At 36.3% G+C, this 72,089-nt stretch overlaps 4 protein-coding genes and 3 pseudogenes across 4 annotated transcripts; 4 read left to right on the forward strand and 3 right to left on the reverse strand.

Moving 5' to 3' along the window:
- Nucleotides 1-14,241: 14,241 nt before the first annotated feature.
- Nucleotides 14,242-15,626, reverse strand: LOC148696202 (uncharacterized; annotated as a pseudogene).
- Nucleotides 15,627-19,757: 4,131 nt separating this feature from the next.
- On the forward strand, nucleotides 19,758-20,971 carry LOC137710108 (uncharacterized). The gene is made up of 3 exons (XM_088695160.1): nucleotides 19,758-20,625; nucleotides 20,712-20,788; nucleotides 20,912-20,971. The coding sequence occupies exons 1-3, from the start codon at nucleotides 19,758-19,760 to the stop codon at nucleotides 20,969-20,971; spliced, it is 1,005 nt and encodes a 334-aa protein (XP_088551286.1).
- A 107-nt stretch (nucleotides 20,972-21,078) lies between these two features.
- Nucleotides 21,079-22,208, forward strand: LOC148696203 (uncharacterized; annotated as a pseudogene).
- A 1,182-nt stretch (nucleotides 22,209-23,390) lies between these two features.
- LOC137709915 (GDSL-like Lipase/Acylhydrolase superfamily protein) lies at nucleotides 23,391-25,935 on the reverse strand. The gene is made up of 5 exons (XM_068448898.2): nucleotides 25,526-25,935; nucleotides 24,787-24,917; nucleotides 24,469-24,711; nucleotides 23,949-24,207; nucleotides 23,391-23,836 (listed from the first exon to the last, which is right to left on the reverse strand). The coding sequence occupies exons 1-5, from the start codon at nucleotides 25,779-25,781 to the stop codon at nucleotides 23,598-23,600; spliced, it is 1,128 nt and encodes a 375-aa protein (XP_068304999.2). The 5' UTR covers nucleotides 25,782-25,935; the 3' UTR covers nucleotides 23,391-23,597.
- Nucleotides 25,936-31,314: 5,379 nt separating this feature from the next.
- Nucleotides 31,315-32,308, forward strand: LOC137710106 (GCN5-related N-acetyltransferase 5, chloroplastic-like; annotated as a pseudogene).
- Nucleotides 32,309-52,908: 20,600 nt separating this feature from the next.
- On the forward strand, nucleotides 52,909-56,844 carry LOC137711115 (putative lysophospholipase BODYGUARD 3). The gene is made up of 4 exons (XM_068450322.2): nucleotides 52,909-53,437; nucleotides 53,565-53,896; nucleotides 54,525-54,724; nucleotides 56,074-56,844. The coding sequence occupies exons 1-4, from the start codon at nucleotides 52,909-52,911 to the stop codon at nucleotides 56,399-56,401; spliced, it is 1,389 nt and encodes a 462-aa protein (XP_068306423.2). The 3' UTR covers nucleotides 56,402-56,844.
- A 13,086-nt stretch (nucleotides 56,845-69,930) lies between these two features.
- LOC137711719 (transcription factor MYC3-like) lies at nucleotides 69,931-71,913 on the reverse strand. Its single transcript, XM_068450979.2, has 2 exons — nucleotides 71,104-71,913; nucleotides 69,931-70,809 (listed from the first exon to the last, which is right to left on the reverse strand). Exons 1-2 carry the CDS (start codon nucleotides 71,837-71,839, stop codon nucleotides 70,115-70,117), a joined length of 1,431 nt encoding a protein of 476 aa, XP_068307080.2. The 5' UTR covers nucleotides 71,840-71,913; the 3' UTR covers nucleotides 69,931-70,114.
- Between the last annotated feature and the right edge of the window lie 176 nt (nucleotides 71,914-72,089).

Below are 72,089 nucleotides of genomic sequence, written 5' to 3' on the forward strand. Positions count from 1 at the left end.
GGGTGTGAGGACATGAGAACCGTTGTTGGATACCCAAGGTGTTACAAAAATTGGCAAAAGCATTGTTCACATATTCGGTACCATTGTCACTTTGTAAGATTTTAATACTAGAGTTGAAGAGATTCTGTGCCATGGCAACAAATGTTTGAAAGTGTGTAAAGACTTCCGATTTACGGCGCATGGGATAAATCCAAGAGTAACGCGAAAAATCATCCGTAAAAAGAACATAATACCGAAAGCCACTAAGAGAGGGCACAGGAGACATCCAAACATCGGAGTGAATGAGGTGAAAAGAAAATGAGACTGAAATATTACGATTCGAAAACGGTAATTGAGTGGATTTGCTTATAGCACAATCCGTACAGAATGTCTTATTAAATTTTATTTCTTTTCCTAACAAGGGTCCTAGGTGGGAAAGAACAGAAGACGACGAGTGACCGAGACGACGATGCCAAGTAGAGGAGTGAAGAGTGGTAAGAGCATGAGGAGCAAGGGGTTGACGGGTGGAGGAAAGTTGAAGAGGATACAAGCCATCTTCACAAGGGCCCTGAAATAAGAGTGCACCGGTGAGCAAATCATAAATTTGATAGAAATCTGGAGCAAAAAGGAAAAAGACACGATTATCTTTAGTGAACCTAGCAACAGAAAGTAAATTTGTGCGAATGGCGGGAATGCAAAAAACATCACGAAGAGTGAATGTAGAAGAGCCTAAAGAAAAAGGGAGAGTACCGGTGTAGGTAACATGCATGGAATCTCCATTACCCATAAATACATTTTGATTACCATTGGAGGGATACGGGTTGTGAAGGGATGTGCCAGGACCTGTCATGTGATGAGTGGCGCCGGTATCAGGATACCAAACGGGATCGGCCGCAGCCGCGGCTTGAGCCATATGTGCACCAGCGAAAGGAGGGAACTGAGCAGGGCCGGTGTACCGGTGCGGGCAGTGAGCCTGGTTGTGTTGATTGGTGTTGCAATTGGGACACCAGGTGGGAGGAGGACCCAACAGTCCATTAGTTGAAGCAGACCAAGGAGGGGGGCGAGGAAGCCATGGTTGCTGACCTTGCGCCGGGGTAAGAGAGGAGCCATAATTATTGTTGTACCGGCGGTGAGAAAACCGGTTGTTACGGTAGTTACCACGTCCAGTATGGTTTCGATGGAAACCCTTGGGATTATGGGGTTTATGGCCCGGGGAAGGTTGAGGTGGGGCTGGGTTTTGAGAAGCCGATGGTGGAAGGTGGTTATTAAAGAGAGCATGGGAGGATGGAGATGATGCGTTGAAGTTGGGGTCTTGGGCTTCAAATGCAAGGATGCGAGAGCGAAGTTCAGTGAAGGTTGGAAGGGAAGAACCTTGAAGAATGGCGGTTCGAAGCATGAGATGGTCTGGACCAAGGCCGCGAAGAGTAAGGGTGACTAAGTACTCAGGATCCACAGGTTTGTTTATGGCAGCCAAGGAGTTAGCAATGTGTTTGACTTGGAGCAAGTAGTCATTAAGAGATTTGGTTCCTTTTGTGAGGTCGAGGAGTTGAAACTGAAGTGAGGCGGAGCTAGCAATGGAGGTTTGTGAAAAATGATGATGAAGACATTCCCAGATAGCCTGGGCTGTTTCGCAACCAATGGTAAGTGAAATAATAGGCTTGGTCAGCGTAGTAGTGATGTAGCTCACCACAAGTTGGTCTTGTTGAATCCATGGGAGCAAAGCCGGATTAGGGACAGTAGCAACAGGAGCATCGGTAGGGGAAGGAGGGGTGGGGAGCACGGTAAGAATGGTAGCTGAAGGTTTTGGGTGAGAGCCATCAACAAACTTGTAGAGTCCTTGACCAATAAGGAATGGTTTCATCTGGCGAAGCCATTCAGGATAATTGTCTTCATCTAATTTCAGGAAGCTAGCAATACTAGGGCCGGAGGTAGCCATGGAAGAAGAGGCAGAGATCGGCTAGGGTTTTTCGAGAAGAAGAAGGCAGAGATCGGCTAGGGTTTTTCGAGAAGAAGGAGCCTAGACCTAGGTGATACCATGTAGAAAATGATTTCCCTTGTTTATTCATTCACTGAATTACAAGATATATAGAACCTATTTGATACAATAATTAATTACAATTGAAATCACCAAGTCAACCCTATACAATCATTCTAAATATAACTCAATCAAGAGGATTGAGGAGAGATATGTGGAGATGATGGAATCTTGCTAACAGTACCTTTGTTATGGCTTCTTCCAAGTTGTTGGATTTTCAACAGCTATTTGTTCTGGGCCATTGGATTTCCAACAGTATAAAAAATTTCAAAAACTCCTACAACGGCTAGATGACGTGACACATTCTGGACCGTTGATTTCCAGATCAACGATCCACGTTTTTTAGCTTTAAAAAATGTAAGAAAAATAAAATAAAAAAAGAAATAAATCAGAATGTTACCGTTGGGCCACGTGTTGAAATCTGGACTATTGCATTTCAATTTTTTTTTAATCCAACGATCTAGATTAATTAAGTTAATAAAAAATTTTAAAAAATATTCAAAATTAATAAAATAAATATGATAAAATAAATTTTTTTCCCCTATAAATACCTTATCAAATAAAATTACATAAACACAACAAATACAATTACAAAAACACACCAAATAAACCTCATAAAAAAACACACCAAATAAACTTAAAAAAAAAAAAAAAAAAACACACTTGTTGCAATCATATTTAGAATAGGAATGTGATTGTGTAAATCCTAGTATATCTAGGGATGTCTTGAAATATTCCTCATAGTAGTTATTATCCTATTAGAGTTGTAATCCTATTAGGGTAAAGATTTAACCTATCCTACTACTATAAATAAAGACACAATGGGGTGATACAACACACACCTCACAATTAAATCTATCTTTTCTCTCTCTCTTGCGGCCGACCTCTCTCCTTCTTTAGTCCTAAATACAGTTCAGTCAAATAGACCTACAACATGTTATCAGCACATTCTTGTTAGAAGCTAAGGAACTAAAGGATCATAGGAGGAGGTTTTCTTCTACAAAATTCAAAGGCTTTTATTTGTTTTCTGCCAATCAGGTACGCTAAGATATTTGAAACATCAACGAAGCATGAAAACATTCCCCATGATGTATGAACCCTCTATATTTATATTTTCCTTCCAATATATATATATATATATATATATATATATATATATATTGTATATGATTCATATATTTGTCAATATATATATACACATGTCTCATGCATTGCACAATTATTTTGCTCTGTGGAATTTGTGAGTCAAAGCATATAAATAAATTACAAGCAATTTAGGGTTCTTAAAACCCTAGAAAAGTTGAAAAAAAAAAATTTGGGAGTTTAATGAATCATGGCCGTCGGTTGCTGGCACTACCGCCAAGCATCGCACTGGCTTGCAACCCAGCTGCGTCGAGCACGCCCCAGGATGACATCGTTTTGACGTCTAACCCATGGTAGCATCCATTTGGGTTTGTTGCGAGTAAGAACAACCGCTCTTTTGGCCTGGATTTGTTTGGATTGGGCTTGCAGCTCCAGCCTACCTACTAGCACGGCCTGTAGCAATTTGTTAAGCTCTACCCTCGTACCCATGGCCCATCACCAGCAACCCACATGTTGCTGGGCTTGGTCTTGCGTCCTTGGCCTACCTGCAACAAGCCCGTGTTGCTTGTTGGGATTCACCACCTATCGCCCTACTTGCTCGCAGCCTTTGCTATTGGGCTTGACCTGCCCCGACCAAAAAACCCAAAACCCAGCCTCAGCTGGGCTTCCCAACACCAACCTGCAAGCCAGCCTTGGGTTAGGCTTGCCTCGTGCCTTGTTTTTTGCCCAAACCAGCAGTTTTTGTTGTTGGGCTCACCTAGACCACATGGCCCAAAGGCCTGTAGCCCTCCTCGAGGCCTAATGGCTTGCAGCCGAGCAGTAAGGCTTGTCCTCGCGTCATTACCAACCCACTTTTGGTTGGGCCGCGTTTTTTTTGACCCAATGCTAATTTTTGGCATCCCCGCGTTATAAATCATGCCCAAATATTTTTTTGGGGTACTTTGGTTTACTCTAATTAATTCTAATTTAATTATTACTTGGTTTATCACCAAATGAAGCTAATATGATATCTCTGTCATTATTTTGCTTCCCTGATCGACTCTATTTAGTCTCGATCTATTGAATTAATTAAAGGTGACTTGCAGTCCATTAATCTGATAATTAATCCAAAATTATTGACTTAAAGATCACTTTTGGACATTAACGATTCAATAATTTATTTTTCTACTTTGAATTGTTGACATCGTTTCGTAGTTCCAAAGCTCTCACACTTGAGTTCCCGAAACAACTCAAATCCAGTACACTTAAATCAGCATATTGCATCTTTTTTTTATTTTTTATTTTTTTATGAACTAATCGTTCATAAAACTAATTTGAACCTATAGTTTCATATTTAGTGTCCTTGAAACCCTAAGTTTTCATTCAAAACTTACCGCATGAAACCTGTAGCTTTCATCTTTAAATTAAACCAATACATGTCTATAGAACCCGAATGTTCTATGATGTATGTCTATGGATTACCATATGAGTAACTACGTTTTGTTGTACCTTCTGTTTTAGGGACATGTTGAGCTTGAACAAGCTCGATTTCACCACTCTGGAAGTATCTGAAAGAAACTACCTAAAGTAGGTTCAAGACGTGAAGCTTCGTCTTACTGCAAATGGTATTAGAGCCATCATCGAGGAACTTATCGACGCCAAACTCGTCAATGAAGCTCAGAAAGCTACTACAATGATCTTCATTCGAAGACACATCTATGATGCACTGCAAATCGAGTACCTTGCTGAGGAGGACCCACGCACCATCTGGCTTACTCTGGTCGATCATTTCGATCACCAGAAAGACATTTACTTGCCTGAAGCAAGACACGACTGGTAGCATCTACGCTTCCAAGATTTTAAGTCCGTGAATGAATACAACTTTGAAGTTTGTAGAATTCGATCACTGCTTATGTTTTGTAAAGTGGACTTAACAGATACAGATCTTTTGGAGAAGACCTATTCGACCTTCCATGCTACCAATATTATCTTGTAGCAATAATATAGGGCGTAAAATTCACCAAATCTTTGAAGTTGATCTCTATTTTATTTATTGCTAAAAGAGAACTAGTTTTTGATGAAAAATCATCAAGCTTGACCCACTGGCTCGAACGCTGTGTCTGAAGCGCATGTGACTAATTATAGTAGCCACAAATGACGAAAACATCATTGTGGCCGTGGTAATGGCTAGTAAGCCTACCCACGGGCCCAAGGTCAATAGAGCCATGGCCCACCCAAGGAAGGAAATTTGACCCAAAAGCACCAACATCTTGCACCTAAGGCCCCAAACTTCAAGAACAAGTGAAAAGCTACAGTTCAATCAGCTTCCACTGAAATAGACATGTGGTACCGCTGTGGATCAAATGATCATTGGTCACACGTATGTCGAGCTAGCCCCGAGACTATTGCCAAGTATCACTCCCGCCGTGAGTCTAACTTTGCCAATGTGGAACATCTTGAAGATGCCACTACATCCATGGAGATATCAGATTTTCAGGAGGTATTAGCTCCTATGGACGAATAAGTTTTATTCTTCTAGACATTTTTAGGGTGCTTTTACCCCTAGTGGCTGAACCCACTAGGAATAGCCGAACCCTTCCTATCTTTTTAGGTTTGTGGTTTAATTTTTGGACAATTTTTCTACGTCTTTGGAATAATTTGTTTGGTTTTTGTTTGTATTGAATTATGTATAATTATTTTATGGATATTATTTCTTGATTGATTAATTGAATGAATGGAATTATATTTATGCATGTGACTAATTCAATTAATTTATTTCTAGGTATGACTAATGGGGAAGTTAGTTATCTGGCTGATAATGCTACTACGCATACCATATTGCGTGAGCGACACTATTTTACTAACTTCATACCTAAGAAAACACCTTTGACAATCCTCTCAGGCTCATCCAACCTGATTGAAGGATATGGAAATGCGCGTATAATGTTGTCCAATGGTACTGTCTTAACAATTAAAGAGGCCCTATATTCTTCACGTTCTGCAAGAACGCTGCTGAGTTTTAGAGACATTTGAGATAATCAATATCATGTTGAAACCACTGAAGAGAATGGTTCTGAATTTCTTTGTATCACTTCTTACGAGTATGGCCAGAAGTGTATTCACGAGAAGCTAGAACGTCTCCTGAGTGGATTATACATCACAACCATTCGCATGACAACCCAAGTGGATTGTACATCACAACCATTCTAGGGCACTTTGCTGCTTTGGCATGATCGTATGGGACATCCCGGATGTGACAAGATGCACCGTATTCTCAAATCATCATATGGGCATCATTTACTTCACTACGTTGTATTCCTGCCATGCAAAGCTTGTTCTTTGGGGATGTTGAATACTCAACCCTCAATTACAAAGATTATTCACAACCCTCCAAAGTTTCTTTAGAGGATTGATGGGGATATTTTTGGACCTATCCAACCAACATGCGGGCCATTTACATACTTTATGGTGTTGGTTGATGCATCGACACATTGGTCACATGTCTGTTTATTGCCCACACGCAACGCTACATTTGTGACATCCCACATCGCCTAGGGGAGTGATCCTTAAATGTATATTCCTATCCCTACCTAGCACGAGGCCTTTTGGGAGCTCACTGGCTTCGGGTTTCGTAGGAACTCTGAAGTTAAGCGAGAAGGGGGCTAGAGCAATCCCATGATGGGTGACCCACTGGGAAGTTGCTCGTGAGTTCCCAAAAACAAAACCGTGAGGGAATGGTAAGCCCAAAGCGGACAATATCGTGCTACGGTGGTGGAACGGGCCCGAGAAGTGATCTGCCCTGGGCCGGGATGTGACAAATTGGTATCAGAGCCTAACCCTGGCCGCATGTGTGCCGACGAGGACGTCGGGCCCCTAAGGGGAGTGGATTGTGACATCCCACATCGCCCAAGGGAGTGATCCTTAAATGTATATTCCCATCCCTACCTAGCACGAGGCCTTTTGGGAGCTCACTGGCTTCGGGTTCTGTAGGAACTCCAAAGTTAAGCGAGAAGGGGGCTAGAGCAATCCCATGATGGGTGACCTACTGGGAAGTTGCTCGTGAGTTCCCAAAAACAAAACCGTGAGGGAATGGTAAGCCCAAAACGGACAATATCGTGCTACGGTGGTGGAGCGGGCCCGGGAAGTGATTCGCCTCGGGCCAGGATGTGACAACATTTTCAAAACTCCTATCATGAATTATTAAGCTTAGGGCTCACCATCCTAATTGTCTGATTAAGTCGATTCGATTAGATAATGCTGGAGAGTTTACCTCACAAACTTTTGACGACTATTACATGTTAGTTGGGATTGAAGTCGAACATCATGTACCCCATGTTCACACCCAAAACGTCTTGGTAGAAGCTTTCATAAAGGGCCTGTAATTGATAGCTCGGACCTTGGTTATGTGAACCAAATTACCGGTATCTGCCTAGGGCTATGCAATATTGCACGCAACTATTTTGGTTTGCTTGAGGCCTACCGCTACCCAACCTCATTTCACCGTTACAGTTGGTTATTGGATACGAGCTTGATGTCTCGTATTTACGCGTGTTTGGGTGTATAGTCTATATGCCAATAGCACCGCCACTACGTACCAAAATAGGTCATTAGAGAAGAATGAGAATCTATGTCGGTTATGATTCGCCATCAATTATTCACTATTTAGAGCCATTGACAGGAGATTTCTTTACCACACATTTTGCAGATTGTCACTTTGATGATACAGTCTTCATATCGTTAAGGGGAGATAAGAACACTAACGTTCCTATAGAATACTGCTAATTGTTATGGTATGCTCTCACTATGTCTCATTTAGATCCCCACTATGTTTAGTCTGGAATTGAAGTACGACATATTCTAGAACTTCAGAGCATTACTCAAAGTATGCCGGATGTTTTATTGATCTGGTAAACGTGACAAGATCACATATATCCGCTGCAAACAAACCTACAAAGATCGACGTACCTAGAGTACACAACAATATCGCCTGGGAAGGTCGAACGTCCCTAAGGGTGGGGTAGTCGCACATTCCACGCGGTCCGATACATTGGTAGCTAGCCAATCATTTGCTTTTACCTTGAAACGTGGCAGACCCCCTGGTTCAAAGGATTCACAACCGCATAAGAGGAAAATGATACAAATTAGTGACCCTAGTCTGAATCCAACCATCGTTCACTCATCTGTTCCAATGCATAAGGTTATTCTAGATTATAATGATGTCTTAGATGAGATAACCCTGCCTTAAGAGAATTGTGAGGTTTCGGTCCATTACGTAGTATTGGATGAGGTTTGAAATTAGAATGAGATGATCATCGTCGATGCATTTGCGTACACAATAGTTACTGACATCATACTTAGCGATGACATTGAACCACATTCCGTTTATGAATGCTGACGTAGAACGGATTGGTCAAACTGGAAATAAGAAATCTAGGTCGAACTTGATTCGCTTGCGAAACGTAAGGTGTTTGGGCATGTAGCTCCTACTCCACCACATGTGAACAACGAACTATGCCCATGCGTGTTCACAAAGAAGTCATATTCCGGATTAGTGATCGCTGCAGTTTATGTCGACGACATAAACCTCATTGGAACTCCTGCAGAGCTTGAGGAAATTATTGTTCACTTGAAATCAAAATTTGAGATGAAAAATATTGGGAAAACTTGATATTGTCTCGGCCTGGAGATCGAGCATTGTTCGGATGGAATCTTAATACATCAATTGAATTACACCCAAAATATGTTGCGACGTTTTAATGAGGATAAAGCGAAGCCTTCGAGTACTCCATGGTCGTTCAGACTCTATATGCTAAACAAGATCCTTTCTGTCTTAAGAAGGATGAGGAAGAGATTTTGGGCTTGAAGTTTTATACCTAAATGCAATTGGTGCTTTATTGTACTTGGCTTAATGCATTAGACCTGACATCTCCTTCGCTGTTAATCTTTTGGCTAGATACAGCAATGCTCCTACATGCAAACACTGCAATGGTGCTAAAGACATTTTTTACTACCTCAAGGGTATGATGAATTTGGGTTTTTCTATACCTATGAATCCTCAAGAAGAACTTCCGCCCTCTCGGTTCTCAGGTTCATTCTCGCCTTGTTAGTTAGCAGATGCTGGATATCTGTCTGACTAGGGCACATTTTCAAACGGGTTATGTCTTTACTGTTGGAGACACTGCTATATCTTGGAGGTGTATCAAGCAAACGTTAGTTGCGACTTCTTCGAATCATGTTAGGATTTTCGCCCTGCATGAAGCATCGCATGTGTGCTTTTGGTTAAGAGCAGTCATGGAACATATTTCAAGCACTAGTGGTCTTACTACCATTGTTGACCTTCCTACGATGGTCTTTGAAGACAATGCAACATGTATTAAGGAGTTAAAGAAGGGATACATCAAGGGAGACAACACTAAGCACAAAACGTCGAAGTTCTTTTATTCTCACCAGCAACAACAACATCAGAACATTGAAGTCAAGCAAATCCGCTCCCAAGACAACCCGGCCAATCTCTTTACCAAGTCATTGTCTAAGTCTACTTTTCAAAAGCTCGTCCAAGGAATCAATATGTGTAAATTATCTGAGTTGAATTGCTTGCAGTTCTCTTATTTGAAAGTTATGTCTAACTTAGAGGGAGTATTCTGAAGCATACTCACTTGATCTTTATGTACTCTTTTTTCTACGATTAGGAGCATTTTCCCACAGGGTTTTTGCTACCTAACAAGGTTTTGATGAGGCACCCATCTACTCGATTGAGTTCATTAATTTCGTCTTGTTTGACGTTTGTTTTAAACATTATGCATACTTTTCACTTTTCTCCTTAGTTTGTGGGTTTTTACCCGCCTTAGGTTTTACCATAGCGAAGTTTTGTGAGTTTTACTACCAATGCATGCTTTCTTTATATTTGAGACTCGCATTCACCCGTTGTGTCGCCAACTTCATCAACTGTTCTACCTTATCTGTTGAAGATTTGATGCAATATTTTGTTTGAGTATTTCCACACTCAAGGGGGAGTGTTGCAGTCATATTTAGAATATGAATGTGATTGTGTAAATCCTAGTGTATCTACGGATATCTTGGAATATTCTCTTTAGTAGTTATTATCCTATTAGAGTTGTAATCCTATTAGGGTAAGGATTTAACCTATCCTACTACTATAAATAAAGGCACAATGTGGTGATGCAACACACACCACACAATTAAATCTCTCTCTTCTTTCTCTCTTCTCTCTCTCTTGCCACTGGCCTCTCTCCCTCTCTAGTCCTAAATACAGTTCAGTCAAATAGGTCTACAACAGCACTAAATAAACTTAAAAAACACACCAAAAAAAAATTAAAAATCTTTCGAAATCTATTCTCAAAGATTCTAAACGATAGTGACATGTGAAGCGACGAGATTGGTTAAAAATTTTATTGAAAATCTAGTCTCAACGATTCTAAATAGGTAACGACATGTGGTGCGACGGAATTGGAGATAATGACATGTGGTGTTATGAGATCGATTAAAAATCTTATTCGAAATTACAAATAAAATTAATTTTTATTATTTTATAAAATAAAAAATATTAATATTTTAATACGAATTGCTTGGGCTATTCAATTTAGTAGTGGAGATGCAAAAAAAATTACTGTTCATTAAGGGTAGTTATTATTCACCTGAGGAGATTGAATTGCCCATTCATTTTTTGCAGAAACGATCTTTATAGAGTAATTATATCATTATAATAAAAACTGTTTTGACCATAAACACAAAATTTTATGAATCAATAATGAGCAATTTTGAATAAGAACTTCTACTTATCCTTTGAATAGCCAAACATTATTTACAATCTTCCTTTTTCTTTGGGCGGTGAAAGGATGGGGAGAAGATATTTTAGGCAATGACTTTGTGCTAAATCCCTTACTTAATCAATCAAATTGCAGCTCTTTTTCATTGCAAGTGGATTTCGGGCGGTGGATTGTTCAGCAAGTGACTGTTTTTTTTTACTAAAATTTGTTCTCCATGTAAAGAAAGCCAAGGCATGAAGACGAGGGTAAATAAAATCAAACGACCGATCAGAACAAGCTCAAAGAAGAAAAGCCTTCTCATTTTTAGATCAGAAACCCTTTCTCTGTCCAAAACTTTTCCAAGCTTTAGACTATAAACCTTTGATCCCAAAAAGCTTTCAAACTTAGAATTAACTCTGCCACTTCTCTTAGTGGTATCGATTTATTAGCCTTAGGAAGAATCCCTTTTAGGAACTCTCTTTTTCTCAAAGAAACAAACTTGCAGGAGTCCAATCCGATCAGCACAAAGGCCAATCTGATGGCTTGCTTTGTCACACTTGGGTTGATCACTACAACTTTAGTTGCTTATGTATTTACTTATTTGTAAATTTCCAATTCAGTTTATACATATTTTCTTTGGAGCAAGATGTATTTTTTTCGTTTATGTTCAACTATTTTAATTATGAAGCATTTCAATTGAATATAAAAAAAATAAAAAAAATATTGAGTTAAGCCTATTCCGCTCAATGTCATAATCTTTTGGTTAGAAGTTAAATAGCGCAATTTCATTACAAACACACCATTTACTAGCAGAAACTAGTAGTGGCACACTCTTAATCTTTAACTATAGGTTCATATATAAGTTCCCGACCCACAACCAAAGCTAATTAAATTTTATTTGTCGAACAACTTGCATAAACTGCACCTGAAACTGGCATCTCATAATACCCAACACCTTACATACCCTTTTCCAGATGAGGATCCTCTCCGGATCCTCACATCATGGTCGTTCATTGTATACCATGCCGTCAATTTTCGTTAAATACTATTGTGTTTAATTTTAAATAAATAAATTTAAAATGACATATAACTGCACGATGTACGATAAACAGTTAGGATGTGATGATCCCTAGAATCCCCACAACTTGGATCCGGATGGGATCCAAATCCCCCCTTTGCCCTCAATTTATATAAAAGTCAATGTTTTCTTAATGCATAAACATGTGGGAGTTTTAACGAAACACTTTCGGTACTGTTCACTTTTAACGAAAAATCACATTTTTACCTTTCCTTTGTACTATTTACTACACCTTTATTTGTCATCTTTTATTAAAAGTAAAGTTTTTATTTTTTTTTATTTTTTTAACTTTTCGTTAGTTTTCCTTAAACATAAAACGAGGGAATAATATTTACCCAACAATAAACATGGGGAAATTATCTTGATTTTCATATTATCATAAAACATTGGATAAACCAGTGTATTATCATCAATATATCGATATTTTATCGATATTATCGCGATAATATCGAATACGATATTTTCAGCATTGTTTCAAGTATATTTGGGTAATATATCGCGATATTATTGATAATATCGCGAGATGAAACCCAAAAATACTTGAAAAATTCTGAAAAGTCTTAATTTTGCGCATAGAGGGATTCGAACCCCACCCTTTGTCAATCACGCACTTGGGCCTTATCCAACTTGCTACAGATGTGTTTGTGATTACATATTCAGCCTGTAATATTTATATGGTCGTTACGATGTCTGCAAGGCTTGCAAGCTAATATATAATAGGGTTAAGTACAAAAAACTACCTCAACTATTGGCGTAATGACATTTTCATACCTCATCTTTTAAAATTGACAATGTCATACCTCATCTTTATAATTTGGTCCAATGTTATATCTCCGTTAACTTGTCCGTGAATTGGTCTGTTAAATGCTAACATGGCATAATCCGAGGCCCAGATCCTTGCCTAGATGGATTCCACGTGGCACCACACCCAATGTTTTCTTGCCAAATGTCATCCACGTCAGAAAATATATTTGATTTTTTTTTGGTAATTTGAATTTTGAATTTTCCCGCCAAAAAAAAAACCTATGATATATACCATTTTAAGCACAGATTATCATCCTTAAGCACATATTATATCATCCTTGACCTCAAATTTAAAAAATCTCACCCAAAAATAATGGATATAACCACAACAACAGCAAAACAAGTGTATTCAAGCACAAACTACTCATCATTTGCAAGAAAAATATGAAATAGACCAAATTAAGCATAAAACCTGCTTAATTATCCATAAATTGTTAAACCTGTGCAAAAAATTAACAGAATTCATCTAGCATCTCCAACCAACATTACAAAACCTACTGAATTCATAAAACCTGCTACATCATCCATTCAATTCACAAAAGGCCTATTGGATGCATAAAACCTGTTCAAACTTTACAATTCCTTTACAAAAAACAACCATCTGTGCAAAAAACGTGGCTGTGGCTGGGTTGATTGGTATTTCTGTGCTTGGTGCCTTTGGATGATTCAGTTAGTGGATTGCTTGGTCTTTCTCTGCTTGGTGCTTCTAGGTGATTCAGCTACTGATTGTAATGCCTAAATCCAAAGTTCATTTAGAGACCAAGCAAGCTTTTTAACTAAATCCAAATGTTTTACAACTAAGGAAATGGTTAAGTTTTTACCTTTGTTTTCCTCGTCCTCTTTTTAGGTGCAGTTTGTCCTTGAGCAGATGTGGATGCCTACAAAGTAGAAAATGATGTTAAAGGATTAAGAGTGTAATATGATGTTAAGGGATTTAAAAAATCATATAAAGTAGAAAATGTTACCTGTTTGTCCCTTGGAGGAAGATGTCTATGATGGGTTCTTGCATTATGACCTTCATTTTTGCATACGGTACATTTCAAAGTGCCTTGGCCTTTCCTTCCTAGCTTAAGTGGTTGAGGAGGACCTTGAGGATTATTGGTTGGGTTTGTGGGAGTTTGTTCACCCTCATTGTCCATCTCAGCAGCTTCCTTGTTCCTCTTCTTCCTCGGCCTTCCAGGTTGCCTTGTATATGTAGGAGGCAATATTGGCAGTTTATCAGTTTCCTCCCACATAGACATCCCATTCATCGGCATTACTAAATGAGAATACAGCTCTAAGTATCGCGCCCTCGAATAATAAGCATTGACATAGTCTTCCGGTTTTTCCCTCTTGAAATTTATGGCCGATATTACATGGTTGCATGGGATTCCTGTAGAGGCATACTTTATGCAAGAACATGTATTCTCAACCAAGTCAACAACATATTGCTCCCCCCATCCAGCATCAACTTGAAATTTAGAGCCCCCTGACCATTGTGCAATGCACCGGCCACTCTGAATTTTGGCTTGCTCCAATTATTTCTTGATTTTAGGACAGAGATCTCCAACTTTGTTCGCCATTATATCCCTTATCATCTGAATTCTCTTCATCAAGAGTGTATGAATAAGGAGCAACATGGTGACAATAGGTTTTTGTCTTGGTATAAGTATGACAGCATTGAAACTTTCACAGAGATTGTTCAGCAACATGTCACATTTCGGATGTGTTTCAAAATGGGACTTGCTCCAATGATGTGCAGGAAACTTCACCAACCAATCGTAGGCCTTTTCATCGAGCTTCTTCAGATCCTTCATTGCTTTTTTGAAGTAGGGAACTGTTGTTGTTCTGGCTACTGACCACAAAGCATCCTTCAATGTTTTCCATTTGAATAGATTTCTGAAGTTGGTATACAGATGTCTCATACAAAATCTGTGGTGGGAATTAGGGAGGACTTTTTTAAGGGCCGGAATTAACCCTTTTTGCTGATCATTGATAAATGTCCATCCCCCTTGATTGACAATCCCAACATCAACGGCTAATAACTCTAAGAACCAAATCCAACTGGACTTATTCTCCATTTCTACAACTGCATACGCTATAACCCATGTTTCATCATTTGGGTCAATGCTAACAGCACAAAGTAGCTGACCTCCATATACATTCTTTAAATGACACCCATCTAATCCTATCATTGGTCTACACCCTGACTTAAACCCCTCTTTACAAGCCCCCAAGCATACATATATCCTTTGGAACCTCCCTTTATCCAACTTCACCTTCACTGTGCTTCCAGGGTTAGTCTTCTTCACTTCCTCGGCAAAGTCCCACAACTTTGTGTACTGCTCTGCATGTTTTCCCTCATTGATCTTTAAAGCCCTATCTAAAGCCCTGTAAGCCTTCCTCTTTGTACAACCGTGATTCCACTCTGATTGGACAGTTGCCAAAAAGGAATCCACAGGCCATGTGGGATTCAGTTTTATCCTGTCCATGTACAAATCAGTCAGCAAAGGGGACTTCATGTTCTTGTTTGCCCAAGTTCTCCCACATGTGTGTTCATCAAGTATGGTCTTGATCTGTATGTTATTCGAACCATACATTTTTCCAGCACAACACTTCCAAGAGCACCCCTTTGCACACTTTGCTACGACTTTCAATTTCTCATTCTTAGGAAAATGGATTTCTCCATATCCATTCACTAGGGAGTACATGATGACAGCTCACTTGAATTGGTCATGATCCCTGAAAACAAGCCCGAGTGTAAGAGTGGGATTCCTCATATCAGTTTTCTCATTGAACTCTGGAAATCGCTCATGTTTTTTGCCTCCTTCATCATCCGAAGAGTGTACACTCTCAAGAGCATCAGAGTTATAATCTGGATCATCAACCACATTTTGTTCTACATTTGCAGTATCAATTTCTTCTTCCCTTTGCTCTTCTTCTCTTTCCCGGCTTTGCTCAGATTGCCTTGCACTTCTTTGCTCAGAATCCCTTTCATCAAACTTGGAAACACTGGGTTATCAGTATCACTCCCATATTCACTCTTTTCAAAGTCACATTCATTTTCTTCAGTAGCTTCTTCATTCTCTTCTTCAACATTCCCCTCCAAACTAATATGTACATCAAAGAATACTTCAGTATCCCCCTCGCCTACATCCCCCTCTCCTACATCCCCTTCACCTACCTCAGCCACAGATTTCCCCTTACTCTTCTCTGGCCCTTCACAATTTTTCTCTTTCTGACCATTCCCTTCTTCAGCATTTATCTCTCCTACCTCAGTCACACATGTTTGCACTACTTAAGATGTGCAACAATCATCCACTTCTGGCCCTTCAATAGCTAGCAAGCCCTTGTATCTTATTGGTTTAAGTGATGTTGGCCCAACATCCTCTTCTGAACTGCTTATCTCTTCAATAACCACTTTACTTGGACCTATCACTTCCATGGACTTCAGAAACTGTTGCTCTTGGGTTACGGCTTTTTCTGTCGTCAATTCTTCGATATACATCTCAATCACTTTATCTTTTGGAACAAAATTGCACGTGGACTGAACATTGGAATCACTTTGAATTTGCTTCAAACCATTGGAAAGGTCCATGTTGGGAATCTTGAAATAATAGTTCATGAACCGCTCAATGTATCCAACTCCCTCCACCATATCATCTATCACCGGCAGTGACATGAGGTCTTTATCACATTTATCTATATATGTCACTTTTCCCCCAACGTACATGTCATAACTTATCTCCCCACCATGATGCAATTCAATAGAGAATAGTTATGGAAAAACTGAAATTCACAACAACAAACCCTAATTAAAAGCCAACAACAAACATAAGCAATTGCATTTTAACCTAACAAATCATTCTATATGCAACTAATGCACAACATTCTACATGCAACTAATTGCATTTTAAAAGCCAACAACAAAAATCAATGCACAACATTTTATATGAAACTATATGCAATTGACAACTATATGCAAACAGGCAATGCACATTAACCATTTCTCAACAACAACAAACCAAGCAACAAACCACCTTATCTTCACAAGAATAAACAAAGCAACAAACCCACTATCCAACCACCTTATCTTCACAACAATAAACAAAGCAACAAAGCAACCAACCCATTATCCAACAACTCAGTAACCATTTCGAATTAAGAAAGCATAAACAACCTTTTCAAACAAGAATAAACAATGCTAAAAGAATAAACAAAACCCACATTCAACCCATTCCAACACACCGTAGGAACCATTTCGAATTAACAAAGCATAAATCCACCTTTTCAAACAAGAATAAACAATGCTAGAAGAATAAACAATACCCACATTCAACCCATTCCAACACCTTAGGTACCATTTTGAATTCACAAAGCATGAACCCACATTTTCAAACAAGAATAAACAAAAAATAAGTCCACTATACATTTGGAATCATCAAAAGCACAAAAAACTTACAATAGGTAGGAGTTGTTTCGTCGGGATCTTCGCGCACGTACCACCCCATGACGAATCCTTCGATTTTCCTTCGAAGCCAATGGAACCCAGATGAAAGCCCCTTCGAACACCAACGAAGTCAGGGAAGCGAGTCGACAAGATGATTTGGGTTTTTCGTTGAATTTCTGATCGAGATTTGGAGCCGCGAGAACTAGGGTTAGGGTTCTTGATATTCTGGAAATGGGAATGGGGAATTAGATCGACAAGATTTGGGTATCGGGGGGAGGGAAACCAATTCAATAGGCACACTTTACAACGTTCCCTTACTTTTTTTAAAATTTTTTAAATTTAAATTTAAATTTTAATGGAATATCCACGTGTCGTCCTGTGAGAAAGCCAGGTGTATTAGGAATCTAGCTGGATGACATTTGGCAGGAAAACATTGGGTGTGGTGCCACGTGGAATCCACCTAGGCAAGGATCTGGGCCCCGGATCATGCCATGTCAGCATTTAACAGACCAATTCACGGACAAGCTAACGGAGGTATAACATTGGACCAAATTATAAAGATGAGGTATGACATTGTCAATTTTAAAAGATGAGGTATGAAAGTGTCATTACACCAATAGTTGAGGTAGTTTTTTGTACTTAACCCTATTTATTATCTAGGATAAATTTCTATATTTAAAAAAACACCAAGGGGATTCGAACCCTTCCCATTTTACTCCTTCAACACCTTGACCACCATATCACTTATGTTTTTGTGAAAATATGCTAAAATATATATATATATATATATGGTTTTGTTTTGAATTCTTTTTGCAAGAAACAAATTTGCACATGACAATGAATCTTTGACAATTTCTTTTTAAGTATCTACTTTTGAACTACTCACCACGTTCACTCACCTAACTAATTAGTTGTAGTCATATTTCTATATATATGGTTAGGTAGTTCTATTTCTATATATATAAATAAAATCAAATGGTCCCATGCCGTCCCTTATTCTCAACATTTCTCCAAAACAAAACATAATGCTCATGTTATTCTCAACATCTATCAACCTCAATTTCCCCCCAAGTTAAAAAAAAATTGAACTATAGTAAGTTATTCTCATTCATTATTGTTATTTAATTTGCATGTTTGTTATTATCTATTCCAAATTTTTGGTGGTATTATATTTTAAATTGTGTCAATTAATTACTTAGTCAATGGCATGTGGTGTTTAATTTTTCTATTTTTTATTTGGTCACTTACATGTGTGTTTATTGTCTCTTAATTCATTATTAAAGACTTTATATGTTTTCATCACATTTTGTTACATTTGTGTAATTATTATTTTATTGTTGGTCCACGCAGATTCTATTTGGCCTTTACACAAAGGATTCCATATTTAAGGTAAGTTTACAAACTTATATTTATTTTATTGTAATTTATACAACAACAAAAAAATTTGTGTGGACCCGTGCATGTGATCTAAGAACCAAATAATATTTGCATGTTAATTTTTTGAAGTAATTAAGTAATATTGTATAATTATTCCCTAGGATAATTTTAATAAGTTTAATGTTATTTATTATTTTATTATCAAATTGGATTATTATTCATTAATATTAGGTTTTATTATTCCATATTATTTTTATAATTACTTAAATTCTTACAATCATTTTCTTTACTTCCTATTTAATTCTTCTGTAGAATAACTTTATTATTTAGGTTCTCTTATATAATCGTCACTACTATATTTTTTGGCAAAAAATAATTGCCTAATTTCCATGAAAAATAAATATAGGTACATTTAAGATGTCTAGTGGAGTTACTAAACGTGATCCAGCTTCGGAACATGGAGACCCAATAGACGGAAACAAACATGGCACAATTTGCAAATATTGTGGTCGGGTAATGAAGAGTGGCGGAGTCACACAACTTAAGTACCATCTTAGTGGATTAGATCCATGAAATAATGTCCAACGATGCAATAATGTCCCCCCAGAAGTGAAGGCATTCATCACCACATTATTAAAAAATAAAAAACACCAGAAGGAAAAGAAAACACGTGGAATGGAAAATATTCGAGTTGGGCTACGAGGAAAAGTCATTGGCCAAGCGGTTGATAGTGATGATGATGATGATGAGGACGAATATGATGATGACATGGGACCTGAAAACGACCAATTTCAAACAAGCATTATGTGCCTCCAAACAATCAGCATGGGAAAGATAACACCTTCATGAAATTCCTAATAGAGCACAAGGTTCTGGGACCAGTGGTGGTGCACAAATGATACGGGGATCAAGTGTTAGAGAATCACAACCAACACCACCAGTAGCCCCAAGTTTATATAAGTTATCCAAAGCACATCAAAAGAGTGTTTGGAATTATTTCACTGGAGGTAATGTGAAGGAGGGAATGGGGCGTTTAATTAGCAAGTTCTTTATCTATGAAAATGTCCTTGCTAAGAAGGCATCATCACATCATTTCAAAAATATGGTATAGTCCCTGCTAAGAAGGCATCATCACATCATTTAAAAAATATGGTGTTGGGATGTCAATAGGCCAGTGTTGGAGTACAACCTCCCACTCCCTATAAGGTAAGAAACAAATATTTGGAAATGGAGTATAAAAACATTGGCGAGTATGTTAACAAGTTGAGGTCAAAGTGGGAAACTAATGGTTGCACAATCATGTGTGACGGATGGATTGGCCCAACCAGATTGTCTATCATAAACTTCATGGTATACTCCAAGGGAAAGACAATTTTTTTGAAGTCCGTTGATGCTTCAGACCATATAAAGAACTACAAGTATATTTACAAATTATTGAGGGATGTAATCATGGAGGTGGGAGAGCATAATGTTGTCCAAGTCGTGACCGACAACGGTTCTGCATTTGTCAAAGTTGGAAAAAAGTTAATGAAGCATGATAATGTGTTTTGGACATCATGTGCAGCACATTGTATTGATCTCATGTTTGAGGCAATGGGGAAGAGAGAGAATATTGCTAATGTCGTAAAAAGAGCTAGAATGATCACAAATTATATTTACAATCACGGTTGGTTGTTGCCAAAGATGCGTGAATTTTGCAAAGGAGAAATTATTCGTCCAGCTACCACTCGATTTGCCACCAACCATATTGCATTAGACAGCATACTTAAGAAGAAAGCAGGGTTGAAGCAAATATTCACTAGTGACAATTGGGCCAACCATAATTTCAGCCGCTCAAATGCAGGTCGTATAGTGGAAAGTATAGTGATTGATCATGCTTTTTGGACTCAATCAGAACATGTGTGCCAAGTGTTTGAACCTCTTTACAAAGTTTTACGGATCATTGACACAGAAGTGTATCCTACTATGGGGGTAATATATGAGTTGATGTGTGTAGTGAATGAGGACTTGGAAAGAAAACATGGTGCAAGGTGGGTCATAAAGATAATTGATGATCGATGGTATAAAACATTATACGATGATTTGCATGCAGCAGGTATAAATTATGTCATAATTTGCAATTCATTTCTTTAGTTGCATCAATATTATTTCTCTTATTAGAGTATGTGTTTCTTTGAATAGCATATTATTTGAATCCTTGGTACCAATACAGACCCGATGTTGGAGATGATGGTACCTTTATACGTGCTGTACATAATGTATATACTCTAAAGTAGACCCTACATCACCAGCAGTTAACCAATTTGGAAATGAGGAACACAATTACTTAAATTATAATAATTACATTGTTGGATTAAACTAACACGATTTATTGAATTCAGCTAACATGGTTTAAAGATGCAAGAACAACTTTTGGAGAACTAACATCAGTTGCTGCTTGAACAAAAATGTCTCCTAGTGAGTGTAAACATATTTCACTATCAGTTTATAATAGAATTTGTTGGAGTTATTAGGCTTATCAACATTGTTTTTCATTATAGCTGAATGGTAGATCATGTATGGGACTGATGCACCAACTGTGAGAAAGTTAGCAATCAAAGTATTATCACAAATAACTTCCTCATCTGCTTGTGAAAGAAATTCGAGCACATTTGCACTCATACACACAAGGCAAAGAAATAGGTTGGCTCATAGTAGGTTGGGAAAATTAGTTTATTGCTACTACAACATGAAGCTTCAAATTCGAGATAAGGAAGTAGAAATAGATCATGTCGACCGTGGTGACCCACTAGATGTGTTTGATATTGTTGCTGAAGATAATGATACAGAGGGTAACCAACTTTATCAATGGATTAGACCTCTTCATTTAGATGATAATGAAGGTAACCCAACTCTAAGAGTTGCTGAAAAAACACGTAATGAAAGGATAAATGTAGAAAGAGTATTAGAGGAGGAGGTGGGATCTAGCAGCGCTGACTCTTTGGAAGAACTTTTGTGCCTAAGACCAAGAAACACTGGAATTCCACCTTCTTCTAATCTTACACAACCACAAGATCCTACTGCTACTAATGATAGCTCTAGTACAAGATCAGGAGACTCACCTACCACCGAAGGTGGGAATGATGAAGGATATAGTGGAGCTGGAGGTAGTGGTGGATATGGAAACTATGTTGGACCACCTCCCGGATTTATGAGCCCCTTCACTGGTGAGGCAAACTTCATGCATGCAACACAGGATGAGGACCATGGCAGTAGGCGGGCAGGACTAGGAATTGGTGCCATAGGGAAGGACTATACTCGTAGAGAAAGAGGCAAGGGGACTTTGTCAAGTCAAGAAGATGATTCATTATCTATAACTTCGGACTTTGTTGGAGTGGGAAGTAGTAACTATGGTTATACTTATAACCAACCATTTCCCTACCCTTCATATCCCATTTCTGTTGGGATGGAATTGAGACTCATGGAAAGAATCTGAGACTCAATCTTCAAATGATTTTGCTTATGGACAACGTCAACCAATCTTGGATCCATATGGGTGGCATGTTAACAATTACATGCAAAAACTATTTTGGGGATTTATCATTTGATGACTACTCTTCACAATACACTTAATCTACACATAGAGATGATGAAGATAGTGAAAATTTTGAACCTCATAGGAACTCTATGTGGTACTAAGTCACTCATTTATCTTACCATGCAATGTATAAAGTGTAAAATATTGTACTAATTCATTATTTATAAATGATTATGGTGTGTTTAAACTTCTTTCATTAATTACTACATATTTTCTACACAGTTAAATCCATCATGCAATGCATTTCCTTCCAATTTTTTGTGATAAACTAATAGATAATTGACTAAATAAACATCCAACAAAGTTTCAATAAAAAGTTCCAAGTTTTTCTTACAATTTCCGTGGTTTTTATTCAACTTTTATCGATATCGATAATATTCTGATATTTCCATTAAAATTTCCGTGTTTTTGGACTACCAATATTTCCGATATCATCGATATTTTAGACCTTGGTTGCAGTGTGGTTTTGGAATCTCATTCAGCTCCATTACTACAGGTGAAAGCCAAAGGTCTGCAGCAGGGCCATGCAGTTTGACTAGTTAGTTTTCATTTATGCACGATTTGATGGACGATAGTCGTTGGGGAAACAGAATTAGATTGTAATGGAAGGACCATATGCATATATGGCCTGTCATATTTCTTAGAAGTAGTTTTGGTATAAAAAAACCTCTCATTGATCTAGAAGATGAATATAATATTAGGGAAGATGTTACAGAGAAAAGCTGATTATTTTTAATTTTATTCCTCAAAATTAGTGTCAGGGAGAGAGGATTGACTTCTTTGGACTTCATTTATGTGTCAGAAAAACTGATGCTAGCGTTGACATTTGTAATTGAAGGCTTTCAATTTGAAATGATGCTTATTCTTACGTCCTCTGTTTTTCTACAACCTTTAAAGTTCTGGTGTGGTACTTAACTAGCCTTCTTCTCTTCTTTATCTTGATTTTATCTAAAGTAGAAGTTTTTAGTGTCATTATCATACTATTACATAGTATTATTTACGTCTATATAAAGTGAAATTTCAATTTCTTTTATGGTATCAAAGCATGTTAATAAGTCTAACATCACTTAATATGTGTTGTTTGTTCGGGTTTAAATGGCTCAACATGTGAGGGGTGTGTTGAGAGTGTGAATCTCACATTAGAGAAGTAAGAGACTTTGAATGTGCTCATAAGGAGTCTGACTACTTGGTGTTATATAGTGGAATCTCAACATCCTTTAACACAATCATTCATGTTTTAACACATGTATCTACACCTCATTCTATGAATTTCAACATTATCGTTTCCTTATATTTTAAGATGTGAATTAATTCCAGTGATGTGACCACCACATTAGTCATATACATTGTTATTTTAACTCAATGTTTGAACAATACTCATTCAATGATTGAACAATAGGATCATCCATAAATATTTTACTTCAATTCACTACCTACATTACAATCTTTTAATACCATGTTGCAGTAGGCCAGTTTCACTATGTCTGACACTAGGAGTTATAGTTGTAGAGCTCACGGATGTTAATGGGAGAGCTAATACTTTCATCTCCATCAAGTAACCCCTCTGCTATGATCATATTAGCAGCTTCTGTAGGATGATATGCATCCCAAAACACGTACTTCGATCGATCGTCACACAATGCAGAGCTTCTGCTTGCATCGCGGCTCTTAAAGCAAACAAACGGCGGAAAGTACCCTCCACAGCATGGTCCATTTGCATTCGTAAACCCTAGCAATATCAGATTCAAAAACCAAAAGAAAAATAGATCAATGGCCTTGATCATATACTAAAAATGAATGGAAGGGCATGTCTACTTTTAAAACCCTAGTTACCAACCTACCATATTGATGATAATTTACTATGATCTTCGTAAAGATATCAAAGGAGTTTGCATAGACAAAGATCGCTTCGGGACCCAGCTCTTGGTTAAGTTGATCCAAAACTCCATTAAGCTTCGTGTTGTAGCCTTGGATTAATTCATTCACCTCAGCAAAACACTGTCCACTTGGTAACAAATGGATGGCACGAATAAATGGTATGCATCCTATGGGTCCAACCCCTACCACAACGAACTTTCTAGCTCCCAGCTCGTGCAGTCGCTTCACAAATCAAAACATTAAGGTTAATTAGGGTTTTTAGGGGTAGTTTATTAAGCATTTGTCATTATATTAGAGAGACGGACAGTGACTCTTTAAATTTGTGTCTTATGACATGTGTAGTGGTTAATCACAAAAAATCTTGGTGTCACTAAAAGTTAAACCACTCAATACAATTCATATTTAATTAAATTTGTCAATAATCTGATATGTGATTGCTGTATTCTTCAACATTTCAATTAGGTGATTGGTTTTAGACTGTACCTTAAGCTGTATGGTTAAGTTAGAGACCATGAAATCTTGGAACATGGAAGGAGAGACCTTGTCATCACCAAAAAATGGTATGGTTGGTTGGAAATAGTTGAGAACATCATTGGATCCAATTGTCACCGAGAAGATTGCCTTCTTTAAGAATTCCTTTGTTTTATTCTCTCCCATTATTTTCACCATGTCATATCTGCTTTCCTCAAAATTATTCACTTGCTCACGCAGTGGGACTCTTCCAATCTGTATACAACAACTTCAGAATATTTTTAAAAAAATTGTATATATCGTGATTAGTGCTAATTAAGTATTACTTACAAACAAAACTCCTGTTTCATCCAATATTCCAGAGGCTCCAGAAGCATAATTAATTCCTTTGAGGATTGAGTTTGCTTGAGTGTTTGGGGCTAGATAAGGTGGAGGAAATGACTTGGCACCAAGAGCTTGACCTGATGGCATCATGCAAATTAAGCTACAATTAGTGTTAAAAATGTTTAACTAATTCTGAATTGATAGTCAACAAACACCAATTTAAAAGTCAATTTTAATAAACTTCTGGGCCCTGTAAAAATAAACCTTGTAATCAATGGCTTCTGCATTATCACGTGACTCACTGAAATAAATAGCAAAAACTCATGTGACCCAATTTAAAACTCATGCAGTATGATTAAGCTCCACTTAATCTTCTGAGTGTTTCGTCTTATTGGCTTAAGAGATGACTATTAAAACTCGTTGAGTTGATCATCAAAACGACAACTTCGTATATAAAATTTGCACTCAGAACTTCATTAATAAAATAGACTGATCGATGATACTGAACCAAACGATCATCCGCGCTATATTAAATGACCGAAATTTGGTTGACGGGCTGTTAGCAACTGAGCTATAAGTGAACAGTATGAAAGCTACAAAAACCAATTAGCTGTGGAAATATTCCTACCAAAACTGAAATTTCTAAAACTAGTAACCGTACCTCCAACCTCAAAACCATTTTAAATGAGTAGTTATACCAAGTGAGGCTAAGTTGGTGGGATTAATCAACATTTGGTGCATTTACCTACAATGTCCGATATGGTTCGACCATTTGTGAATCGTCCAGTTGGTCGACCGCCAGAAGGCTTGAAATCTATTCCATAAGGAGGAGAATCGGCCTTTGAGAGTGTAAAAATGTAGTCATTGTTTCCTGCGTCCACTAGAGAATCTCCAAACACAAATGAAGTGAAAGCAAAACATGGAAAGGCACTGAAAAGCACAACAAAATTTGGGCAGATTGCACAAAGAAGAATGAAATGAGAAATATTAAGGGCCTCCATGTTTCAATATTGTAGCAAGTTGGTTAATTAGTTTTACTTTCATGGGTTATTATAGATGCTTTATTTGCATGTCCTTTTTTAGGAGATATTTTTTTTGTCATCAATTCACCACTCGGCAGACATCTATTGGATGGACATTCACGTTTTTTAAAACAAGTATCAAAACGTCTATTGAATATTCAATGCCATTAGAATGGTTCATTGGTGTCAAGAAAGTTTCTCCCCATTGAAGTCACATGATCTCTGAATAGGTCATTGTATCATTTTGGATGACTTAATTAATATTTGGAATTGGTCATGACCTAACTAGCCATGGTGGTTCCATAATTTATTCAGTTTGATTGATTTGGTGGGCTCTCACCAACGGAGTAGTATTCTCTTCACTCATATTCCTATCCTCTTCCCTTCTCTTCCTTTTACATATTATTTTTTATCTTATTGTTTCTATAAAAAAAATCAATATAAGATGTCGATATGATTAAACTGTAATCGTTCAAATAAAAAAAGATGGAAGAAGAGATAAATTAGGAAAGAAGAGAATCCTTTTCCCTCACCAACTATGTGCTGCAGAGAAGTAAAGTACCAAAATTAAATCCGCTGCCAAAGGGGATGCATATGACAAGATTGTTGGATTTATTATTATTTTTAGCAGATAATGATTTCGTATAGATCTGTGGATAATATGATGCTTTTGATTTCTGCAGGGTCCCGTTAATCGTTATTTCGGGAATTAAATTTTCTCCAGATTTAATAAAACTGAGTGTGCTGAACAGGCGATCCGGATCGTTGAAATTTGATCCAACGGCTACAAACAGGGGACCCTCTAAAAGTTATAATAATTGTAGCCGTTTGATCCAATTTCAACGGTCTGGATTGCCTGCTCAGTAGACTCAGTATATATGGATCCGGACGAGATCTGGTTATGTTATTTCCCTCATTTGGGTTACTTGCAATTGAATCTCTTGGGACACGTTTATGTAAGAGTAATCGGAATAAAACGGCGGAATTGAATTCCCAATACAAAATAATTAGGTGTTTACCAGATATTAGGGCTAAAAAATTTGATAGGACTCACGTAAATTTAAGAATCCAACTCCAAAACTTGGAGAAATTGGATTCCATACAATTTGACAAGAATTGAATTCCGGGTTATTGAAAAAATAAGAATGGATTTTTCCTCCCTTTAGACTCTCAATTATTGAGTTTGTGCATATAAGCTGTTTGATTGATTGAAGAATCACTCAAGGTTTTGTTTAATCGTAGAGATTAAACTTGATGAAGGTCCGGAGTTTGAAGGCCTTTGGATCTATATATAGGTAGTGGAGAAGGAGCAACCTCGATCATATCAATGAGCTGGATCAGGACTAGATCGGTCATTTGACATTAACAATGACTGTAATTTCTGGTAGGTGACCTTCAGCTCGGTTTTTGTGGTGGTTCATATGATCCGATAGTAACATCAGCGTGTCATGATGACGCGTGCATATGCATTTAAGAATGAGAGATATTTCCAGGTCTAGTTGTTTGCGTGGTAGACATGCCTCAGTGAGTACCCTAGGCCAAGTCCTTAGACGTGTTGGAATGTAGTGAAGTGGTCATCCGAGCCCTGGGATAAGATCCTGAATTGAGCTTCAAAGTTGGTGGGCCAAAGTCATGCAACTTTTGCATAAATAAAAATAGTTTGGCCCTGTAACAAACCTTATTTCTAATTTAAAAAAGAAAAATCTTTTAGTCAATTGATCTATTTTAAAGATTATTATGGCGAAAAATAGCAGTCGTGAACAATTGGTTTAATACTGTTTAGAACCTAAATTATTAATTAATCTAACTGTCTTAATTGCAGATGATTTCTCAAAAGGGTTTTTGAACATTGGTCCTTGCAAAAGATCAAAAATTTTAAAAAACTTGGTGCTAGATTTTATATTCAATTTAATCCCTTGAAGTGTACTTTTATTAAATTTATATTAAATTTTTGTTATTTAATGTGTATTTTTATTTAATCTCTCCACATTAAAATTTAATTTTATTAATATGCACATATTTAGTTCTTTAATTATAAATGAACATAAATGAGAAAATATTAAAAAAATTTGTGATACAAAATATGTAAATACATAAATGTACATAAATAATTGTACTGAAAAAAAAATACTATGTACGCTTTCACTACTATAATATTAGCTTTAGGTGGCGGATAATAGTGGCGGATATTAGAAAAATCATGTCGGTTATATCCGACACAAAGTCATGGCAGATATTTAGTGGCAGATTCTGACGGTTTTTAAGTTAATGGTGGAGGTTATAACCTACAGAAATTGACTATTTCATTATTTTATTTTCTGGCGGTTATTATTTTAGTATTCTGGCGTTTGTAACCGACAGAAATGAAAATTTTATTAGTTTAAAATGTTATATTGATTAAAAATAAATAAATAAACACATATTTTAATTTTTTTTTTCACTCATGACCCTAAAGTCTAATGAACCCAATTCCCATGGGCCATAAATTTTCTGAGAGAATAATAACAACAGACTACAATCTAAAGCTCGATCATTTTTGTAATAAGGATTATACTCCCTCACAAGCAAGCAACAAGATACAAAGAAATTCAAACAATTTTTTTCGATGCATCACAAAGCATATTGTTTGGCACATAAACACACATGAACATCTAGTGTACTCTATCATATCTGATTTTATTATTTTAAAATGTTATATTGGTTAAAAATAAATAAATAAACATATGTTTTAAATATTTTTTTTTCACTCATGGCCCTGTCAGATATAACTGACACGAACAAAGCAAAATTTTGGACAGCCGCCAAAATAATCTCTGAATGTTTATTTTTTTGCGATTTTTTAAACATGCTATCTCGGAGTATATACAAACATATTTGACAGTTTGATCGTAGAAACTAGTTTCATAGAATGCATATCCTATCAAATTGATAGATTTAACAAACACTTAAGAGTTAATGTTATACTTCCATTAAGTATAAAATAAGATTTATCCACTAGTGTAAATATTTTAAATTGAAGATCGAATTCATTCATTGCATTCTTATAGGGTCGAGGAGTGTAACTGTAAAAAATCATTAAAATCAGAGCTAAAACAACCGTTAAATTGTGATTTTTTGTTTATAACCGTCGAAAACTTTTGTTCTGTTATGTAATCTCTGAATGTTTGTTTTTTACGATTTTTTACATATGCAATCTGGGAGTGTACAAATAAGTTTGAAGGCTGGATCGTTGAAAAAAGTTTCGTAGAATGCATATCGCGTCAAAACAATAGATTAAACAAACACTTAGAGTTAATATTATACTTCCATTAAGTATAAAATAAGATTTTGTGGTATCCACTAGTGTAAATATTTTAAATTGAAGATCAAATTCGTTCATTGCATTCTTATAGGGTCGAGGAATGTAGCTGCAAAAAATCATCAAAATCGGAGCTAAAATAACCGTTAAATTGTGATTTTTCGTTTATAACCATCGAAAACTTTTGTTTCGTTACCTAATCTCTGAATGCTTGTATTTTGCAATTTTTTACGTATGCGATCTTGGAGTGTGTACAAACAAGTTTGACGGTTGGATTGTTAAAAATGTTTCGTAGAATGCGTATCGCATCAAAACGGTAGATTAAACCAAGAGTTAGTGTTATACTTCCCCATCAAGTATAAAATAAGATTTTGTGGTATCCACTAGTGTTAATATTTTAAATTGAAGATCGAATTTATTCAATGCATTCTTATAGGGTCGAGGAGTGTAGCTGTGAAAAATCATCAAAATCGGAGCTAAAATAATCGTTAAATTGTGATTTTTCGTTTATAACCGTCGAAAACTTTTGTTTTGTTACTTAATCTCTGAACGTTTTTTTTTTTTTTTTTTTTTTGTGATTTTTTTACGTATGTGATCTCGGAGTCTATACAAACAAGTTTGATGGTTAGATCATTGAAAATAGTTTCGTAGAATGTGTATGGCGTCAAAACGGTAGATTAATTAAACACTTAAGAGTTAATGTTATACTTCCATTAAGTATGAAATAAGATCTTGTGATATCCACTAGTGTAAATATTTTAAATTGAAGATCGAATTCGTTCATTGCATTCTTATAGGGTCGAGGAGTGTAGCTGTAAAAAAAATCATCAAAAGCAGAGCTAAAATAACCGTTAAATTGTGATTTTTTGTTTATAACCGTAGAAAACTTATGTTCTGTTACCTAATCTCTGGATGCTTCTTTTTTTTTTTGCTATTTTTACGTATGCGATCTTGTAGTATCTACAAACAAGTTTGACGGTTAGATCATGGAAATTAGTTTCGTAGAATGCATATCTGTGTTAAATTTGCCTAAATTTTGAAGTGAGAAAAGTAATTTGTGCTAAATTTTTATTTATGTTTTTCAAGTATTGATTAGACAATATTTAGTTTGTGTGATGACATTTTCATTGTACAATTCTCTTTTTGTTTCTTTATCGCACATTTTACATGGGCTATTATCTATTAAACCAAAAGTGTAAAAATTATCTATTAAACCAAATAATTATTTATTTAATTTTTAAAAATGTATTCTATTTAAATACATATTATGTATTTATTTATTAAACCAAACAATTATTATTTTATTTTTTAAAATCGTAACAAAATTTTTGGGGAGGGGGGGGAATTTAAAATTTTCCGTGTCACATCCCGGCCGGGGGGGGGACCATTTCCTGGCCCCGCTCCACCACTGTAGCACGATATTGTCCGCTTTGGGCCCCGACCACGCCTTCACGATTTTGTTTCTGGGAACTCACATGAGAACTTCCCGATGGGTCACCCATCCTGGGAATGCTCTCGCGCGCTACTCGTTTAACTTCGGAGTTCCGATAGAACTCGAAGCCAGTGAGCTCCCAAAAGGCCACGTGCTAGGTAGGGATGAGAATATACATTTAAGGATCACTCCCCTGGCGATGTGGGATGTCACAATCCACCCCCCTTAGGGGCCCGACGTCCTCGTCGGCACACACGCGTCCAGGGTTAGGCTTTGATACCAAATTGTGACATCCCAGCCGGGGGGGGGGGGGGGGACCACTTCCCGGGCCCGCTCCACCACCGTAGCATGATATTGTTCTTTTTGGGCCCCGACCACGCCCTCACTGTTTTGTTTCTGGGAACTCACACGAGAACTTCTCGATGGGTCACCCATCCTAGGAATGCTCTCGCGCGCCACTCGCTTAACTTCGGAGTTTCGATAAAACTTGAAGCCAGTAAGCTCCAAAAATGCCTCGTGCTAGGTAGGGATGGGAATATACATTTAAGGATCACTCCCCTGGGCGATAGCCAGCACGGCTCGATTCAGGGTCCAAGTGGACTTTCTGGGTCGGGGTGTGTCATTCCGAGGGAATTTTACCGCCATTTTGTTTCTATCAGTTATAACCGACAATAATGAAAATTTTCTATCGGTTTTTATTTTTAAAAAATGTTTATGTTGGTTTTAACCGACAATAATGAAAAATTTCCAAAATGAAACCCCTCCATCTCTAAGCAGCAATAATGGCTTGGTTGCTTGCTGAGTCGTTCGCAGAGTCCATGCTTTTGCCTTCTGGGTATGTGTCTGTGTTGGGCTACTTGGTCAAGCAGTACTTGTTTGAAAGAATGGAGCTTCTTCCCAACACCGCCACGCTTGTCGCGTTTTACAGAAGAAGAAAAGAAGAAGGCAAAGAAGAAGAAGAACAATGATTGGAAGAAGTAGAAGAAGAAGATGAAGTTGAGTTTTTGGCGGGGACTGTGGAAGTTTGCTTTAACAAAAAGGGTGCCGTTGCCTCTCTTCCTACACCAACTCCTCTAAAGAATTCGCCTTATATTAGTAACATGGCAATGAAAAAATCGCTTCGGAGGTTTGTTTTGCTTCCCCAATTGAAGTTTTGCTTTATCAAAAGTTGTTTCTTGGGCATATTATGTGCTCGGCATAATTGCATTGCATTGTATTCTTGTCGTAAAAAATCGCTTCGGAGGTTTGTTTTGCTTCCCCAATTGAAGTTTTACTTTATAAATGTTGTTTCTTGGGCATGTTACGTGCTCGGCATAATTGCATTGCATTGTATTCTTGTCGTAATTCATCGATTGAATGCATTTGGTTTTCGTAATTGTATTGTTTTTTGAACTAAATGATCACAAAACTACCCACATATAACACCAGATTGGAAAAGACAAAGCTTTAGTTCACTGTGTCTCAAATGAGACTTGATTTAAGATTATGACTTCGTAAATTTTAAGGAGGGGCATTGGATGGCATCTTTTAAAGGCAAGTGAGGAACTAACCTCACAGATGAGTTCCTCAAGAGAGGTGTACTTGCATTGCATGATGATTGATACATCTCCATTCAACATGTATAAAAAAGCAAGATACGACATTGTAAAGACGGATACCATTTTGGTTTTGTTGCTGTTGCGGAGGCGCAAACACTTAATATGCAAGAAACTTCCAGTCTTAACCAACTTTTCAGAATCGAATACATTCTGTTCACAAGAGGAATTAACACCATGAATGTTTATGTGAAAATCATAATATGTGTCTCTAAGGTACATGCAATTGTTGCCATAATCTTTTTTGTGGATTTGTATTGATAAATCATTATGCAGTAAATCTCATACTATTGCCTTCTTTGAGCATAGTGAAAAAAAACTACGAATTTTGTGTCTTCTCTAAGTAGCAGTAATGACTTGGTTCTTTATTGTTATGCAGAAATTAATACATTTGAAAGGGAAAGAAATAATTCAAAAAGTGGTTTATATATTTTTTTTATTATTAATATACTTTTTGTTGGTTTTATCCGATAAAGAATGGTCTTATTAATCGTTATTAATAATTTCTCTATCGATTATATCCGACACAATTTTTGTCGGTTTTAGAGTATTTTCTGTTGGAAAATTCATTTCCTGACGTTGGCAATTTTGTCGCTTATTATATTTGCCACTGCATCCGTTTTTTGTCGGATTTTACTTAATATCCAACAATAATATATATTTCTTGTCGGTTATTATAGCGACACTAAGAAATGGTTTCGTAGTATTGTTTATTTATCGGGCTGGTTTGAAAACTTTCAGCTTTTAGTTTTTAGTTACTGTTTTCGTTTTCAAAGCAGTAAAACAAATAAATTTTTGAAACTCGGAAAAATAGCTTTCGATTTTCACATATAAAAAACTGAATACTGAAAATAAAATGATAATCAAACAAAGTCTAATCAAAAGGTCCTTTAATACCTCATTTCTTTGTCAAATAAGTAATAACTAGCAACATGTCATTGATCAAAGTAAAATAAGAAAGCTCTTCAAACCAATGAACTAAACCCTAGTCGATAGACCCAGATTATTTAAAGCAACAATGGTAGCAAGTCGACCAATATGAGCAAGAACTCACGAATATCCTCAGTAATTCTGCAAATTGCTTGAGTGTCGAGATCAATCCGTTGAATGGGAGTGGCATCTTGGAAGAAGTCGCACTCAAAAACCACAAAATCCCCTCTTTCGTAGAAGCAACTTCAACTCGTGAAGCGTGATGCACACTGACACTAAGTCAACTTCATTGAAAGGGCGCCTCATACCGCCCCCTTATCATCACAGACAATTTGACATAATTATAAGCTCCATAAACACAGTCTAATCAAACGGCCCTTTAATACCTCATTTCTTAATTTGTCAAATAAGTGACAACTAGCAACATGTCATTGATCAAAGTAAAACAAGAAAGCTCTTCAAACCAATGAACTAAACCCTAGCCAACAGACCCAGATTATTTAGAGCAACAATGGTAGCCTGTTGACCAATATGAGCAAGAACTCACGAGTATCCTCAGTAATTCTGCAAATTGCTTGCGTGTCGAAATCAGTCCGTTGAAAGGGGGTGGCATCTTGGAGGAAGTCGCACTCAAAAACCACAAAATAGTGGTATTCCTTTAAGTAAGAGTTTTTATGTTTGATTTTCGCCAAAGGTGAATTTGAACCACATTATTGCTAGTCCATTATGAGGCTAAACCAAGCATCTCCCTTTAATATAGATAATATCATTTGTTCGAATCAACAACAATATATTATCAAACCTAGTTATAAGCTGCATCAACATTAATTAACGTCAACTTAATACTCATAACCTTCTTACGTTTGTCCCAATGTCACTCTCTTAGAATAGGATGTGATGATTTGTGACCACCACAATATAAAAAGAAATTGTTTATAACAACTTGAATGTATATAACAGAATATATATGTCGATTATTTGGTATTTGTTAGTTTTAAAAGAAGTTGAGGTTTCATCGTAAAAATTAATTAATGGTTAGTAATATGGGAATACATTCACTCATTATATGATATGCAAATTAAGTTTGGTAAACTTTCAGTATGAGATTTTTCTTTACATCCTCACACGCTATGTGCCGAATTTTCAAGTCAAACACCCGCGGAGCATACAAGTTGGATCACAACATTCAGCCCCAAACCATATAATATACTCTACGTACAGATTAAATTGTAATACACTTTTTTTTATACGATGTATTATTATTGTAAGGGAATATTTCTATTATGGTTATAAAAGTAATTGGCTACTTTTTTTTTTTTTTTTTTTTGAACGAATGATAGTATCTACACTAAGGGAGTGAGGAGTGGGCTAAGCCTCACAATGGGCTTGCCGTAATAATATTGTTCAACTTCATATTTGACAAGAATTAAATCTAAAACATGTCACTTACAAATAAAGAGAAATACTACTAGACTAGACTGTAGTACTAAGTGGCTAATTGATATATCCTCAGTAGTTCAACTGTTCGAGTGTTTGTTTTTCTCTTTAGTTTTTGGTCGAAGCAGATGAAGCTATTTATTTCATACTTTAGTTGTCATTGCTGCCGGAATGAGATCAATTGGTACTTTATGTATCATAGAGTTATACTTTGTACCATACATAATTGAGTTACTAAGATTGAGTTCCCTTAGTAACATTTTGGGTTAAAAGTTCCAACCCCTCTCTATTAATATATAAGTTATAATAGGCTTGCTAATTGATTAAAATCAGGTATGGGATAATTACGAGGGTTGTTGACTCCTCATGCACAACTTTTCTCATCACCGTACCAAATAAACATGTTGTAACTTAATTATTTATGCATATATATTGTAAAAATCCAAGTGAAGAGGTTAATCCAATTGAAGAGAATATTAAGAATATTAAGGGTCAAACTAAATGACAATTATCAATAGATTAATGAATGAGTTGTTATAAGTTGTTACAAGTTGTTAGGAATTATAGTTGAGATGAGGAGGAGAGTTAGTTCTCTAATTTCAGCTAAGTAAGAAAGAAGAATATAACCACTCTTGTAATCATAATTTCAACATCAAGAAATCAATACAGTTTTTACTTTCTCTCTCTCTCTCTCTCTCTCTCTCTCTCTCGAGTTCTCTCTCTCTTCTCTGCATTCTGTGAATTCTCTCAAGAACACATTCATCAATATTAACATGGTATCATCGCCGAGGAATGAACTGATGTTTCCGCACCTCCATTAAAAGCATTCCTTTCTTTCTCTAATCCTTTGTTTTGCAAACTATTGTGATTCAGGGTCTTATCTGATCTCCAAGTTCTTCACAATCTTGTTCTTCTTCGACTGCCTTCTACGTGTTTGATAAACAGTCTCAGCGAAAGTTTCTTCTAAAAAAATTCAACAATGGTGACTGCAGATCAATTGAGAATTGTTCAATCTCCGATCACAAACCTCATTTCCACAGTTTCTACTTCGGTTATAGTGAAGTTGGATGACTTTAACTATCTTACTTGGAGTTTCCAGATCAAGTTGCTATTCGAAAGCCATGGCATCATGAGGTTTGCTGATGGATCAAGAAAATGTCCTCTAAGATTTGATGACGATTCTGAAATTTAAGGGGTTGAAAATGATGATTACTTGGTATGGAAAATGCATGATCGTGCGCTTATGCAACTGTTGTTTGCAACATTGTCCACTACAACAATGTCATCCATAATTGGAAGTCAAAGTTCTCATGAGATGTGGGCGAATCTCATTGAAAGATTCTCCATAGTCACTAAAGCTACAATCTTTTAGATAAAAATTGAGCTTCAAAACATCAAGAATGGGTCTTAATCTGTGTTTGCTTTTCTTCAGAAGATCAAGGATGCAATGGATCATCTTGCAGCTTTAGGAGTAATGTTTGAAGATGATGAAGTAATAATTCTTGCGCTGAAGGGTTTTCCTGCAGAGTTCAACACCTTCAGATGTGTTATAAGAGGAAGAGAAAACGGTATATCTCTCAATGATTTCATATCACAATTACTTGCAGAATAAGTTATAATTGGTCAGTTCTTTGAATCTTTTTCTTCTTTACCATTTGGAACTGCAATGGCTGCTGGCACTCAATCAAACAAGGGAAAAACATTGGTTCTTGATCAAGAATCATCACAGTCTACTAAAATTGGGTCTAGTTCTGGAGGTTCTAGTCAAAGCTTTAACAATTATGCTGGTGGATCAAATACCACAAAATACAACTATGGGAATAACTCTTTTAATAACTATAACAATTTATATCAAGGATCCTACAACTATGGGGGTTATAAGGAGAACAATTTTCGAGGAAAAGGAAAAGGCAGATCATTTAACTATGGTCCAAGATCTTATAATCAGCCACTAAATGGAAGCCCTAGTATTCTTGGTGCACCAAAATCCTATCAATCTAACTGTGTAGAACATCATTCTGAGATCCCTGCTTGTCAAATCTGCAACAAAAAAAGGGCATGTTGCTGCTGATTGTTTTCAAATGCATAAGTCTTTAGATTCTACTGCCAACATACCAATTTAATGTCAAATTTACTAGAAATTTGGGCATTCAGCTTTGCAATGCTACCATAAAGGCAATTTTGCATATCAAGGAAAATCTCCTGCTCGAACACTCACTACTATGCATGCTCATCATCAACCTTCTGCACCTGAGGAACAATTTTAGATTGCAGATACAGAAGCTACCTCTCACATGACCTCTAAGTTAGCTAATTTAGATCTAGCTACTTCATTCCAAGGGAATGATACCATAACCATAACAAGTGGTGCAGGTTTTCATATTTCATATTGGCACATCAAAGTTATATGTTTCTAATAACACACTTGTCCTAAAGAATGTTCACAACACTTGTTATCCATTTATCAATTGTGTAAGGATAGTAGATGTCAATTCATTTGTGATGATACTTTCTTTTGGGTTCAGGACATCAAAGGGCTATGTGGAGAGGGCTACTATCCTATTCCTTTCAGCATACCAAAGAAGCTGCCACCACCTGCATTACTTCATAAGCACACATGTTGTCTAGTAAAACTTGTTCATATAAGCTTGTGGCATAAAAGACTAAGACATGCATAAAATGTCATTACTTCTGCCATTATACATCAAAATAATATCCATGCATCACTTAATACATGTCAATCAATATGTACACCTCGTTTAAAAGGAAAGTTTACTAAGCTGCAGTTTAATTTTCCTGTAACCAAATATATACAACCTCTAGAGATCTTGAATAGTGATGTATGAGACCTGTCCCCTTGCTATCTCATGAAAGATTTAGGTATTATGTGAATGTACTTGATATACATGAGTTTTCCCTTTAAATAATAAATCAGAAGTTTTTGGAACATTTGTGCACTTTTATCCTTTTTGAGTACTCAATTTTTTGCACAACCAAAAATCTTACAAAGTGATGGTGGGGTTGAATATGTAAGTACCTAGTTTCAACATTTTTTGTCACAAAAAGGCATGTTACACCAAAGATTTTGTCCCTATACCCCAGAACAAAATGGGTTGGCAGAGAGGAAACATAGACATGCTGTAGAAACTGCAACCACATTGCTTCAAACTGTAAGTTTACCTGCTAAATTCTGGTTTCATGTTTATGCTACAACTACATATTTGATCAATAACATGCCATGTGTTGTTTTACAAATGAAATCTCCTTACCAATTATTGTTTCAAAAGATTCCAGACATTAATCATTTGAAAATTTTTGGTTGTGCATGCTTTCCATGTTAAACCATACAACAACTCTAAACTACAACCAAAAACAAAATCCCATGTTTTCTGGGTTATGCAAGTCATTATAAAGGCTTTCTTTGTCTAGATATTAACACTTAAAGAATCTATATATCTAGACATGTCTTGTTTGATGAAACAACATTTCCATATTTCAATGCTGCACACTTACCCAATTTAACAAAGTCATCATCTGCAAGTGCACATGAGCATTCTCAAAGTCCTCAAACAACATCTATTTCATTAAATAATCTGGTAGTATCACTTACATCTCATAATCATTCATCAACATCTCAGGCAACAGAGTTGTTAAACTTGCATTCATCTAGTGCCTTGGTAGCATCCAGAGCCTTAGGTTCCCTTGAATACACTTGCATCTAGTGCCTCAGAGTTTATTCATTCACATTCTCAGAGTTCCAATATCAATATCATACCAATGTCTCACTCTCCTACACAATATCTCATTCTTGTGGATCCTGGCTTTCAACATAAGCAATTACATGTTGTATTGCCATTACCTATGAATGTTCATCCTACGCAAACAAGGTCCAAAAATGGAATCTTCAGAAGGAAAAAAAAAAAAGCTTTCTTAGCACCTGCCAGTTATTCTTAGCCATCTGTCACAGGACCAAAAACTTTCAAAGCTGCTTCAAAAGTCTTAGAATGGCAAGATGCCATGAAAGAAGATATTAGTTCTTTACATACATAGAAGACTTGGTCTTTTGTTCCACTACCACCTGACAAGAACCTAGTTGGGTGTAAATGGGTATACAAAATTAAGAGAGATGCAAATGGATTTATTGCAAGGTATAAAGCAAAACTGGTGGCAAATGGGTACATCGAGGAAGAAGGAATTGATTATGGAAAGACCTTTATCCCTGTGGTAAAGCCTAAAACTATCAGGTTGATTCTTGCATTGGCTACACAGTTTAATTAGCATTTTGGACAAATGGATGTGAAAAATGCATTTTTGCATGGAGTTTTTCAAGATGAGGTGTATATGGAGCAACCTCCAGGATGTCAAAGTTCAACATATCCACCCAATTATGTTTGCAAGTTACAAAAGTCTTTACATGGACTTGAACAGGCTCTTAGAGCCTGGAATGACAAGTTCACAAGTTTTCTACTAGGTTTGGGGTTCAAAGCTTCAGAAGCTGATCATTCTTTGTTTGTTTAGCATTCATTTAAGGGCATTATGATTTTGCTGCTATATGTTGATGATGTGATACTTACTGGTAGCAGTTTTGAGTCAATTTCAGATATGATTACAGGTATCACAGATGAATTTGATATGAAAGATTTGGGGAAGTTGACTTATTTCTTAGGGTTGCAAATTAGTTATACACCAAAAGGGTTCTTTGTGTCACAGACAAAGTATATCAATGAATTGGTTGAAAAAGTTAATTTACAAGATTATAAGCCTTATGCTACTCCATGTCTCCCATATCACAGATTGCTTAAGAATGATGGAAAACCATATCATAGCCCTGATCAATATAGAAGCATTGTTGGAGCTTTTCAGTATCTCACATTTACAAGACCAGATATAACATTCTCAATGAATCAAGCATGTCAATTCATGTACAATCCTATGGAATCACATGGTATTGCAGTAAAAATGATCATCAAATACCTAAAAGGAACTTCAAATCTTGGAATTTAATTTAGACAAGGACCAATATATCTGCAATCATATAGTGATGTAAACTGGGCTGGTGACCCAAATGACAGAAGATCCACTTCAAGTTTTGTTATCTATCTTGGTTCATATCCAATTTCTTGGGCATCAAAGAAGCAGTACATAGTTTCAAGGTCTTCCACAAAAGTTGAATACAGAGCTTTAGCAATCATGACTGCAGAATTAGCTTGGGTTAAGCAATTGTTTTGTGATTTACACATGTTGACATTCATCTACCTCCATTGTTATATTGTGATAACATCTTAGCCATAACTCTTTCAACAAATCCAGCATTTCATGCCAAGTCAAAACACATTGAGATAGACTATCACTTTGTGAGGGAAAGGGTCACTTAAGGAGATCTTCATATACAACATGTTTCTTCTGTTGAGCAATCTGCAGATATACTTACAAAAGGATTGTTAGCACCTTTGTTTCAGCAACATTGTGGCAATCTTATGTGCAGTTCACTTGAGCATACGATGAAAAGAGGATGTAAGGATCCAAGTGAAGAGAAGATTAAGGGTCAAACTAAATGACACTTGTCAATAGATTAATGAATAAGCTATTATAAGTTGTTACAAGTTGTTAGGAATTATAGTTGAGATGAGGAGGAGAGATAGTTCTCTAATTTCAGCTAAGTAAGAAAGAAGAATATAAACACTCTTGTAATCATAACTTCATCATCAAGAAATCAATATAGTTTTTACTCTCTCTCTCTCTCATTTTCGAGCTCTCTCTCTCTTTTTCAAGCTCCCTCTCTCTCTATTCTTAGCATTATATGAATTCTCTCAAGAACACATTCATCAATAGTAACATATATGACCAACTTGCAATTAATCCATCATGCACGTACGCCTAGTGTTTCTACGTTGAGAGTGTTAATTTCACATCAACAAAAATTAAGAAACCTTTCATGGACTTAAAAGACTTGGACTACTCCTTATATTGCAATTTGTTTTTATGGTAAAACCTCAACTTCTTTCTTAGTATCAAAATATGTTATCCATGCATTGAGCCTAATGGCCCATGTGCTTCCATGTCACCCAATATGTGTTACCCAAATGTTAGGCTTAAATAAGCCCACATGAAAGCGAACGTGTTATCCCGGATTCAAAATCTCCCTCCTCCCCTTAATATAAATTAATGTAGAAATAGAATATTAATTTTCAAGGATTTGAGCTATTTCTCATATTGTTATTTAGTTTCATAGTACACTTTCAACTTCCTTCACAAACTGTAGAATAGAAAGGGATCTTTTGATATAAACACCTCAGTTTTGAATTTTCTAGATTAAACATCCATACTTTTTAGTGATTCGATTAAACTTTTTTTTTTGTCATAATTTTGGTGCTATATGCACATTGTATATCGTAACAAATTTCCTATAATCTAGTCTTTTGATTACACTATCCTCCGTTAGAGATAATTGTAAAAAAAAAAAAAAAAAAAAAGTTGGTTAGATTCAATTTATTTTCTCAATAATGCTACAATTTAGCAATAATTATCTATGATTTAGTTAATTTTCTTTCCAAAATTGTTTAAAATATTTTTAAATCCCTCAAAATCAAACGTACCGAAATAAGTTTTTCTTTTAGTACGTTAAGAGAAAATAGGATTGAAAATAATATAAACGTACCAATACACAATCTATACAAAATAAAATGTACAAATATTAACAATATGTATCAAATCAAATGTACCAAAATTGTAAATAAACGTATCAATTAATGATTTTTGTAAATTCAAAAGTACCCACAGATAATATATACGTAATGTATTGTACCTAATAATAATTTGTCAACAAATATACTAAAAAAAAGCAAAAAAAATTGAAAAAATCATACGGAGTTTTTATTACTAACGTTTGGAAGAAGAGAAAATATAGTTTAATTACTAATATCTCCACTAAATAAGGAAAAGTGCATCATGCAGATAAAAGGATAAATTCAAAAATTATTTTAATTTAACTTGAAGTGACTATTGGTCAAAACACTTTAATCAAATTTTAAAAAGGCACAGATTTGTTTAATCTAAATGATATAGAAAAACTGTAAGGGATTTTAATTCTCTCGAATAGAAACGATAAATCGTTGTCAGTTAATTTATCTAGATTCTAGCCTACTAATAATTTTTTTTTTCTTTTCCAGTCAACTCAGTGGGAAACTAATATATGTATATCTTGCACTAAATTGCAGGTTAATTCTATTCACGAAGTTCAAAATTGTGCATTCGTAGTTTCCTTGCTTAAATATACAAGGGTTTGTTTAAAGTTTTACAAAATAAGTTTTCGTTTTGTACATACAAACATGAGTGTAAAATGTGTTTGCATGTTATTTTTAACATAATATACGGTATTTGGTTTAGATTCTTCAAAACATCAAATTAATGTTTCTAGTGATTTTCAAGGATACAATTTTAAAAAGTTAAAAACATAAAAACAAATATATTGTTTTAAGAATACAAAAACAATGCACCCCAACCACCATTTCTGCTACCATCACTACCACTGTCACCATATGTCTACCATCTCACACCATTGCCACCACCATCACTTTATCACCATCCTTACCACCATGGCCTCCATCACCATGGCACCATTACCACCACCTTCACCATCTCCACCATCTAACTCTCTCCACTTCCCAACCACCATTGTTACTAGCACCCCACAACCATCACTCTCACCACCATCATTTTTCCTTCTAATTCTTGCCGCCACCCGTAGCCCCCTACAATTAATATTATCACCACCACCGCTAGGAAGTCCATCCACCATTGTCATCACAACTGCCATTGTTGTTGCAACCACCTTCCCTGCCACAACCTTGACTGTGTTAAAATTTAATATTACAAAAATTAGTGTTCTACAAATCAGCCTAGGTGGCCGCCTAGGCGTTGGGCAGCGAAACTCTGACTCGATTTAGACCAAAACGTTCAGTTAGGCGGGGATGACATAGACGGCTGCCTAGGCGCTCACTAGGCCCCTGAGGCAGGCTAGGCGGCGGTAGGCGGCAGTCTAGGCAGTTTGAATCTCACTGCAAATCCCAAACTTGCTGCAATTTTCTCAAAGGATCTACAACTTCCGATCTCGTACGTAGCAGTAGAACCCCGGAAAATTTATGTAGCTCATCTCTGTGAAGATGAGGGAGGAAAGAGTGCGAAGAGAGAGAGACAGAAAGAGATTGCCGATGAATTTTTGCAGCTCGTCTCTGTGAAGATGAGGGAAGAAAAAGTGTTGCCGATGAATTTTTGCAACTCGTCTGTGAAGAAAAAGGAAGAGAGAGTGCAAAGAAAGAGAGAGACAGAGACAGAGACAGAGAGACTTGAACATTTCATTGTGTGGTGGTGCAAGTTGAGGACTCGGATCTCAAATCCAAGGTCAAAAGCTGATGATTTTAATTATGCAAACCATGGATTTTGATGGTTTTAATTATGAAAACCACCCAAGGTGGACGGGTGATGTGAAAGAGCAGAGGTAAGGTGGATGGCATGGTTTTAATAATGAAAACCACCCACTATGTCGGTTTTTTATATTTTTTTAAATTTGGGATATTATATATATATATATATATATATATATAAATGTTATTTAAATTATACATTATTTAGATAATATTTTGTTTTTTTTTCCCCTAGGCAAGCATATTATATATGTACATAAAACATTCCCATATGTATGTTCTTCTACAAGAAATAACATATTAGTCAATAATTATTTACATTTGATACAGTAAATTTAATTAATTCATAAAATATATAAGAAATTTACCTAAATACCTAGGCGCCCGCCTAGATCTTGCCGCCCAACTAGCGCCTAACGGTTTTTAGAACATTGACAAAAATACTTTAACTAAACACGAATTTAATAGTAATTAGTAATTGCCATGGTAGATTGGGTACCAAAGACATTTCCAATATTTTCTTTCTCATAAAATCTTTTTCTTGGATTAAACTATCATATGCATTTTCAGATCATAAAATTACAAAACTGTTGCAGTCATATTTAGAATAGGAATGTGATTGTGTAAATCCTAGGAGATATGGGAAAGTATCTTATATTTCTATTAGGACTAGATTACCTATTAAATATTGTAATCCTAAAGGGAAAGGTTTTTACCTATCCTACTACTATAAATAAAGGCACAGTGGGGTGAATCAAACATACCTCACAATTAAATCAATCTCTCTTCTCTCTTATTGTGGCCGACTCCCCTCTCTCTTAACCTTAGATTGTTCAATCAAATAGGCCTACAACATGTTATCAGCACGCTCTTGCCAGAAGCTGAGGAATTGACGCATCGTAGGATGAGGCTATCATCCACCAAATTCAAAGGCTTATTCGTTTTCTGCTAATCAGGTATGCTTAAAATAAAAGAAGATATTTGAAACGTCCACGAAGCATGAAAATATTCCCCATGATGCATGAACCCCTCTATATTTATATTTTCCTTTCGATATATATATATATATATATATATATTGTATATGTTTATATATTTGTCAATATATATATTTGTTTCATGCATCGCACAATTAAATTGCTATGTGGAATTTGTGAGTCAGACTATACAAAATAAATTAGAAGCATATTTAGGGTTTCTCCTAAACCCTAAGGGATTTTTGAAAAAAAAAAAAAAAAAGGGATTGGACATGGTGCGGCATACCACCGCACCATCACTGTGGAAGCAGCCACTAGGCCTCAGCAGGACCTCAAGTCCTATGCCCATCCTGCTGCATTGGCCCGCAGCCATGACCCCAGCCTTTTTAAGGTTGGGCCTTCACTCGAACCCATATGCCAGCCCACGGGGATGTGTTTTTGTCTTCTCGTGCATTACCCACAAAGCCAGCTCTTGCTGGGCTTTGTCCCGTGCACCCTCCTTCGGCCTAAACGAAAACCCAGCTACGGCTGGGGGATTTCTTCCACCCTGTGGCCTGCAGCCATGACCCGAGGTCCTTTTTTTGGGCCTTCCCTTATACTTAAGGCACCCAACCTGTGCCTCTTACCCACAGCACCAAGCCCAAATTATTTTGGGGCTATATTTTCGATCCAATAATATTATTTTAATATTATCTAGCTTCTACAATCGACCCTGTATAGCCTGATTTATTGAATTAATTAAAAGTGACCTGCAGTCCATTAATCTTATAATGAATTCAAAATTATTGACCTGAATATCACTTTTGGACATTAACAATTCAATAATTTATTTTTATACTTTGAACCATCACATACTTTCGTAGTAATGAATCCCTCACACTTGAGTTCCCGAAGAACCTCAAATCCACTATATTCAAATTAGTATATTGCATTCTATGTTTCTTGCAGGAACCTCTCATTATGAACTAATTGTTCATAAAACTAAATTGAACCTGTAATTTCAAATTTAATGCCTTCAAAACCCGAAGTTTTCATTCAAAACATACCACATGAAACCTGTAGTTTTCATGCATAAATTAAACCAATACATGTCTATAGAACCTATATATTCTACGATATATATCTATGGCTTATCATATGACTACTCACGTTTTTCCCTTTGTTTTAGGCATATGTCGAACTTGAACAAGCTCAATTGCTTCGCTTTAGAAGTCTCTGGAAGAAACTATCTAAAGTGGGTTCAAGACGTGAAGCTCCATTTAACTGCAAAGGGCATTAGCGTTACCATCGAGGCACCTATTGTCGACAAACCTGTTGACGAAGCTCAGAAGGTTAATGCAATGATCTTCATTCGAAGACACATCCATGATGCATTGCAGACTGAGTATCTCGCTAAGGATGACCCACGCACCCACTGGCTTGCTCTGGCTGACCATTTCGATCACTAGAAAGACATATACTTGCTTGAAGCAAGACACGACTGGTAGCATCTTCGGCTCCAAGACTTTAAGTCGGTGAATGAATACAACTCTGAAGTTTGTAGAATCTGTTGTTTGTTGAAATTTTGCAAAGTGGAACTAACCGAATCAGATCTCTTGGAGAAGACCTATTCGACCTTTCATGCCACCAATATTGTTCTGCAACAACAATATAGGGCACATAAATTTACCAAGTTTTTGAATTTGATCTTTATGTTACTTCTCGATAAAAAGTAGAACCAACTTCTGATGAAGAATCATTAAGCTCGACCTACTGGCTCGAACACCGCGTCTGAAGTGCATGCGACCTATTCTAACAGTCATAAACGACAAAAGAATCATCGTGGCCATGACAATGGGTGACAAGTCCAACCACGGGCCCAAAGTCAACAGAATGCCGTACCTAAGGGGAAAAAATGACCCCGCAACGTCTACCACTCATCCGTAAGGCCTCAAACTTCAAGAACAAGGGCAAAGCTCCCATTCAGCCCGTTTCTACTGAAATGGACTTGTGTTATCATTGTGGATCAAGGGATCATTGGTCACGGATATGCCGAGCTTCCCCTGAGGCTATTGCCAAGTATCATTCCCATCGTGAGTCTAACTTTGCACATGTGGATCATCTGGAAGATGCGACTATATCAATGGAGATATCGGATTTTCAAAAGGCGTCAATGCCTATGGATGAATAAATTAGACATATTTTTAGGGTGTTTACCCCTAGTGGCCGAACCCACTAGGAGTGGCCAGCCTTACCCATAATTTTGCTAGGTTTATGGTTTAATTTTGAAAAATTTTCCTAAGTGTTTGGAATAATTTGTTTGGTTTTGGTTTGTTTTGAAGTATGGATTGTTACTTGAATGGATATTATTCTCTCGAATTACTTAATTGAATGAATGGACTTATATATATGCATGTGACCAATTCAATCAATTTATTTCTAGGTATATCTAGTGGGGAAGTTAGTTATCTGGCAGATAGTGCAACCACGCACGCCATCTTGCGTGAAAAACACTATTTTACTAACTTCATACTCAAGAAAGCTCATTTGACAACTCTGTCAGGCTTATCCAACCTGATTGAAGGATACAAAAAGGCATATATCATGTTGTCCAATGGTACAATTTTGACCATTAAGGAGGCACTTTATTCTCCACATTCCGGAAGAACGTTGCTGAGTTTTAGAGATAATTCAAGATAATCAATATCATCTTAAAACCACTGAAGATCATGGTTTTGAATTTCTTTATATCACTTCGTATGCATATGGCCAGAAGCATATTCACGAGAAGTTGGAACGCTTGCCGAGTAGGTTGTACATCACAACCAGTCACGGCACAGAAGCCCACAGTGTGGCCGCCCCTATGCCTAAGTTCCAGGACACTTTGTTGCTTTGGCATAATTGTTTGGGACATCCTGGACGTGACATGATGCGCCGTATCCTCAAATCTCCACACAAGCATAAGTTACATCCCTATGTTGGACTCCCGTCATGCAAAGCGTGTTCTTTAAGGAAGTTGAATACTCAACCCTCATATACAAAGATTATTCACGACCCCCCTAAAGTTCTTTAGAGGATTCAAGGGGACATTTGTGGACCTATCTAACCAACCTGTGGACCAATTAAATACTTTATGGTGTTGGTTGATGCATCAACACGATGGTCACATGTTTGCTTGTTGTCCACAAGCAACATTGCGTTCGTTAAACTTCTAGCTCAAATCATTAAGCTAAGGGCTCACCACCCTGATTATCCGATCAAGTCGATTCGACTGGATAATGCTGAAGAGTTTACGTCACAAACTTTTGACGATTATTGCATGTCAGTAAGGATTGATGTGGAACATCATGTGCCCCATGTTCACACCCAAAACGGCCTGGCAGAAGCTTTCATAAAGCGCCTTTAATTGATAGCTTGGACTTTGGTTATGAGAACCAAACTGCCAGTATCTGCCTGGGGCTATGCAATATTGCACGTAACTATGTTGGTCCACCTGAGGCCCACCGCTACATAACCACATTCACCGTTACAGTTAGTCACTGGATACAAGCCTGATGTCTCCAATTTACGAGTGTTTGGGTACACCATTTAAGTGCCAATAGAGCTGCCACTACGTACGAAAATAGGTCATCAGAGCAAAATAAGAATCTATGTCGGTTATGATTCGCCATCATTTGTTCGATACTTAGCACCCTTAAAAGAAGATCTCTTTACCGCAAGTTTTGCGAATTGTCACTTTGATGAGATAGTCTTCCTATCGTTAAGGGGAGATAAGCATGCTAACGTTCTCGTAAAACACCGCGAATTATCGTGGTATGCTCCCACTATTTAGATTCCCGCACTGCCCAGTCTGAAACTATGGTGTGATGAATTATAGATCTTCAGAGCATTGCTTAAAGCATGCCGGATACTTTTAATGATCAAGCAAATGTGACAAGATCACATATACCCGTTGCAAACACACCTGCAAGGATAGATGTACCCGGTGTACATCAATAACCTGCTTAGGAAGACCGGCCCGTCCCCGATGATGGAGAGGTTGTACCCTTCACGCAGCGAGGTACATTGGCTAGCCTATCACCTGCTCCGACCCTGAAGCGTGGCAAACCCCTTGGTTCAAAGGATTCACAACCCCGGAAGAGGAAAATGGCACCAACTAGTAACCCTAGTTTGAATTCAACCATCGTTCACTCTTCCGTTCCAACGCATGAGGTTATTCTAGATTACGGTGATGCTTCAGATGAAACATGCTGGCCTCTCAAGAATCGTGAGATTTTGGTCCACTACACAGTATTAGATGAGGTTTGGAATAGGAATGAGATGATCGTCGACGATGCATTCTCGTACTTAGTAGCTATTAACATCATGCTTAACGAAGACATTGAACCATGTTCCGTCGATGAATGCTGACGTAGAACCGTTTGGTCAAATTAGAAACAAGCAATCTAGGTCGAACTCGATTAGTTCGCGAAACGTAAGGTATTTGGACTTATCGTTCCTACACCACCACACGTGAAGCCTGGTGGCTACAAGTGGGTTTTCGTGATGAAGCGTAATGAAAAGAATGAAATAGTGTAATAAAAGCACTCCTCGTAGCGCAAGGCTTCTCTCAGCGCCCTAGGATTGATTACGAGGAGACGTATTCCCTGGTAACGGACGGTATAACGTTCCGCTACCTAATCAGTGTGGTAGTTTCTGAAAAACTGAATATGCAGCTTATGGACATGGTAATCACGTATCTCTATGGGGATCTAGATACAAAAATATACATGAAAGTTCCAAAAGAATTTCTATTGACTGGCTCAAATAGTTCTAGACCACAAAACACTCTTTCAATTAGGTTAAGGAGGTCACCTTACAGATTGAAACAATCCGGGCGAATGTGGTATAACTGTTTGAGTGAATATTTGACAAGTTAGGGTTATATGAACAACGAACTATGCCTATGCGTGTTCATAAAGAAGTCACATTCCGGATTTACAATCATTGCAATTTATGTTGATGACATGAATCTCATTGGGACTCCCGCAGAGCTTGAGGAAATTGTTACACACTTGAAATCGAAATTTGAGATGAAGGATCTTGGGAAAACTCGATATTGCCTCAACTTGGAGATCGAGCATTGTTCGGATGGAATCCTAGTACATCAGTCGAAATACACCCAAAAGGTGTTGCGTCATTTTAATGAGGATAAAATGAAGCCTTCAAGTACACCCATGATCGTTCGGACTCTAGATGCTCAATAAGATCCCTTCCGTCCAAAGGAGGATGAGGAAGAGATTTTGGAACTCGAAGTTCCTTACCTAAGTGCAATTGGGGCTTTATTGCACTTAGCTCAGTGCACTAGACCTGACATCTCCATCGCTGTGAATCTATTGGCAAGATACAACAATGCACCCACACGCAGACACTTGAATGGTGTTAAAGACATTTTCTGCTACCTCAAAGGTACAATGGATTTGGGTTTGTTCTATACCCGCTAATCTCTAAATGTTGCCGCCCCCTATGGTACTTGGTGATTCTCGCCTAGTTAGTTATGCAAATGCTGGATATATGTCTAACCCACATAGAGCACGTTCTCAAATGGGTTATGTCTTTACTGTTGGAGACACCACTATATCTGGGAGGTCTACCAAGCAAACGCTAGTTGCAACTTTGTCTAACCATGCTGAGATTCTCGGCCTACATGAAGCATCGCGTGAGTGTTTTCGGATGAAAGAAGTTATGAGACACATTCGAAGCACTGGTGGTCTTACATCAGTCGTCGACTTTCCTACGACGATCTTTGTAGACAATGCAACATGTATCGAGCAAGTGAAGAAGGGATACACCAAAGGAGACAACACCAAACACATAACACCGAAGTTCTTTTACTCACACCAGCAACAGCAGCATCAGAACATTGAAGTCAAGCAAATTCGTTCCCAGGACAACCTAGCTGATCTCTTCACCAAGTCATTGCCTAAGTCTACTTTTCAGAAGCTTGTCCAAAGAATCGGTATGTGTAAATTATATGAGTTGAATCGCTTGTAGTTCTCTTATTTAGAAGTTATTCTAACTTAGGGGGAGTATCTAGAAGCATACTCACATGATCTTAATGTACTCTTTTTCCTACGATTAAGAGCATTTTTCCCACTGGGTTTTTGCTACCTAACAAGGTTTTAATGAGGCACCCATCCTGCGATGATCATACTCCATTGAGTTCTCTACCTTCATCTAGTTTGACGTTTGTTTAAAGACATTATGCATACTTCTCACCTTTCTCCTTAGTCTATAGGTTTTCCCCATGCCTTGGGTTTTACCATAGTGAGGTTTTGTGAGTTTTACTACAAATGCATACTTCACTTAAATTTGAGACTCACGATCACCCGTTGTGCCGATGACTTCATCAACTATTCTACCTTATCTGCTGAAGATCTGATGCGATGGTTTGTTGAGTATTTACACACTCAAGGGGGAGTGCTGCAATCATATTTAGAATAGGAATGTGATTGGGTAAATCCTAGGAGATATGGGAAAGTATCTTATATTCCTATTAGGACTAGATTACCTATTAAATGTTGTAATCCTAAAGAGAAAGGTTTTTACCTATCCTACTACTATAAATAAAGGCACAATGGGGTGAATCAAACACACCTCACAATTAAATCAATTTTTTTCTCTCTTATTGTGGCCGGCTCCCCTCTCTCTCTCTCTAAATCCTAGATCGTTCAATCAAATAGACCTACAACAAAAACATCATTTATTAATTTTGTTTTACAAAACTATTCTTCAAAATTCGATTTAGTAAAATGTTTGCTAGACATGCCCTAAAAGTATGAAAGCTATTTCGTTTTCTCCTTTTGTTTGTTTTCTCCTTTTGTTTTGCAAAAGCTACGTTGGTAGTATCCAATAATATGAAGCGTCAAGTTAAGGCTTGAGAAATATAGTGTAATATTTTATTTGAAAAAGTTCGGCAGTGTGAGGTGAATTTTATTAAGTTAAAAAAAAAAAAAAAACATTACACTAAGTCAGGGAGTATAAACCTGACCCTTCTTAATACAAAGAAGATGAAAAAAAATATATATAAATTACAAGTAAAAGAAGGAGGATATAAATCCGACCTCTCTTGAAAACAAAAAGAAAAATTACAAGAAAAAGAGGAGGGACATAAAACCCAACCCCTCTAAAATAAAACCTAAAATATAAAAGCTTGCAAAGCAAGAAAAAAAAAATTAAATCACACATCATACTCATTGTAAATCGGGATACGCACTAATTTGAAAATCAAAATCAGATAAGCTAAGAAAATTCGAATGCAGTTAAGCTAAAACAACTGGCAGAGGAGAAGCATGTTACACCAAAGTTGAGAAAGATAAGTCCATGTTAGAAATATAGTGTAATATGTTATAACATTTACATTATCATTTTAATCGATTAACCCGATCAAGCAAGTATATGTACCTAGCCATCTTTTGCTAATAAAGCCATGCATGCACGACTCAACTAATATTTAATCACCTCTATACGTATATGTGTGTATTAATTCTAATCAGCTTTCAAGTTACGATTAGTACTACTACTGTGTCTTTATTATTACGCGACCGACCTATCAATGCAATATTCGGATCAGCCAACCATGCATACATTAGTACTACTACTGTAGATTCCAATCCCGGGTATTACACTCCCAACAATAAATCAACTTATGCGTTTCATCGGACAAGGATATCTCAACCGATCGATGCTCACAAAAGTACTTTACTTCATTAAGTCCCCATGCAGTGCCAGTGTGCTAGCAGTTAGCACCCTAATTGTTTCCATCGACATGCATAGAAAAGTCCTCCAAATACAGCGTATGCATTATGCACTTCTTATTTTCATTTTATATTAACCGATTTTATTAATTGGAACATGAGAAATTGGACACGTAATTTCTGATGCAATGATAAATACTCTTAATTACTTGAGTTGCAACAATTTGCAAAATAATACACAACTCAATTTCCGCATGACCAATTAATAAACATGTTTGAATTATTTGTATGATCATAGGACGGTGGAGGGAGGTTTGTTACTTATTGGTTTAGGGAAGTCATGTGGTCTAGACAGCATGCCATAAATATTAGAGGTTTGGGAGTACCTGATTTATTTTCAAACAAATAAATAAGTCTTAGGGTACATTAATGAGTTGGGCAACTTCGAGCCACATAGGATGAGTTGTAACCTAGTGGATGAGAAAAATTGTACCCTAGAATTTCTCATGGGCAAGCAATGTGACCAATTTTTTTTTTTTTTTTTTCCCCTCTCTTGTGGCACGGTTTTGTGATGCACAGAAGAAACAACTTGGTCTGTCTGTCTAGATCTATGATTTAATTAAGCTTAAAATAATTATACAACAACATTTTATTGGGTAATAATTATTAAAGTATAGACCAAATCTTTGCTGATGAGGAGAATTTGTTGCTATACCTGGGGGGTTCAACCACCACCTACTTTTTATCTTGGCCAACAAACCATGCTTATGAACAATCAATTCCTTTTAACTCCCATCTGTTGCTAACTTGGATTGTCAATTGCCATTGCAATGCAAGCCATCCCTCTCTCTCTCTCTCTCTCTCTCTCTCTCTCTCTCTCACACACACACACACACACACACACACACACGCTTCAACTCGCCCACACGCTTAAATAAAATGTAACACGGGTTATTTCTTTATAACAGAGATAGGGAGAGTGAGCAAGTTTGTCCCATGGTTACTTTCACCTGCCATCTGTAGATACTAGATAGTGAAGGTGAGGCATGCCCCACCTCCTATATTTCTTCTCTTATTTCAACTATTGGGTTGCCCCACCTCCTATATTTCTTCTCTTATTTCAACTATTGGGTTTTCTATTAAGAGAGAGATCAGAGGAACAAGGAGCTCTCAGCTACCGCATTGCAGTCTGCACACCGAGACTCTTCTCTCTCTAACCCTAAACCATATTTAATCCATCGCCACTAATACTATTTAGGGATTGGTGTGTTTTTTGGGTCCTTATTAGCTTTGCTACATATGGTTGCAATGAGAAAAACCAAATTGGTTTTAACGTTGGTCGGAAGAGTCATAAACGAGGCTGTGAGCTTCATTGTGTTTTCGGTTCTCGACCTTGTTGATTTCATCCTTTGTTTTGTGTATAAAGTTGCTGATTTTTTCATCGAAGCAGAATGGAAACCTTGCTATTGCTCCTCCTCCAAGGAAGCCATTACCGGCAGTGGCAAAATCTTGGTCTCCGAACAAGGTGAGTCAAAAATTGTGTGCCTTAGCTCAACCAAGCTGCAGCTTGAGGATATCTCGGACACGCTCTACACTCGCCCTTCGCTCTTGTCCGAGGTCTCAAAGCTGAGCATGAAGGAGATCAAGAAAGGAACTGCGAGATCCACCTTCTCGGTCAACTCCACCATTGTTGAAATGCTTCAAGGGAAGATTGGAGGCCAACATTTGCATCCAATCCCCAGGTGGTCGGACTGTGATTGCAAATTTTGCACATCTTGGACCTCTAATTGCAAAGAAACACTCTTTGTTAAAACCGATGGACCTAGAGGTAAATTACCGCTAATATATTTTTCATTTTCTTCAGCTCTACAAAAACATATATGTGACATTTTTTTCATTTTCTTCAGCTCTACAAAAACGTATATGTGACATTTTATTTAATTTTGTGATTTCAGAGTATAAGGGACAAGAAGATGTGCTATTCATACATGGGTTCATTTCATCATCAGCATTTTGGACAGAGACACTGTTCCCAAACTTTTCAAGTGCTGCAAAATCAAGTTTTAGGCTTTTTGCTATTGATCTGTTGGGGTTTGGGAGGAGTCCAAAGCCAACCGACTCCATGTACACACTTAGAGAGCATCTGGAGATCATCGAAAGATCTGTGCTTGAACCCAACAAAGTTAAATCCTTCCACATTGTGGCTCATTCTTTGGGTTGCATTCTTGCCCTTGCTCTTGCTGTCAAACACCCTTCCTCCATCAAGTCCCTCACCTTACTTGCACCTGTAAGCTTTGTTAACATATTTATGACCCTTACACTACTCAAATCTTAAAATTAGATTCTGATTTAAAACCGCGCAGTTTTAAGGACGTGGATCCTCTCTGGATCCAATTGTCCTAATCCTAGGGATCAAGGAATCCGGACAATTAAAATTTGATCCAATGGCTACAAACAGGGGCTCACTCTAAAAGTTATAATAACTTTAACCGTTGGATCAAATTTCAATGGTCCGAATTCATTAATCCCTAGGATTAGGACAATTGGATCCGGAGAGGATCCATGTCCCAGTTTTAAATATGACAACTGAATTCAGCGTACTTTTTTTCTTCTATTACATATTTTTGCTTATTTTTTGGCATTCTGATTGAAGACATGAAAAGATAATCAGATGATAAAAATACACTGTACAGAAGAAAAAAAAGTATGCAAAAAAAATTTTTGCTAAAAATAAGCAACATTAACCCGTAAATTGTTTTACATTCTTCAACAGTTGTATTATGTTGTCACATCCAGTAAAGGTGTACGTTTATATGGGTTATTATTTGTCCACAAGTTTGTGCAAAATTTTGGCTTTAAACCAGCTGATTTGAGTATTTTTTTAATGTATATTTTCTTAACATGTGACGTGGCAGCCATATTACCCAATACCAAAGGGAGAACAAGCAACACAATACGTGATGAGGAGGGTGGCGCCACGGCGGGTGTGGCCGGTGATTGCATTCGGCGCCTCCATTGCTTGCTGGTACGAGCACATCTCAAGGACTATTTGTTTGCTCATTTGCAAGAACCACCGGTTTGTGGAATTTCTTACCAAACTAATCACCAGAAACAGGTAAATTTTCATCAGCATCCTTTGTAGAATATTGTTGTTGTGTTAAAATTCCTAACCACCCAAAAAGCCTATTTTTAGACACATGAAATCATGTTATATAATCTTATATGCCATTAATTTCCCAACCTTCAAAACGGTAGTTGTGGGACAACTTTTTAAATTTTCATGTGTGTTAGATTGATTGGTCCAACAGTGATGGCTAAATAGATCCTAAACCCACCCATCTGCAACCAGTAACTGCATGCTGGCAATCTGCTTGTGTGATGGTTGGGCTACCATAACTTTAGTAACTTTGATTTTTACCACCGTAATACAAAAAATGAAAACTTCCTTTTATTCATCAGCGTATTGTTTTTAAATTGACACGTTCATTTTATGTTGCATTAAATACAACGCAGTATTTGGTGAAAGATGTTAAGGTTCAAATTTATATTTGCTTGGTTGATAAGGAAAAGAAAATTTCTAGATAATACTTGCATTTCTTATTGAGGATGAGCTCATTCCCCATTTATTAATGTATCTATACAGTACAAAAATTATATCAAAACCTTTTAATTTCTTAATTTTCATTGGAAGATAGTCATTACAAAAAATCATTTCAATAAAAGATTATTTAGTAATTTAAATGCATAGAACAAATTGACGGTGTAGGTATAAAGGAAGATATTCATAATGAGCCGTCCATTTATTTGAACGTTCGAATGATTAAACGATTTCCAATTCAAATGATTTTTTGTAGGATTGATCTTCAAATGAAGATTAATAAATCAAACGATTTCGATCGTTGATTTTATTTGGTCAAGATACATTATTCGTCAATGAAAGAAAGTATTATCCAAAATCTTTTATTTCACCACATATAAACCTCATAGATTTGATATACTTTTTTATTTTCTCTGAGTAAACTTTTAAAATTAGGGAAGTTATAGTGCAATGGAATAAGACCATATAGACGGGTCCAATTGTCATATTTCTTCTTCGTTACGTGAGGGACATGGGTCAAATATATGTGACCAAATGTCACAACCGATGGAGACTTAAAATTCCAAGTTCGAATTTCCCATATAAAAGTCGATACTTGCAGTGTGGCAGGTGGTTCAATAAATAAATATATGTATGTAACATATTTTAAACATATATTATTATTCTAATGCAAGTAGTAATTTAAACAAATTAAAATTAAATTACATTCGGTTCTTTGTCTGCATAACATACTTTAAATATTAACATTTTGTAGACATGCATCTATGTTAATAATTCTGAATTTACAAAGAAAGAGTCACTAAATGTTACAAGTAAATATACCAACTTTCATAGTGAATTAATTAGTTTTCTTTTGTACACTACAGAATAAGGACTTTCTTGCTCGAAGGTTTCTTCTGTCACACCCATAACGCAGCATGGCACACATTGCACAACATTATATGTGGCACCGCCGGTAAGATGGAGAAATACCTAGACGCTGTCCGAGACAATCTAAAATGCGACGTAAATTTGTTTCATGGCAAAGATGATGAGCTTATCCCGGTCGAGTGCAGCTATAACGTGCAATCCAAAATTCCTCGGGCACGTGTGAAGGTGATTGACAAGAAAGATCACATTACCATCGTGGTCGGAAGACAGAGAGCTTTTGCTAGAGAGCTTGAGAATATTTGGAGAAATTCATCAAGGGGTTAAGATAAATAACTAAGACCTTTAATCTGATGAGGGCATGTTGAGTCTATATGATTGCACGTCTTAATTTCCAAATAGCAGAGAGGACGTGGATATATAAAAGTAGCCTGAGTTAATATGAGATAATGGGAGGCTCAAATTTATTCCTCTTCAACTGCGGAAGTCTCAGGTAGGCATTCTAGCTAGCTAGCTAGACGATGTGAAAATCGCTACGCTATGTATTGTCGGGTTGTCATGGCCGAAACCCTAAGTCATAAAATTATCAGCAAGTTGATAAGATAAAAGTGAACATGAAATTCTGTAAAATTAAGCCTTGTTTTTATTTTTCTCCAGTTATTGGTTTCAAGTGTAAGATTACATGCATGGTAAATAATGGTTTCAAGTTTTATCATATGAATAGAATCTTGACAGGTATATAATAAGAACGGAAGAAGTTGAGCAATAAACCACGTCCATTTTCTCTCTCCCTCTCTCATGGGTTCTTAGCGCGCGCGCGCGCGCTCTCTCTCTCTCTCTCTCTCTCTCTCTCTACTGTTCAAAGTGAGATGAATTGAACACTAGAATCGAAATTATGACAATGAGGAAAAGTTGGAAGTGGCAAATTACAATAACGAATAATCTTCTTTTTAATTTACTATGTTTAGGGTTTAAACTCTCATTTTTCCAATAGTTTAAATGAATTTAGTGAAGTCATTTAGTACTACGGTTTAGTAGTATTCCTCTTCACTTGTAAGTGACAGATCTTAGGTTCGATTCTCGCCAAAGGAGAATTTGAACCACATTATTGTTAGCCAATTGTGAGTCTAAACCATTCCCCTTCCCTTAGTGTAGATAATATCATTTATTAAAAAAATGAATTTAGTGTAGAAACATGGAAATTCACAAATCCTTTTGAGATTATTGCAAGTAGCAAAACTCTCCCACGGCTTATATTTATTGTGATGGACGATATCATAAGGGGTTTGATGAAGCCATGAGCTTGCTTCTCTAGGGAATAAAAAATATAACGCTTGTATTGTTAAATTTTCGCATTTTCCTCTCCTAGTATAGCTCATAAAAAGAAATATAAATAATAGGAAATAGGTTTCGTCTTTATAATTTTTTAATGGGGACCGTGACACCACATTTTTATACAATTTTTAACATAAGTTTTGGTGGGGTCTACTACGTAATGTATTTTAAAGATCCGAACTGTCTATTTTTTAGAACATAATTAATAGGTCATCATTGCAAAAAAATTAGACAAAACGAAACCATAATACATTCATTTGTAGTGAAGAAAATGGACGAATATGGCTTTACACAGAAACTCAAAACCCTTAATCCAAAGGTTATATGGTTTTCGATTTGAGTGATTTTTGATAGACATAATCGATCTTTGAGAGAAGATAGACAGTTTGGATCATTGAAATACTATTTAAGGAGTGGGTGGGCCTCACAAAAACTTGTGTAAAAAATGTGTAAAAAAAGTGGTGCCCTAGATTTGCCCTCATTTTATTATTATAAAAACGTATATGGCGATTTACTACAGTGACAAAAAGCAATCATGTGTGTCTATACACTCTAGTGTGGGTTCAATCCTCAACAATCCTCTTTTCCCCTACTAATTGCCAATTTAACCTACTAACAATATAGTTTGTCAAAAAATTACTAAAAATATGACTTTATCTCCTGAAATTTAATTCCTCTAATTAAAACTCGACATATAAGTAAATTGATTTACAAAGTAAATTGATTTATATATTTTTAATTTTTTCAGAATTTATTATAATATTTATACTTGGAATTTCTACATGGGTTACTTGTTGAAGAAAAATTGTTCATCATAATTATAGTGAGAATTTATATTAATTGACATGACTAGCTATAGTGTTGTGGCATAAATGGTAAATATTTTGTGATAAAAGGACACTATTTGTCTGCATGGTAACTTATTTGATATTTGAGTTTTATTCAGATGTTTAATATTAGGTGGATTTACCACTTAGTACTATGATCTAGTGGTATTTCTCTTCACTTGTAAGTGAGAAATCTTATGTTCGATTCTCGTCAAAGGGGAATTTGAATCACATAATTGCTAATCCATTGTAAGGCTTAGTTTATCTTTCTTCTTATTATAAATAATATCGTTTGTTAAAAAATAAAAATATTAGGTGGATTTTGTTTAAGGAACATGAGTCGCAAGACTATTTCTAAAGAAGTCAAAAAATTATTATACAAAAGCAGTTCTTTAAAATAACTGTAAGCATAAAATGTCTCCAAAGTAATGACTCAAGTGGGGAAATATTGTTTCTAGAAGATAGTTGCTCAATCATGTGCTTCCAAGTGATGACAACTAATACATACATGTATTAACATTAAACTCTTAAAATATTACAAAGATTAAAACGTAGCAATTTAATCATTAAAACTTTTGGCACCTGGTGTAACTTCAAAACATTTCAATGATTAGAAAAATAATGACCCCTTTCTTTTTGTTTTGTTGTGATAGTCATCAAATATAAATGTGGAGATGTCACACTACTAAATTACTAAGTGGGTGTGGAAGACTCAATGCACTTCTTTAGTGAATGAAATATGTCAGTGGTAGATTATCTTGATGGTTAGGGTCTTTCGTTTCAAACTATTATGTTCCAGGTTTAAACTCTCTTTCTTCTCTTAATGTAGATTAGTGTAAAATGCCGCTCATACTAAAAAAAGTTGTTTCCTTTAAAAAAAAAAAAACAAAGAAATTTGATTTTAGTGGTTACATGACGACCCATACAGGTACGAGGCACATGATGCTGTGGAGAGACAAAATTCCAGTAACCAAATTCAGAAATTTCTTGGCCAAAACGGAAAGGAAGTATGGTTGTAGTAGTAAATGCATGGTACTCTGTTAGGTATAATATACCAGGTCATATTAATTGTTGGCATACTAATTTCTAAATTCTGATTGCTACACGTCTTCTACAGTTCAAACAAACTACGAACATGTTCATAATAATTCAAGTACACGATTTTGACTTGTTGCACCTAAATCTTGACATGAACGCGACTTCGGTGGCCCAGGATTTATATTTGAGAGAAAATCGGCTCCCAACTTTGACGGCATGATGTGCGCATTTGAGTAATGTTTTACTTTTTCAAATGTCCGACTGTGAATTTTGTTCATGCATGCTAAAAAGTTGACGGGATCAAATCTTCATATTCACACCGTTCAAAGAAAACATTCACATTAGGAAGACATAATTTACATATCTCACCCATTGCGAATAAGATATATTCACCGTATAAATTATATACTTAAAACAAATTTTATTTCTTAATTTCATTTGAAGATTATGGATCATTTACATCTAAATGTATCTATTAAATAGATGTTTTAGATGACTAAAGATATCCAATTTGAACAATTTTTTAGAGATGATCTTTAAATGAAGATTAAGATATTAAACGGTTCTGATTATGAAATTTATGTGATAAAGATACCTTATCTACCGAATGTCAAATGAAGATTATCCAAAGTATTATATAATATATATATATATATATATATATATATATATATTAGGGTTGAATTGTTTCTGATATGTAGTGAGTAACTGAAGTGTGGGTAGTTGGCGTAGGAATTTATATAAATAATAGTAAGGCAAATAGTTGATTTTTAATTTGTTCAGACGGCTAGTATTCGTGCAGGTTGTTGAAGGATATTACCTAAATTTCTTGCTGGTGAAGGATATTACCATATCGCGAGTCAGATCTTACGGTTTCTTTTGATACAAAGTACCACCAGTAGTTGCTAAAATCAGCATATGGGCCAAGCCAACTACATTGGCGGCACTGTAGGTTTGTACGTAATAGGTATTGATGGAAGCACACAATATAGGTTTACAGGAATTAAGAAGGGTATTGTACATCAACTAAAAGGAATGAGAAATTTTTAATTGTGACGGGAATACGGATGATACATCACTTGTTTTTATGCAAATAATGGAAAATTTTAATTTTTAAGTTATTAACCTTTTAATACACATAACCCACCATTTATATAGAGACATGTGGTGTACCATTTCATGTGACGGTCACATTGAAAAATCTCTAAGAAAGAAGGAAGGTGACGGTGGAACTACGAATTAATGTCATTATTCTAATTACATTGTACATGATAAATTTTGGCCCAAATGCCCGTATGTCACATCACAACAACGAGTTTGATGCGCTTTGCGTTTTCTACGAAATGATGGGTTATGGTCCCAAATCAGACACTGGAGCACAAATATGCAAAGGTTTGTTCTTGCTATCCAATACGTACCTTTTGACTTGATTTACAATCCATTTCACCATCTGATTTACATCAGTTTTAAGATGCACAGTTTTACAACTTTTTCTTTTGTCAAATAATTCGGCAACATACAGAAGCATCCGTCTCTCAACATTAGCATGACAAGAAACAAATTACTACCCTGCGTTCATTAAGCATCATAATTAAAGATATCAGGATAACAATCAATCGATGATGAGATGCAAGTTTCATAGCATAAAAGGATATGATAGAAATAGTCCAACTATAAAACAAACATCCGTTGGTTTTTTTAAAGAAAAGAATGTTGATGTGTCATCACTAATTGTAAATATCATTATCACTAACAAGTTTATTAACATGAGTAGCAAAAAAGTATTTTGGTGCCTATCTACAAGAGTAAGGGCACGCATACAAAATTACGTAAACTATAGGGGTATTAAATTGATGAGCCATACAATGAATCCTTGGGAGAGAATAAATGAGCATAGACTGAGACAAGACACACGGGTTTAAGACAATCAATTTATGTTCATGCTAGGGCGCTCGACTATGGAAGCAATCTATCTCCTACGAAGATTGATGGAACGATATAGAGATATGCAAAAGGATTTGCACATAGTCTTTATAGAATTGGAAAAAGCGTATAATAGGGTCATAAGAGAAATTCTGTGGAGGATTCTAAAGAAGAAATGAGTACAAATAGCATATATCCAAGTAATAAATGATATATATGATGGGACTGTAGTGAAAACTCATGAAGGACAAACTGAAAGTTTTCTCATAACCATACTCAGCTTTAAGTCCTTACCTTTTTGCATTGGTAATGCACAAGTTAACGGGACATATTCAAGAAGATATCTCTTGGTGTATGCTTTTCATAGATGATATAATGTTGATAGATGAAACATAAAAGGAAGTAAATGTGAAGATTAACCTTTAGTGGGAAGTGTTGGAATTTAAAGATCTTCATCTAAGTAGGTCAAAAATAAAGTATATGGAGTGCAAGTTTAATGGGGTGAGTGAGGATTGGAGATCATGAAGTACCGAAGAGATCTTGCAGAAAGTATTTCTTGAAATAGAGGATCAAGTCCATCGATTAACCAATAATGCAAAAATGTGAATTAAAAAGCTAGTACCACTTTCTGCAAAATTTACCCGTGCATAAAATTGAGGAATGGATGGATGGCACAAGAAGGTTTTATTGTCCGTACCTCACCATGGAGGGGGAGGAGAAATGGGCCCTGCTTAGAAGTTCCTGAGCGGCTACTTGAGCTAAGCCCAATATTAATAGTGGCTCATTCTTCAAGCCCATAGCACCTATATGTTCCCAAACTTTCGGCCTAACAAGGAAACAAATACAGTGGATACATGATGCATTACAACTAATTAACCAACTAATCTATATAAACCCATCAATAAAGTGAACAGTGTTTTATGGGGTCACAAGTTTCACCAAAAATTTTTAGACAAAAATGCTCCAAAAACAAAAAATTTCAAAAGCAGCCCAAGATAATGTAGGGTTATTTTTGTCATTTTAACATTGTTTTTTAATAATTAATTTTTTTTTTGTATAGTTTTTGTTTTGTTTTGTTTTTGTTTGTTTTTTTTTTTTTTTAATTAGTACCTCACAATAGGCTAGCAATAATGTGATTCTATTAGTTGTTCATTAAATATTATTTTCTCCATTTTTAAACACGTTCAAAACATCTTGATAGGCGTGTAATGTCAGTTATAAAAAAAAGTCTTTTGCACGCGCATAATAATGTGATTAAATTAGTTGTCAAATGATTTTTTTTTAACAAATGATATTATCTGCACTAAGGGGGAGGAGATGAGCTTAGCCTCACAATGGGCTAGCAATACTGTGATTCAATCAATTGTTTATTAAATATTATTTTCTCTATTCATAATGTAAATTCAACAGAATGTAGATGGAAATTGAAAGATTTATTTTATTATGTGAATTCAGCTGCATTGATTAGTTTATGAGGGGTTTCTTTTATCAATTCACGCATATTTGACTTTCCTTTTGTCAATTCACGCATATAAATACATTTAAAACGTGTAAGTCACCCGTAACATGTTGTAATTCAAAAAATGTCTTCTGCACGCACAAAGGCTAGTCAAATGTATATGAGGCTAATGGAGGCAAGTTTACACAAACAACTAATTAGCTACTGGCTTGTTCTAGACCCGGCAATTTCTGACACGACACGGTGACACGACATGAAAATAACGGATTTTGGGTCGACATAATGTCACATCCCGGCCCGGGGCGGACCACTTCCCGGCCCCGCTCCACCACTGTAGCACGATATTGTCCGCTTTGGGCTTACCATTCCCTCACGGTTTTGTTTTTGGGAACTCACGAGCAACTTCCCAGTGGGTCACCCATCATGGGATTGCTTTAGCCCCTTTCTCGCTTAACTTCGGAGTTCCTATGGAACCCGAAACCAGTGAGCTCCCAAAAGGCCTCGTGCTAGGTAGAGATGGGAATATACATTTAAGGATCACTCCCCTGGGCGATGTGGGATGTCACAATCCACCCCCCTTAGGGGCCCGACGTCCTCGCCGGCACACCACGGCCAGGGTTAGGCTCTGATACCAATTGTCACATCCCGGCCCGGGGCGGACCACTTCCCGGGCCCGCTCCACCACCGTAGCACGATATTGTCCGCTTTGGGCTTACCATTCCCTCACGGTTTTGTTTTTGGGAACTCACGAGCAACTTCCCAGTGGGTCACCCATCATGGGATTGCTCTAGCCCCTTTCTCGCTTAACTTCGGAGTTCCTACGGAACCCGAAGCCAGTGAGCTCCCAAAAGGCCTCGTGCTAGGTAGAGATGGGAATATACATTTAAGGATCACTCCCCTGGGCGATGTGGGATGTCACATTCCGGCCCGGGGCGGATCACTTCCCAGGCCCGCTCCACCACCGTAGCACGATATTGTCCGCTTTGGGCCCCGACCACGCCCTTACGGTTTTGTTTTTGGGAACTCACGAGCAACTTCCCAGTGGGTCACCCATCATGGGATTGCTCTAGCCTCCTTCTCGCTTAACTTCGGAGTTCCTACGGAACCCGAAGCCAGTGAGCTCCCAAAAGGCCTTGTGCTAGGTAGAGATGAGAATATACATTTAAGGATCACTCCCCTGGGCGATGTGGGATGTCACACATAATAACTAATCGGGTCATTATCGGGTGACCCATTAATAACGGGTTCTTAACGGGTATACACGCAGGTAACACGTGGATAACCTGTTTCGATCCATTAAGAAAAAAATTATTTTGATAATTTTAAAGTTTAATTACTAAAAGATTTATTATAAAATACAATAGCCATATTAATATATATACAATATATTCTATATTAAATATATAGTTTTGTATTATTATTCTATATAAGTTTAAAAAAAAAAAAAAAAAAAAAGAAGTTTTAGTCATTATTTATTTTTATTATGAGAGTTCCTTATTATCATTACTAGGATAAATTTTACTTAACATGTTGTTGTCCGAAATTAAAATAAACTAGTATAGTATTTGTATAGGCAAGAACTAAGAAGACATACATACAAGTACAAAAAATGTAAAAGAATATATAAACACTCATGATTCATCATTATTCCTACACGAGTAGATAATGGTTACACTTACATTATCGTTTAGATTTTTAAAATCCTCCAAACCCTCATGAATATTGTTTTTTATTTGAGGGCAAAATTAATAAAATTAATAATAATTATTGTAGAAGTGTAAAAAATGTAAAAAAATATATTCAATCACTCATAGTGATAAGCTTTACAACTTTCATGAAGGGGTTAGCTTCGAAATCCAACACTATAATCCATAAACCTTAAATTTATATTTAACCATTGATTGTCATTTACGCTTTATTCTTCTTAGTGAATTTCATTTTTAAAATTTTCTTTTTTGAAAACATGATCATCTGGTGGATGTAAGAAAATGAATGGTGTAGATCTTTGATATCACGTTTCGATATTTATGGTTAACTGAAATATGAGTCGATGTCATATAGTTTGTAGAAACTTTAACATCAAGCGATATTTTCACTAACCGTAAAACTCTACATATAATATCAACGATCCAAACTGTTCATCTTCCTGCATCCTCTAATAGATCATGTTTTCAAAAAAGAAAATCTGAAGAAAAAAATAAAATAAAATTTGACGAGAACAATGAAGCGTAAATGTAAACAACAATCAACGGTTAAATTTTGATCTATGATTTATGTGATTATAGTGGTGAATTTCGAAGTTAAGCTCTTCATGAAAGTTATAAAGCTTGTCATTACGAGCATTTATATATTTTTTTCTATATTTTTTACACTTCTACATTAATTAAAAAACTATTAAAGACTTTACTTAAATAACAATCGTAAGATAAATGAGAGTAAATATGTACCGTTGGATTCTATTTCACTTATATTATTAGAACTTTTTTGGACGAAAAACCCCCTTCTCGATTCCAATATTTTCCAATTTTACCATTTGATCAATTTAGGTAAGCGAAAATATACTTAAAAGAAAAATGCGTTTTTTATGTTTTGGATGTGACAATATGGTATGTATATACTTATTTAGTATTATGTTTTTCATTTGATTATTTATTTGTTTAAAATATATTTTCCTTAACGGGTAACAGGTTGGGTCATATTACCTATTAATATTATTGGGTCAATTTCAGGTCGGGTCATTTTACTTGTTTATTTTACCAGGTGTTAAATGATACGACCTGTTAAGATATCAGGTATGACACGAACACGGAAAACACAACACTAATGCTAGGTCTAGCTTGTTCCAAGGTTGCCAGGTAAAATTACATGAAAAACCCACCCAATTTCAAAGGGGTCAAAACAGGTGGGCCGTTGGATGAAATTTGAAAGGTCCGGATCACTTGATCTGGTGGCCTTGGTAGAAGAGATCTGAAGAGGATGTCTTCTCCACTTTGGGCTTTGTCTTTTTAATATAGTACATAGCTTAATTGGTTGCTTAAAAACAAGCAGGAGTTCCTGCTCTCACCTAATAACAATTTGACAAGTGTCCAAGTTGTTAGTTCAAGTTTTAATTTGTCAAGTTGTAGTTGAAGGCCAAGATGTTCCCCAAAACGGCAGACAAATGTAAGCTAGCCTCGAAAGTACAAAGCCAGTCGGATTCATAAGCAATTCCTTCCTGCTTGTTTTTAAGCAGCGAAGCTTTGTTCTTTAATATAAGTGGCCAAATTAGGCGTGTTGGGCCACGACTGATAACTGATTCTGTATTGAGTTTTGTTCTTGTTATTAAACAAAGTTTTTTGTGTTATTTGTTAAGAAAAAGATTTGTGAAACTTTTTTTTAAATTAGTTTACAATTAAAATAGGGAAGGAAGACTAATCTAAATTTAGGGGATAAATGGGGTTTAGGGAGGGTTCTTGCCTTCTAGGGTACTTTAAGGAGAGTTTTAATAACAACTCACTCTTCAAAATACAAAGTTACTACCTTTTCAATTTAACAAATTGGTGTCCACGATATACTAATAAAGAATATTATTTAATTATGCACAGCTTAATCATAGAATACAAGCTGGATGGATGAAGTGGAATAGTACATCGTGTGTTGTGCGACTGTCGTATGCCACTAAAACTCAAGGGAAAACTTTATAGGATGACGATAAGGCCATCAATGTTTTTATGGCATGGAACGTTGGTGGTGAAGCATCAATGTGTACACAAAATGAGTGTAGTAGAGATGAGAATGCTTCGTTGGATGTGTGGGTACACAAGAAAGGACAAGATTAAGAAAAAGGATATCCAAGGTAAATTAGGAGGTGCCGAAATTGAAGAAAATATGAGAGAAAATCAATTAAGATGGTTTGGATACGTGAAACGAAGACCTACAGGCGCTCCGCTTAGAAGATGTGATTACGAGACAGGGGCTCTAAGCTAAAGGGGTAGAGGAAGACCTAGGAAGACTTGGAAAGAGACTCTAAGAAAAGACTTGGACTACTTGGATCTAATGGAAAACATGACACAAAACTAAGCGCAGTGGCATTCTAGGATTCATATAATTGACTCCACCTAGTGGGATAAGATTTTTGTTGTTGTTGTTGTATTCACCCACTCACGTTTAGGGAATGCTACTTTTCTAAAAGTATAATATTTAAAAAGAAAAATAAAAATTGAGAGCATGTTAAATCGTTGAAGAGCCGATTAAGGTCATAAACTTTAAAGGTAATTAAAAAGTGTAACGTAAGTTAACAAATGACACTTTTAAAGTGAATATTGGGAATCCCTTAGAGATGCTCTAACAACGACGCATCAAAATGAAGGACTGAATGTACTGTTATATATGGGACTATGGAGGTAATTAAATCCTCTAGAACAATTTATGTTTATGTCATTGGTAAATGATCAGTGGCAAAAAAATAAAAAATTAGGGTTTGCGATAACCACTGATGCATGCGCATGAGCAGCCCACGAGGCTGAATTTTCAGCACGTTTTCCATAGATGAACAACGTTTCAAGATTCTGGTTTTATTTAGTAAACGCTGGGCTCAACAAATTAGGACATGTCAACAAAAATCACACATGTTTTTCATTTTGTATTTTCAGTATTTTTCTTAGCCCATCTAGAATCTTTGTTTCTCTTTCATCATGGGTTTAATGTGTGTTTTCAAAGTCTCTTCAAGATTCATGAATATTTGTATGAATGAATTTGGTCACCTGGTGTCTTATTCCAAACATCATACATAGACCTAGTGATCGTGTCGTGTCTGTCGTATTCGGATCGTTTTTATAACATCTCAATATCTTAATTGATCGTGTTGTGTCAAACTTGTTAAAATGAATGGATAATATGACTCGCTTGCCCGTTAAAATTAATGGGTAATATAGCACGAACCGTCACCCGTTACAAAAAATATATTTTACTTAAAAAATAATCACATGAAAAATGTCATACTAAATTAGTATCTACATACTACGCTATCACTAAATAATATGTACATACCCTAAACCTAAACTCTAAAAATCCAAATGACAATGTAACCATCGACAAAGTGTAAAAGATGTGATCACGAGCGTTGGCATAAAGTTTTCACATTTTTTGCACTTGTAAATTATTTATTATGAATTATTACACATTTTCAACTCCACCTAAAAACACAGTTCATGAGGGTTTGGAGGGTTTTAAAAATCCAAACGATGATGTATCCATCATCAAAGCGTTTTTCATATTTGTTTCACATTTTTCAAACTTGTAAAAATTATTATGAATTTTAAATGTAATTTAATTTGTAGTTAAAATTTACCAAACTATTTTTTTTGTTTTACAAGAATTGAAATGGGTGACCCGATAATGATCCGATTAAATAAAATGTTGATTCGAAATCTGCTGTTTTCGTCTCATTTCTTGTCAAGTTTATAGGTCATGTAAGAAGTTGGCAGATCTAATCATACAAGCATGGTACATAATCTGTCGAAGAATAGACATTTCAAAATTTTAGTAGAACTTATGAGCCGTTTGAGAAATATCATTTCATTTTCAATTTTCGTTTTTGCGCCAGAAAGAAAGTATATGAAATAAATGAGATTATAAGAAAATAAATACATAAAAATTATAACACTTCAAATAATTTTTACATTTTTTGTTTTAGTTTCGATTTGTTTCTCTATACACATTCCTTTTTAATTTCTTCCCGCATCCTTCCTTCTATTGAGATAGCTGAAATATGTTTTAAGAAGAGAGATAGAGGAGATGAGATAGAGTTGTATCAGTAGAGAATGTTTTTCTTCATTTGAAAACGATATGATTTACATAGTTCATTTATATAGAAGTTTTCCAAACTTGCAGGACAAGTACTCTTCTTTAACTACCTCCTTATACCAACTAATTCACTCTAACAATATTCTAACTAACCAACTATATGTATAACCACCTATTTAATCGTTTGACAAGTGGCTTTGTTTTGACCATCGATAACTTCCTCACATGGATCACTTTTATTCTTCTTACACCTTCATCATTATGCATTCTTCCTAACTTTAACATACTTTTTCGGAATCTATTACACAAAAGACTGAACAAACACTAATTAAAAACGAAATAGAAAGAGGCCTTCATAATTACGATTTTGTCTATTCAATAAAAGTTTTTATTCTTTAGAATGTAAAAGTACTTCGTTTTGACTTTCATAAATTATCCTTCATTTCTCGCTCATTCTTTCCACCACCCTCCCTCTGTCATGCTTCATCCCTCTTTTGTCACATATACGATATGTTTATCTCTTTAGCACAAAAACTAAAAAAAAATAAAAACAAAATGTATACAGTCTTAATTTGGTATTGTATTGCAATGGCAGTAAATTTGCATTTATCTAACAAAAGTAAAAATAAAGTCTAAAATTATCGAATCCCCAGTCTCAAAAAATGGAACTTGGTGAGAAGCTACCATTTTATAATTAAATTACTGACTGGTACTTTTCTTCTTTCTTGTAATGGTTTTTAGTGCTTATATTTTTAATTTTTGGGACTGATTTGCTAACTTTGGTCTTTTTGCTTTTTTACATTTGCGTGTTTTGTGCTTGAGATGTGAGACTATATGTAGGAACGAACGGATGGATAAGAGTGGTGGGAGAAAGGAAAATGTATAAAGAAAAATGAATGATAACCTAAAAAAAAATAAAAAAAATAAAAAAAAACTTAAAATAATTATTTCTTTTTTTGTCAGAAAATAGTTTTTTATTTTTATTTGTTGTTTTCATTTTATATTCCTTTACCTATATATTTGTTCACACATATTTTTCCACCATTTTTTTTTTTTTATATATCTCCAGTTTCTTCTATGTATTTTCCTCCATCACTAAACAAAAATAAAACTAAAAACCAAAAAATAGCTATACGTAGACCAACATATTTCATGTAAATATTCGACAAGTGATGTTAAATAGAGAGACCATATATTTATACTAGATTGGTGTACTATATATATATATATATATATATATGATGTAACAAGTGATACATACAATTAATATCCAATGAGGTAAAGTCATTAGTTAACGTGACATGTACAAGTTACCCATTAGTTTTTTTTCATATTCGATACACCAATATCGCACATGGTGTATATAAAGATATGCAATAGTTTCTCACATATTCTTCAGAGAGAGATATAGGAGATGAATAGGTTAGCTTATTAACTACTGATATCATCGTTGCAAGAAGAACCAACATTTAGGGACTTGGAAAACAATCCAATACATAATTAATTTACGCATATTTCCCTCCTAAAACTTGGCCAAAAGCCTAAAACATAAAACTTGGAGGACACAACTTCAATTTTGAGTTACAACTATAACAAGGAATAAAAATGAGTTCGTCACCAATACCCAAAATCATTCCTCATTAGCAAGGGAAACTAATTATTGAATTATAACTTCTAGTTGTACCATCTATTTATAATAGCAATTCTCAGGGCCTCCTCACTTGTGAAACCCTGAGGCACTCTTGCCACAACATCTTGAAGCATCAACCCTTTCACACTTGATATGCTTGCATGATAAACTTGTAACTCCAGGTCTTTGAGTGCATTCATCAATCTAGCATTAGGGTAATCGCAATCCGGACACTGAACTCGTATCATGGCTTCTGAGCCTACGATCTTCACATCTATTTCCATAACCCCAGCTGCTTTATTATCATAACTTGATGATAGCCGCGGCCTTGTTCGATGATGATCAATTATGGAGCTGGTGGTTTGGCCTCCAATGTCAACAACGGGCTTCAGATGTTGTGCTTGGATTTTGGCCTCCAGTTGCTCAACCCTTGCTTTCAGCTCATTGATGTATACAACTGCATCAGAAAGTAAAGAAGCTTTGTCCATTCTGGACACATTGGGAACAACAGCGCGGAGGGCATAGAATCGACGGTTAAGCTTCTCTCGCCTCTGTCTCTCTGCCTCAACATGGTTTATTGGTGTTTCTGATCTACCAGTTTCACGGTTTGACGAGCGTCCTCTCTTTTTCAGTCGTATGTTCTCCATATTCTCAGAGGTGAAATTTCCAACAGAGTCGGAAGGTCCTGAGTCGGATGATGATCCACCTATAGTCACAGGAGGTACTTCTTTTGTACCACCTTCACGTCAAAATATTAAACATCAAAGCAGTGAAAAATTGGGAGGAGTGTACAAATACACAAATATCAACAAGATATCGTTATTTAGAGAAATTAGCTGAATATTTTAAGTAAAATGCCCTAAATAAAAGATCAGGAAAATATTTTTAAGTGAAGGGAGAAAAGACAGCTTGGTACTAATAGTAAGAATCTACTGTACCGTTGTCAATAGACCCTGGATCTGTAAATTGGTATTTGGTATTGTTACCATCCAAACACTCATGGTATTGAAAATTTTCGGACCAATTTCGTTACCTTGTGTTGTCCAGTCTCTTTGTTCAGCTTCCGAAATCATTCCACTTTCTAGTAGCGGAACAAGTACATGGTCCTCACGGCTGCTGCTCAGCTGCTTTGAGACCATGTTGTTGTTGTTCTTTGATCCGAAAAGTGATTTTGATATCTGCACAAGACCCCAATCAACTTTGATCGCATCCAAAGAAGCGAGTTCAAGTACTCCGCATGAAGTTGCAATACAAACCAAAGTTTGAATTCCATGCATTCTTGCTTTCTTCACTCTCTCACACTCATAGAATTGAAGCTCATGATCACCTGCCAGCCAAACAAAACCACCAGAACAAAACGTACGGCCCAGAATGTTACTATTACCGTGGCCGGCAGTAAATGACTGGGTTAAAGAGACAGTGTAAAAGTAAAACCACTCAGCATCGGTAACGTCTCCACCGTCCAAATCCATGCCTTCATAGAAAAGAGCGTCAACTTCTCTGCTAATCCCCTTCTTCCTCTCCACAACTTCGAAAACATTGGCTTTGTTGTAACTTTGTTTGGAGGCCAAGTCCCCAGTGCTTTGAAAATGGCCACCAGCCCACGACAAAGAAACTAGGTCATCGCTGTCTTTTGATGAGGCTTGCCAGAAAATTGAATAGACCCACCGTTCGGGCCTATTCTGAATTATGAACTGGAGGCGTTGAAGTGTGGGTGAGTTTTCTTGAGCAAAATTGTATGAAGAACAGGAGGAATTAGTTCCTTCCATGGCTCTCCGGCGCTCTCTCTCTCTCTCCTCTCTCCTCTCTCCTCTCTCTCTCTCTTCTATACAACGAATATTAGGTAAGGCGACTAAGTAAGTCAGAAATGAACGGTAGAATCCAATACATATAATTTTTTAATGGCTTTTTAGCTAAAATGGTCTTTGAGATTTGTCTGACTCCTCACTTTGATATCTGAGATTTGAAATCAATAGAAATGGTCTCTGAGATTGTTCATCATCAATCATTTTGGCCATT

The sequence above is a fragment of the Pyrus communis genome, chromosome 6 (assembly GCF_041283825.1).
Source record: "Pyrus communis isolate YQ-2024b chromosome 6, ASM4128382v1, whole genome shotgun sequence".
Taxonomy (NCBI): domain Eukaryota; kingdom Viridiplantae; phylum Streptophyta; class Magnoliopsida; order Rosales; family Rosaceae; genus Pyrus; species Pyrus communis.

Excerpts from the sequence above, each read along its gene's own strand:
- LOC137710108 (XM_088695160.1), top strand. The coding sequence starts at position 19,758 with ATGGAGTATAAAAACATTGGCGAGTATGTTAACAAGTTGAGGTCAAAG. Across the intron at positions 20,626-20,711 it reads CGATGATTTGCATGCAGCAG|CATATTATTTGAATCCTTGG; the intron begins GTATAAATTATG and ends TTCTTTGAATAG. Across the intron at positions 20,789-20,911 it reads TTATACGTGCTGTACATAAT|CTAACATGGTTTAAAGATGC; the intron begins GTATATACTCTA and ends TATTGAATTCAG.
- LOC137709915 (XM_068448898.2), bottom strand. The coding sequence starts at position 25,781 with ATGGAGGCCCTTAATATTTCTCATTTCATTCTTCTTTGTGCAATCTGC. Across the intron at positions 24,918-25,525 it reads AACCATATCGGACATTGTAG|GTCAAGCTCTTGGTGCCAAG; the intron begins GTAAATGCACCA and ends TGATGCCATCAG. Across the intron at positions 23,837-23,948 it reads AGTAAATTATCATCAATATG|GGTTTACGAATGCAAATGGA; the intron begins GTAGGTTGGTAA and ends TGATATTGCTAG.
- LOC137711115 (XM_068450322.2), top strand. The coding sequence starts at position 52,909 with ATGGTTGCAATGAGAAAAACCAAATTGGTTTTAACGTTGGTCGGAAGA. Across the intron at positions 53,897-54,524 it reads CCCTCACCTTACTTGCACCT|CCATATTACCCAATACCAAA; the intron begins GTAAGCTTTGTT and ends GTGACGTGGCAG. Across the intron at positions 54,725-56,073 it reads AAACTAATCACCAGAAACAG|AATAAGGACTTTCTTGCTCG; the intron begins GTAAATTTTCAT and ends TGTACACTACAG.
- LOC137711719 (XM_068450979.2), bottom strand. The coding sequence starts at position 71,839 with ATGGAAGGAACTAATTCCTCCTGTTCTTCATACAATTTTGCTCAAGAA. Across the intron at positions 70,810-71,103 it reads AAGAGACTGGACAACACAAG|GTGGTACAAAAGAAGTACCT; the intron begins GTAACGAAATTG and ends TTTGACGTGAAG.